This window comes from Canis lupus, chromosome 4 (assembly GCF_048164855.1).
Source record: "Canis lupus baileyi chromosome 4, mCanLup2.hap1, whole genome shotgun sequence".
NCBI lineage: Eukaryota > Metazoa > Chordata > Mammalia > Carnivora > Canidae > Canis > Canis lupus.
In genome coordinates this window covers 51587272-51659360 of record NC_132841.1, presented here as the reverse complement: position 1 = coordinate 51659360, position 72089 = coordinate 51587272, and the positions used below count along the sequence as shown (strand labels likewise).

Here is a 72089-nt window from a genome sequence, read left to right as displayed (position 1 = left end):
CTGGTTGAGGATGGGTGACAAGTAGAAGTGAAGGTGGGAGTATTGCTTTTGACCTGGTTAGGACCAAGTGAGATTGCACTTCGAGAGTGAAAGTGATCAGGGCACTGGTATTGTCTCAGAGTGACCAGGAAAGCTCTCCTCTCTCTGTAAAAGAGACCAGTAAACAAAACATGACTGTGTAATGCACTGCTTTAGCACTCTTGGCCTTAGTATGTTACGTACTCTTGGATAAAATATTTGTGTAAAATGAGGGACAAGTAATGGGGGTGGGAGCTTCCCATCAGATTAACTCCAAAGATGGGATATTCAAGCTTGTCAACACTGATATTTGGAGGGGGGGGGGGGGTGGTCTTCTGGTTCCTCAAATTATACTCCATTACCTATAACAATACTGGTCTCTATCATGTGTAAATAGCACACAAACTTAGACAAACAGAAAAATCCAGTCTAGAGGAAGAGGAAGCAAAAACACAATCGTTTACCGAGAAATCACCATGTGTTTTATTTTATTTTTAATTTTTTAAAATTTATTTATGATAGGCACACAGTGAGAGAGAGAGAGAGGCAGAGACACAGGCAGAGGGAGAAGCAGGCTCCATGCACTGGGAGCCCGACGTGGGATTCGATCCCAGGTCTCCAGGATCGCGCCCTGGGCCAAAGGCAGGCGCTAAACCGTTGCACCACCCAGGTATCCCTCTGTTTTACACTGTACTTTTCTTACAACTAAATTCAAGGTGATATTATATCCTTTTATAAAAGAGGAAAGTAAGGCTCAGAGAGGTTAAGCAACCTCTCCTAGTCCCACAGGTGCTAAGTAGCAAACAATGGGATTGGAATTCAGTCTTATTCACCTTAACCACTTCTCCCTGTGGATCCTCTTTCCCAGCCAACATGGCCTTGGGCCTTTTATTTTACCTTTCTTTTTTTTTTTTTTTTTTCCAAGATTTTATTTATTTATTCATGAGAGACACAGAGACATAGACATAGGGAGAAGCATGCTCCCCACAGGGAGCCAGATGTGGGACTCAATCCCAGGACTCCGGGATCAGGACCTGAGCCAAAGGCAGAGGCTTAACCACTGAGCCACCCAGGTGCCCCTTATTTTACTTTTCTTTTCTGCCTTTGTTCTTCCTTTAGTGTCTGATCTCTCCCAGGTGATGGGATTCTATGCTCAGCTGTACCTAAATCCCTCTCTTTTCCCCACACCTGGGATGCATGAAATGATCAGAGACTCAACAATTTTAAGCCAATGAATTATTTTGCTTCAAAGAGCACACCAGAAATCTTAGCCAAATCCTAGAAAATGCTGGCCAGGCAAGAGAAGAAGGAAAGAGAGAAGCAGGTTCTTACTACTTAGTGCGATTAGGGTTCTGTGGAAATGGAGCTGTGTTGAGGATCAGGAGAGATCTGAGGGCTCCAAGCAAATATCCTGGTTGGGGCTTGTAGGATAATAACAAAATGCCACTATCTCATTAATTTGCCCCTCTCTGCCGGCTTTCATGAGAAGGCATCTGTTTGGTATCCACCAGAGTGAAGCAGTTTGCATTGGCAAATGGGTCAGCAGTTTGGCCATAGGCTCTTTCTTCCTTCTTTCGGGCCAGTGTTGAAGCACACTGGTTCAGAGCTGCAGGAGCACCCTGGCAGCAATTGCTGGACACCCTCAAAGTTGCTGAGCTCCGTTAACTTTGTCTTTGACGACACTATCTCTTCCTTGTTCTTTTCTTCCTCTGCTCAGTTATTTTTCTTAGGCTTCCATTATGAAACTGTAAAAACTAGTGTTCAGACAGCCAGTGAAATCAACAATTCGGCAGACCTCTCATGCTAAAGCAGTGCTGGATTCATATGACATTTTTTGATGAGTAGCATCAGATTTCAGATTTACATGAATGTCTTCCCAGAATGAGCTTCCTGACCTGGGAAGAAGCCAGAGGAGTTTGTTTTATTTTTGTTTTTGGTTTGGGTTTTGGGTTTTGTTTTGTTTGGTTTTTGCCTGGATCTTTATGTGAACTCTGCCCTTGGATGTACATTTGAAAGAAGATGATAGAAATTCCTCTTTGCAAGGAACTGATCTGATCCCTGATTAAAATATGGTCTACTCTGAAATTAGTGAAGATCAGTGAAAAGGAACAAATGATGGCTTGATTCTGAATGCTGGAGCTTCTTAACAGGGAAGGAGTGAGACCCAGCACAGAAAGAAATGACAAGAAATCATTGCTGAAGCAGAACCAAGCAAGAGGAGGCAAAGAGATTCATCTACAAAGTCTTTCATCGATCCATTGATTTTAGAAAATGTTTATTTAGTACCTAGTAGGTTTGACATTGCTTCAAATACCAAGATGGATGAAAATAACAACAGGAAACATTGTTTGAGCATGTATGTCTTAGTTTGGGCTGATGTAATGAAATATTATAAACTAAGTGGCTTATACGTTGTTTCTCACAGTTCTGGAAGCTGGCAGGTTTAGGATCATGGTTATGTTCTTGGTGAGGGCTCTCTTCCTGGTTATGTCCTCACATGGCCTTTCCTTGGTGTATGTCTCGTCCTCCTCTTGTAGGAGAGATCTCAAGTCTCTCTCTCTAATTATTAATGCCATCATGGTGGCTTTACCTTCAATTCTTCATCTAAACCTAATTACCTTCTAAAGGTCCCATCTCCAAATACTAACACATTGAGGATTAGGGCTTTGATACACAAACTTTAAAGGGGACACAAGCATTCAGATCATAATATTATAACTATGGGCTGGGCTCTGGCTAACTAAGTATATTATATAATCCACTTAACAACACTATGATGTAGATACTACTAATATCCTTATTTTATAGATGAAAATGTTGAAGGCCAGAAAGGCTAAATAATATAATTTAGGTCACACAATTGGGTAGTGTCAGTCTAAGACAGGAAGCCTGCCCATGCTCTTTAGCACTATGCAAGTCTGCCCAAAAGGACAGATGAACTGAATGAAAGTATAAATTAAAGCAGAATGTATAAATAGACATTTTTCTTCCAGCAATGTTTTGGACAATATACTCAGAAGGACCCCATTCTCAGTATTCAGTGACCTTATAACATACCACTCCAGGATTTAGCAGCTTCAAACAGCACAATTTATCATTTGTCATAGTCCTATGGGTCGGCTGGGCTGGGTAGGGCAGTTCTGCTGTACATGGTATCATTTGCGGGACTCATTTAGCTCCATTTAGTGGGAAGCTCTTCTGGGTCTTGAAACTTCTCACGCTCCAGCAGGCTAGCCTGAATCTCTTAGATTGGCACTGTTTCCTAGCTCGCTTTCTCCCCTGGCCAAGCCAGCTTCCTCCTCTCCTTTCCCTACGTGTTGGTCTCTGGGGCATTCCCCAGTAAGCATTTTGTATGCTGACCTTGGTCTTAGGGCTGCTTCCTTTGGAACACAGCCTGTGACAGCTTCCTTATCTGGGTCTTCACTTTCAAGAGAGCTTTGTTACTATATTGCCACTAAGAATAAGGTTGCAGTAGGTTTTTGTAGATAGCCTGTATTTGGTTAAGGAAATTCCTTCTATCTCTCCTGTGCTGAAAAGGTTTTTTAATATGAATGGGGTCAGTTTTCTCCTGCTGAAAGGTGACAGTTCTTTGATGAAGATCTGCTAGAGGTAAACTCCCTCAGTTTACCTGAAAGTATTTTTTATCTTGCCCTCAGTGTCAATGAAGACCTCTGCCAAACCCACAGTGAGTTCTGGAAGTGAGTGGCACCTTAGAACTGTACCCAATTGGGATAAAGAGGCTAAGGCTTTGTATCCTGGTGTTAGTCTTTGGATGAGGGTAGGACCTGAGAGGAAGCATACCCTGAGTAGGACAGCTTTCTTCAGTCAAGGTGATCCTCAGAAAGGAAGTACAACTGAGGACCATCTTCAGCAGCATCCCTGCAGCTGAGAGAATGAATCTGATTCTGAAAGGCAGATCTGGGTAGTACACTACAGCATCCCCCACCTATGCCCATTAACACAATTTCTATGTAATATTGTTTGGAAGTCTAACCAATATAGTAAGACCAAAAAAAAAAAAAAAAGTTAATAGGATTAGAAAGAAAAATTGCCATTATTCACAGATGAAATGATTCCCTAAAAAGCTTAAATGAATCTATAGGAAACGATTATTAGAATGAATCAGCAACTGAATAAGAAAGTGGCTGGCCATGAGATTAAAATATAATAGTCAACCACATTCCTAAACACCATTCCTAAACACATATAGAGAGTTCTCATATCGGGTGGTAGGTTCATGGGCATTCGTTTTATAATGATGCTTTACAAGTTACACATATATTACAAGGACTGTTTTATATGCATCAAACATTTTGAAATTTAAAACAAAACATCTTTTTAAAGAAAGAAAATCCTGTGTCGTGAGAGATGCGGGGTAAGTGCTATAGTAGAAAGGAAAGAAAAAACTTCATGGAGAAGGTGCATTAGAACCTGGCCTTTGAATTACAAATAGAGTTTGAAGGAACAACGAAATTGATCTGAGAGGCAAGTGACCTAGTGGGAGGTTGGAGTCCCCTCTCCACCTAGCCTAGTGACAAGGCAGGACTTAAAACTTTCTTATGGCAAAAGTGTAGCCTTTTTCCACATGAGGAGAGGAATCTATCCTTACTCCTACACAAGGCTTCTACAAAGGCTGTGGGACCTTTGTGAAGCATTGGCTAGAGAGGCAAAGGAAGGACAACGGAGAGACTGCCCACCATCACTATATTAATACTCTAGACCTGGGCCCAGGCTCTAGTACCGGGAAAGGTTTGCAACTTCTGGGATTTGACCAAGACAAAGCTAATTGTTACATAAAGCATGACCACAAATCCAGTTCTTTGGGAATATTGTGGTGTTGCAGAGAGAAAAGTTCATCTGTTGTTCTAATTGCTAATACCCATCCACTGTTTCTTCAAGATGCTGCACTTGAATTTGGCTGAGGGGGATATCCCTTTTGGATTTTCAGCCCCTATCATTTGGAAGGCTTTGTTCTTCACCCTTGCTCCAGGGATGGGTGGTAGCTGACCCAGGTCCGGACAGTGAATTTTTATTTCTTTCCAGCGGCCATACTGATGGCTCAGAGTTAGGCTCTGGGTGCCAGAGAGACCAAAAAGACATTTCCCCAGTTTTTACCAGAACTCTAAGGAGAAAGAATCACTTCTGCTGGGGTTGCTGAAAGTAGATAGTGAGGTCTTGCACTGACAGTGGCCATCTTGCTACCATGAGTGGATAGATTGCCTAAGAATAGAGCAAAAGCAAAGTCAACAAATGGAGAAGGACGGTTTCCTGAATTTGGGAATTCTGTTCTTTATACTGAAAGAAATTTGATGAATGCACCTGATATGGTTTAAGGAAATCCTTCAGCTTTGGGTTGGGAGAGGTGATGTGGTATGGTGGAAGAAGTCAGAGATGACTCAGTTTTCCTCTACTACAAACTCACTATTGGACCCTAAAAAATGAATACCCTGAGACTGAATTTTCTCGTGTGTAAAATGGAGATTAAAAATAGTGCATATCTCATAGGCTGTCAAGAGTCAATGTGATAAGTGCATGACACACAGAAAGTGCTCAATAGATACTATTATTCCTCCATTGGCATTCCTACATACCTCCCTTTCTATACTCTGCTACTCTGCCATTTGTCCTACTTTCTTCCCTCCATACAAAGTTATTTATTTCAGGTCTACTGGCGGAGAGAGAGAATGAGAGATTGAGATTATTGATCTAGTCTCCAGGACAAATACAAGCAATTGAAGCCTGAAACAAGACAAGAAAAAGTAGTTTCTGACCAAAGAAGGTAAGCTCTTCTAGTCATTGCTAGCAATAACTGTTTAACAGATGCCAGTCCTGTGGGCTTTCTTCAACATGTCAGCCAAGCTTCACTTCAGCTTAATCTGATGGCTTTGATCCAGAGAACTTTTCTGGAAATTGAGGAGAGTTAACAAAAGATGACTCATGGTCCTTGTAGTTCTGCAGACACCTGACACTCATCATATCAGATGTGTCCAGATACACTCTGGGTTGCCTAATTCCTAGTATGTCATGAAGAAGCCAGAGTTTTGGGATAGCAGTGTCACATAGAGTCCCCCTATTTTCCAAAATGAGGTAAGAATTCTAGAATCCATAAAACACAGAGTGGGGGGCCAGGACATTCTCTGTTTACTAATCGGCACCCAAACTAGGAAACTTGCCCAAACTAGGAAACTTGACCAACGTCCCTCACCTTGTTTAAATTATAAACCTCTTCTCAGTACTTTGCTAGAATCAGGAAGAAATTTGAGCCCAGGATAGAAAAGAGATTTCAGCTAATATGCCAACACCAGTAATTGTTGATATTTGGAACACATTGCATGGAGAAAGATCTCTAGTCTACCTTTAGGAGAAAATTATGCCATCATCAGTTAGCAATGTCTGCGGTAGACAGCAGTCAGGAGTGGGAGGACTGTCTGCTACAGATTTGCTGATCTGGAATTCTGGGTCAAAAAGGTGGTCACAAAAAAAAAAAAAAAAAAAGGTGGTCACAGTAGGGGCAGTGGGTGAAGGTCCATTACACTGCTTATTTTGCTCTCTGTCCTTCCTGGGCAGGCCCCATATTTTTTTGGATCCCATTGTGTATTCTATTTGGCCTGGGTAGGGCTGCAGTGAATCATCCCTCCAGGCTACTCCCCATCCAACCTGAGATGAGAAAAGTTAAAACATTAGGTCCTAGGCCAGCCAGATAAGTGTTTCATTTTTTTCTTTCTGTTACCAGGGAATGATACCCTGGTCAAACAGACACTTCCTGGGGGCACACAGTCAGCCTGCCACAGAAGAGGTATTGTCACCTTTGAGTTCTTTGAGGCAAAGTTATCACAGAGTCTGGATCGTGGGAGAGGCTTCTGGGATCATCCGGTGGGATCAGATTCTACAAGTGAGGCCCAAAGGAGGGAAACACAGGCTGCAAGGCTTCCCACAACACCACACTCATTTGCTTCATCATTTCTCCAGTTCTATCTGCTCAGTTACAGCAATCAGATTTCCCACACAGGGATCTTTTGAAAAATAACAAATAAATTAATGGCTGTGTGGCATATGGCGACCTTCACGGTGAAGAGGCAACATAAATACAAAATGACAATGACTAGCTCATGTCTCAAAGGCAAGTAACAGAATGCACCAAAGGCTTGGAATGGGGGTGATAAGGAGTCCCATTTCCTGAGTCACATAGGAAGTCATATTAGAAATCTTTTATGGAAGACCCAGACTGTAATATATTCCTTTATGTGTAATATCTACTACAGACAATACATGAATATCTTGATAATTGTGCACTTTGATAATTTTGAACAGTCTGGATGGTTTTGCATTTGAACAGAAATGTCCTGAGCCCTACTCTGGGCAAAGTCTGATGCTCAGTGTCAGTAAGATACTGTTCAACAATAGAAAATTTACCTGAGTAAATCTGAAGATCTGATTGGCTTCATTAATTGAATCAGTCAATAATATCCCATCTAGCAAGTAGAAGGGGACCCCAAGGAGTTGCACAAAATGAAAGGTTTTTAAAGGAAGGAGGGTGGAACAAGAGGATTTTTGCAAAAGAAGATTGTCTCAGGCAAGGTCACTTTCCCTTAGGGGGAAGGGCAGGAGGGTTATTAGGCGAACTCTTTCATCTTCCTCTGGAGGATGGACAGAGTGGAGTGACAGATAACTTCACTGGTGCTAGCCAGAAAATTCCAGAATGATTGGCTTAAAACTCCACTCCTGGAGAGGTTGAAACTGCAATTAAGTTTAGGTTTGCTGCTCTGGGGGTAAGTGACTCCACCTTGGGCCTTATGTCTTTCTTTTTAATAATAGAGATGAATGAAACACAGTCCCAGCTTTGCAAAGTTCACAGGTTGGCTGGGGAGACAAATGGTGTAATGTAAATGAAATTATAAAATGTGTATGTAAGGTACAATAATGGTACAGAGGAGGGAGAGAGTAACATTGGAAGCAGGAAATTCTTTACAGAAACCACCTCTGAGCTAGGCTTTGAAGGATAAAGAACTCTTGTGCACTGATCTTTTTTTCATTATCATTACGAATTTGTGGTTTTTAAGTATTTGGTGTGTTTTGATCAGCTTTACTCCTCATTCTATTGATGTATAAATCGGCCTGCCTTTAGCCAAAGGAAGTCCCTCTAGTCAAATCTTCATCTTTTTAACTGGACCTCATTACTCTTTGATAATTTCCTTGCTTCCTTTCACAACAACATATCCCCAACTTAACTGTTCTACTTTCTGCTATTTCTGCAAGAGTCTCTACTTTCTTTTAGTGGGAAGATATTTAGAGACCACAATGTGGGTTCTAATTTATTCATTGTTTCTGAGTTGCCACAGCTTCTAGGCCTTTTGAGTGGACAGTTAGGAAAGGAGGGTTTTTGAGAAAGAATCATGAGTTCATCCTAATATTTGCAATTCAATTTGAGGGCATTATGCTAAGTGAAATAAGTCAGAAAGAGAAAGACAATACTTTATGCCATTTACACTTCATGCCACTTTACTTTATTCCACTAATATGTGGAATCTAAAAAAGCTGAACTTGTAAAAACAGAGTACAGTTGCAGTAACCAGGGACCAGGGGACCTGGGGACATATTTAAACATATAAACTTGCAACTAGTAGATAAACAAGTTCCAGAGATCTGTTGTACAACATAGTGATTACAGTCAACAATAATGTATTATAAATGTCACAGTTGTTAGGAGACTAGATCTTTATTATTCTCAATACAAAAAAAAAGATAATTATGTGAAATGATAAAGGTGTTAGCTAACACTATTGTAGTAATCATATTGCAATATATAAATGTATCAAACCAACACATCACACACCTCATACGAATACAATTTATGTTGATTTCAGTTTTAAAAAATTAATGTTTTTATTAATTTCTAAATAATAGGTGTATTATTTCGTTTTGCTGAAAACCTTTGTCTTAATATTAACATAATTATTTATTTGTTTTATTCTATATATATATACAAAATATTTCCAAAAATAATACCAACATTGCTATATTTATATGTTATATTACATTTATATTATATTTATATTACATACAAACATATTATATTTATAATATAAAATAGTGTTACCATATTTGTATTATAATAATATATTACTATATTTGCTTGCAACATAAGAAATTGTCACTTTAATAGGTCAAATATGGTCAAATATAGGCAGTTTCATGTAGTTCAACCAAATATTAACTTTAAGAGTACTGAATGAAATCTAAGACTTATTTGCAACTTTTATTTAGTTCTTAAGACATGTTTCACAAGAATGTAAATCAAAATACTTTTTATAAAAGTTATTTGAAATAATTACTTTCTGTGGTTAATGCTACCAATTTGATAAACAATTCTATTTTTTCTATTTCAATTTGGTTTCAGTTTTTGGAAATCTCTTATTTTATTTTACTTTTACTTAATGTTATTTTTTGAACGTGCAAGCACTTAGATGAATCCAAAGTCAAGATTTGTAAAATGACATATTTAGAAAAGTTTTGTTGCCAACCTATGTCCTCCATTGTAAACTTCTTCCCCTTTTATATTTATTTTGTTTTTTGGTTTCTCTTTCCAGGGTTTCTCTTTGCAGATATAAGCAAATAGCATATAAATATGTGGGCGTGTATAAGTATGTTCTTTCCTCTTTCTTGTAAAAAATTATGTCTAATGTTCTGCATCTTGCTTTTTTCTCATGAAAATGTCAGATTAGCATTTTGAACAGATCCCCCATCCCTGGTAGGAAGAGAAGATTGGAAATGGATATTCCTGCAGGAATTAGGAAGGGAAAGTAGGAATCTACTTCCCTACTTGCTGTATCTAAGTAAGATTCAATACTGGCAGTGGCTAGGACTAGGGTTGTTACAGTGGAAGAGACAGACAAATGGATAGACTTGAGATAACATTTAAAGGCTGAAGGGATAGGACGTAGAGATTGGATGTAAGGGGTGCCCACAGCTTTGTGCAGAAAATCTAAGTGAGATGAAACTTTCTATGGAATGGAACGCTAAAAAAAAAAAAAAAAAAAAGGAATGGAACGCTAGACCATAGCTACTATTTTCTTTAAAAAATTATCATAGAAAGTTTCAAATATATATAAACTAGAAGAATATAATGAACATTCAACATACTCATCACAGAGTTTCAACAACAATCAACCTTTGGTTCATTTGATTTTATCAATGCTCTCAACTACTTTCATCTATCACCATCCTCCACACCCCAAGAATATTTTAAAGCAAATCCTGGGTCTCCTATCATTTTATTTGTCTGTTCAGTATTTTCTAACACCTTGAGGAGACATTGTTATCCAAATCTCACTGTACCTTTCCTTGATCCCTGCCACTCTGCTAACTGACTCATTAAGTTCACTGTTTAATTTTAATCTTTTGATCCCTTTAAACATTCAACACGCTTGTGTTTCACAGAGATACTCAATGCATAATTTCACTTAAAAATAGAATCTCTGTTTGCCAGAAGGTAGTGGTGGAGAAAAAGGTCGTATAATGGTGACTTATTCATCATCAAAACATTCCTTGGAGCCTGACTTCCCCATGGAAACACTGCAGTGCGGTTGGCTCTAAGAAGCCCTACCCAAGTGCCTTTCGTGCCTAGAGGGCAGAGAAGAGTGTAAGTCATTTCTCCTAGAGAAGCTCCCAGATTGATGCCAACCCATCAGCCTCTCTTCCTTGATACCCACCTGAGTTGTGACTTTGAGACACCTTTCTATTCACATCCCCTAACTTTTGAGCTATGTGGTTACAACCTGTATATTTGCTTGAGTGGAAGGCAAATATACAGGCACTTGGAGTCTTCATTGTCATTGTCATTACTTGCACCTTGAAGCTGTCCTGACTTATCTCAAGGTCTCCTGCTCTATTACATAAGCCCTGCCTGTAGGAATTACCATGCGACGCTCAGTTACTGGTGATTTTCTTAACTTCCCTTAGACCTCTATTTTCCCATCTCTTTTACTACCTACTTCATGGTCTTGATGTGATGATAAAATAAGTATGGTACTTAAAGACACTAAGCACCATAACTTAGATATACTGTTGGTTATTGTATTTATTTATTTTGTGTGTACCGGTTCAGTCTTCCATGTTGATCCCATAGTCTAAGTGAGCCTTCTGTTCTATCTAGTTGGATTATTATTATCACTGGGACTAGAGCTGCCTGACCAAGGAAAGAGTCTTAATCATTGTGAGTCTCAATAGTCTCACAGGTAAAATGGGATTTAAACATGGTCTGTAAAATGTTGTATGGTAAAATGTAAAAGTGGCCAATGCTATGCCTACCACAAAATAAGGATTTGACAAAGATTTGGGTGATTGTTAGAGCTTGGGCTGGGACACTGGTTGAGGTGGGGGATACCTCTCTGACAAAGTCCTTCTCCTCAGGGTGAAAAGACTCAGACAGAGAGAAACGGGAAATGCGATCCCTGCTCATTCTAACAAGTTTGATTTGACAAGGCTGTAAACAGTAATCGTTCTCCTTGGGAACTATTTGGGCCCCAAAGCAGGCTCATTTCCAAACAAAGTTATTTGAGCTAACCTGAATAGTTGAATAAACCCCACAAATTTCTAGACTTTTACAGACATCTTAAAATGAGCTTATTCCATTATTTATCAACTCTCACCATATTATCAACAAAGCCAATTAATCATTTATCTTGTTCTGGAGCTAGGACATCAATCCAACTTAGGTAGATTATGAATATAGTTCTGGAACTCAGTAGCCTTTGTGCTACTAAACTCAGTTGAACAGGCCTCCAGGGATGAGGGGGTGGGAAGCAGACAGCACCATGGTGGAAAAAGTGGTTTTAATTTTAACTTTTATTTTGTGTTAACCATTTTCCCACACTGCTTTGTAAATCATAGTGAGGCAAGAGAACAAAGCAATAAAAGCAAAATATATTCAAATAAAGCCCCACAGTATAGCGTAGTAGTAGGTGGTGGTGTCCTTGGAGGCTTATTATTGTTTTTTTAAATGCCTCATTTGCTTCTGAATTTGAAATTTCAGAAGGCAGAAGAAAACCTCAGTTTGACTTGTTTCAAAAGTAGTTTAGATTGCTTTTGAATCAATACAAAACAGGTGCCCCAACCCACCCCCAAGGCTCTCTGCCTCCTCCAGGACATCCTTGATGACTTCATTCATTTTTTTAGTAATGAACAAGGAGGATATTAACCTCTTACTTCTAAGGTTTGTTAGGGTTATTGTATTAATCCATCTCTGTGTGTCAGTGGAGTTGCATCATACACACTTTGAATTCCATGAGAGACGCTTGGGTGGCTCAACGGTTGAGCATCTGCCTTTGGCTCAGGGCGCAATCCCGGAACCCAGGATCAAGTTCTGCATAGGGCTCCCTGCATGGAGCCTCTGTCTTCTCCCTCTGTGTCTCTGCCTCTCTCTCTCTGTCTCTCATGAATAAATAAAGAAAATCTTAAAAAAAAAAAAAAAAGAATTCCATGAATTCAACTGCCTGCATTTAGTTAAAGAGGAGAGAGGAAGGGAAGATTTGGAAGATATGGAAATTATGGGCAAGTTCAACCAAACAGCATTCCACCTGCCCCTGATCAACTGTGTGTCGGTTTCAGGAGATAGTCTAATTGCAAAAGCGCCTCTCTAGACGAAGTATGAGTTTTGGTTTTAGAAATCTGAATTTTTCTGCTGTGCTTGTTCTCTCTCTCTCTCTGTCAAATAAATATATAAAATCTAAAAAAAGAAATCTGGATTTTTTAGTATATGGTCTCAAAACTTCTTTATTTGGTAATCAAAGGAAAAATCAGCAATGTCTTCCACCTCTTGAGAAAAATTTAATGGACTTTCCAAAGGTTGTTAGAGCTATACACATCCACTTCCAACCATTGACCCTGAGAAATGGGACTAAACCACCAACCACATCATGAAGATTTCCTCAGTGGCACCTTCTGTCTTCTCTCTCATGACTGAATGATCCTGGGACAGAGATGTGTGGCCCAAGCCAGTAAGATCAGATTCACCCTCCCAGGAGCCTAAATCCACAGCAGACAGATGCGGACAGGGTTGTCTCTGCATCAGAATTACTTGAGTGGTAACTCCAGGGATTCCCAGGGCTGAAATTCCCCAAAATGCCCTGGTTCCTATTCTTTTCAAATCCTTTTCAAAAGTTGTTCGGCAACTTTTATGATTTTGTGAGTTTTTCTAATATCTTCAAAGAAGTTAGCCAGAGTTGCTTTTTATGTTTGCAACTAAAAGAACCTTAATTAATAAACCAAGTTATCATCCCATTAAGTTAAAAGCTTCTTGGAATTAGAACTGAGTCATTAACAAAAGCTCAAAAAGCCCAGAGGGTGCCTGCTGCACAAACAGCTCTGGAAGATACAAAAGGGACAGAACCAGGGCAAAGAACAGAACTAGGGCAGTTCAATGGCTTGAGCTGGTGTTTCCCAAAGTGGGTTCCACACAACCCTAATCCAGGAAGATGATTTCTCATGGAAAGTTTCCATAGTCAAATAACTTAGAGAAAGGTATTATCCTCTAGAAAGTGAAGCAAATAAGCCCTTCAAATTCACTTAAAAGCACAGCAGAAAAGACATTTAATTTACTAAACCGGAATTTTTTAAAAAAGATTTTATTTATTTATTCATGAGAAAAACACAGAGAGAGAGAGAGAGAGAGAGAGAGAGAGGCAGAGACATAGGCAGAGAGAGAAGCAGGTTCCTTGCAGGGAGTCCCGATGTGGGACTCAATCCCAGAATCACGCCCTGGGCCAAAGGTAGACGCTCAACCATTGAGCCATCCAGGTGTCCCTAAACTGGAATTTCTAAAACATATTACATAGCATCTAAGCTTCTCCACCTCCATCCCTTTACACACCCATTCCCCAACTCCTATTAACACATATTTTGGGAATCATTAATAGAGGCTATGCATAGAGAAACTCTAGTGAAATGTTTTCTGGCAGCTTTGACTTTACACTTACATCTCTGACCAAAAGATTTGAGCTCCGCATCATTCCTCAGGTATTTACTAAGCACTACAATGTGATCAGCCCTGTGCTGGGTGTTCTAGGGGCAACCATGGTATGGTGGGAAAAGCCCTTGCAGGAGGAATGAGAAGATCTGGTTTGAGTCCCAGCTCTGATGGGAACCTGAACTGCCTTTGTTCCCTGTGGCAAACCTTTGACCTCTTTCTCTAGCGGTTTTCTGTCTCTCAAATGGAACTAGTAATACCAACCTCCCCTGACCATTGAATTGTTAAAAAGATCTAATGGAGTAAAGGATGTAAGGGCACTTTGTAAACTGCAAGGCTTTAAATGACGATAAGCTTAGGAAGGAATAAGTAGCTTAGAGAATGATATAAAATACTATGAAGACAGAGAAAGAAAGAGAGTGTCATAAGATCCCAGGCATCTGCCTGGGATTTTGGATGCAATAAATATTTTAATATCATAGCGGAGCATTAAGTATGCCAAGATAATTTACTCATCTATTAAAATGTGAATTTTCATTTGTACCTGAATATGTTAGTTATTTTGCATAACAAATCACCCCAAAACTCAGTAGCATACAATAATCAATATTTATTTCTTGTTCATGTGCCTGTAATTTGGCTGAGATTCCAGTGATCTAAGGCATACTTCACTTGGTGTGGCTCTAGACTGTAAATTGGTCTACATCTGCCCTATATATCTCCTATTCTCCTAGGACATGTGGCAATGATGATGGCAGAGTACAAGAGGGTGCATCCAACAAAAGCACATTTCAAGCCCTAGCCTGATTATGTCCATTAGCATCATATTGGACAAAGCAAGTCACATGACAAATCCCAACATCAATGGGTAAGGAAAGAAGTTTCCTCCTGTGGAGGGATAAGAGAATATACACTGAAGAAAAATCTCATCTACGGTCTTCTTGTTTTTACCTTCTTCTATTTCAAGGAGATATTCAGACCCATGAAGAATTACTTCCTTAGGGATTATTTTGTATGTGAGAAGCATAGGGTAGTAGCATTACTTGAAGACAGAAATTCTTCCTGTTTTTTATGAAATCTCCTAAATTAGTAAAGTATACTTTTGAGATCAACCAGAAGTCAGAAAGTGTCTTTAAAATTAGCCAGAGGAGAAAGAAAGAGAGTTCACAGAATTTAAAGTCAGTGTTAGAATGAAGAGATCATGGCCAAACACGGCTTCTAAGCTGCTTTGCCTCAAAAAAAAAAAAAAAAAAAAAAAAAGTTCCCCTAGTCCCACAGGGCTCAAAATAGAGCCCCCATACCTAAACCACTGAACTCCAAGCCAGGAGGATGTCACTGGCCACCATGACGGCTTGGAGTTTGGATCTCTAACTCCACTCTCTGGACACTATCTAAGATCCTGGATTGCTATAGGAAGCGGCAGGGTCCCATGTTGACAGAGGCTGAATTTTCTGCTGACTTGGGCATAAGAGGCAAAACAGATTTCTCTTTAAAAATTTAAATATCTTGCACACCTCTATTTATGACCTAAGATTCAGACCTGCTATATGTCTACTGATTTCATTTTATTTTATTTTTGCTATTACAAATGGTATTGTGGCCTTTTTCTGTGATTTGAAGTTTGTTGCTGGATTTAGCAAATAAAAAAACCCCTGGATTTCTAGTTAAATGTGTATTTTAGATAAACAATAAATAATTTTTAGTATTATTACATTCCATGCAATATTGAGGATATACTCAGACAAAAAATAATCTTTTATTTGAAATACAAGTTTAATCGAATGTCCTCTGTTGTATCTGACAATCTTATGTAGGGCGCTCTAGGCTTAAACCATTTTTGGACCAGTAAAGGATAACTTTTGGATGACCTGGCCATTTCTTGCCTATTCTACAGCTTTCCAACATACTCCTTGAATGAGGGGTTACTCTGAAATCATCATGGAAGAAGTAGAAGGTAGACTTCCCACTGGGGACACTCGAAGAGTGATGAGCTCCTCTGTCCCTGGTGAAGCCAATGTTTTGCTCACGATTTGATCCCCATTCAGAAGACATGTCCGGCAGGAACTGCAGGAATTCTCACATCCAACCCACTTCTTCCTGACCTTACTAATTTAGGATGGTTTCCACAATTTTGTGGACATAACCGGGTAATCTAATAAAGGTAGATTAAATTACAGCCAAGTATTTTCAGATCTGAACATGGGAAAAATGTATCTTGTTTCAAAAAACGATAAAACACCCCACACTCGTTTTGTTTTTCTTTTATCTGGGAACTGGGCAAACAGGAACTATCTCGGGTTATTGGATGTGAAAGTTCTTGCAGCTGTGTTGGTTTTTGTAACAAAAAAGGAAAGACAGCACAAGGAAAGAAAGAAAACTCTCAAATCCACAAAATTGTGTTTTATTGCATACCAAAGACATGAAGGGCCTGAATGACAGCATCAGAAATAAATATTTCATGTAAAAAAAAAAATCCTAAACTTAAAAGCACTAATCTTGATCACTGCCACACGGCACAACACACACACAGACACACACAAACACACACCCCATATCTAAAACCTCTTCAAATGAGAAGTGCTGGTTACCAAATCACATAGGTAATTCTGGGAGCAAAAGAAAATAATATGGATTTGAACCAAATGAAATATTGGTGCTGTTCAAGGTCAGCTGGCAGCATATTTAGATATAGAGATTTCGATCTGGTTAAATAAGTTCAGAGTATTAGTGTGGTGAACTCCAGTTTTTGGGGTATAGTGGATGTTGAATCCCTAGAGAGAAAATGATATTCTTTCCCACTTTGCATCTTTACACAAACCTTGTGTTTCCCTTTATTTATTTATCATTTGGCAATATTAGCTTTGCCCAGTGGTCTCATGCATGATAACACATCTCCAGTGAAGTAGTTTGTTTGCTTAAAACTTGTGGCTATTTTCTCATGAGCAGAGTGTGATGCGCAGGACCAGTGTCAAGTCAAAAAGGGTACGGTTGACCAGAAGACCATTGGGAATGTAGTCTAATTCTCTTTTGGATAACCTCCAAGAATTTTTTTCTTCTTGCCCCAGTAAATGGATTTAGAGCTTCCCAGAACTCAGAAGATTCAAGATGAGATGATCAGAGCTCCAGAAAGCATAAGAAATTTTCTTTAATTCAAACAGTACAAATTTCCTTTTTTTTTTTTTTTTAAGATTTTATTTATTTGAGAGAGAGAGAGAGAGAGCACAAGCAGCGGGAGAGGGAGAAGCAGACTCCCTGCTGAGCAGGGAGCCTGATGTGGGGCTCTATCCCAGGACCCTGGGATCACAAACTGAGCTGAAGGCAGATGCTTAACTGACTGAGCCACCCAGGAGCCCCAGACAGTACAAATTTTCAAACTATTAACTGAAGCTGACTGATCTTCCCATGTTTTAAGAGTAAAGTAGCTGAAACCAAAGTGAGAATATATGCAAAAAAACAAAACCTTTGAAGAGTATAATGAAAGTGTGTGAGAGAACAAGCTGCTTTAAGCACTGTAGAACTCTTTAGAAACATTTATGTATTCAGTGAACAAATTACAAATAATTCTTAAGTGTTTATTTTTAACATTTCTCAAAAATATTTTTTTAAAATATTTTATTTATTTGAGAAAGAGAGAGAAAGTGCATGAGCTGGAGGGAGAGGGAGCAGGAGGGAGACTCCTAAGCACACTCCATGCTGAACCAGGAACTTGATGCAAGGCTCGATCTCACGACCCTGAGATCATGACCTGAGCTGAAACCAAGAGATGGCTGCTTAACCGACTGAGCCACCTGGTACCCCTTAACACTTCTCAAAAATCTTAAAGAAGAAATAGTAAATCCCTTCCCACCACCTCCATTCCAAAAATATACCACCCTCAACCAAGATACACTTTAGAACCATGAGGGCTATCTATCGTGCTTTGATTACATACTCAACCCAATACCCTAAAATTGCTGTAAGTGTAGACTTTTAAATTTAGCCCCATGGAAATTTCAAACTCTATCAGGCCATAATCCCTTGATTTTATGACAAGCAAACAGAAGTTCTGAGCAGTATAGTGACTTACCCAAGGCCACACAACTCATGCTTCATGGAGCCTGGACCAAAATTTGAATTTCCTGTTCTTGAGTTAGAGCATAAAAAGTTTGATGCTCATAATAGTGTCCCCAAAACTCAAAACAACTCAAATCATGTCAGAATGACTGTCCCAGAATGACTGACCTTAGCTATTCTCCAGTCCTTACTAGGCAAGAAAGAGAACTCAGATGTTCTGGAAAGATGCTGAACAATCCCAGGATTGGAACAAAGGATTTTCTGTCTGACCCTTAATTACGAAAGTTCCAAAACAATCTAATTTCCATAGGCGCTTATAGTTGTTTTATATTGATATTCTCCTTTTCCCTTTAAAAAAAAAAAAAAAAAAAAAAAGGAAAGAAAGAAAAGGGCTTTGCTGACTCAGGCTTAAGCCACAGGATTATCTAAGTTTTCCTAAGAAGGTCCTGTATGTCTTGTAACTTTTTCATCCTTAGGGCCCTAGGATCTTGACATCTAAGGACACTGCTTGTTGCCTAGCATTACGGGATGATTAATCAATTTTTTGCCATCTCTATTTCTAACATGGCTGCTCAGCTTCCATTCTTCCTTTATGGCAATGACTGCAAACCCCAACTCTTGGTTGACAAAGAAGAAAAAATTTGTAAACATCCTGGGATTAATTACTACTGGGATCTGTGTGCCCATCCGTGCTAATAAAGAATGTGATTTCCCTCTATTCATCATCTTTATTTCCTCAGAGACTCCAGAAAAAAGCCCTCCCTGACACAGTGGAATGAAAGTGATTAAGGCAGGGGCCCAGCAGCCCAACTCTGTCGTCACCATTAGAAATGAAAAAAGTTTGGGGGTGGGGCGGGGGTGCAGACCAGAACACAGAGCGCCTAAGGATCCTTTGTCTCCAGGAGTCCGCTGTCACCAGCTCCTGAAGCAGGAGGAAAGGGCCTGACATTCATCCCCGTGTTTTTGCCGAAGGTAACTTCCTTTCCAGCATTCGAGGCTTCTTCGGCCACTGGGCTTTCCTGGCAGGTCTGGCTCTTTTGCCAAGGAACAGATGTCAGGGTCTTTCTTGTCTCAGACAGAAATGTGCTGTCTCACTGGCCTGCAGCAGGCTCCTGGGCCCCAAATGCCAGGCTGGAGCCCCACTGTGCTGACTGCTGAAGAGTCATAATGAAGACTGGCCAGAAGCAGTGCCAAGGCCCTGGGCACTGTACCCGCTTAGGCAAGCCTTCCCGTTCTTCTGAAAGAAAAGAAGGGGGCTGCTTGGGTGGTTTACTCAGTTAAATGGTCAACTCTTTGTTTTGACTCAGGTCATGGTCTTGGGGTCTTGGGATCAAGCCCCAGGGAAGACTCCACACTCACTGGGAAGTCTGCTTGAGGACCCTCTCCCTCTCCGTCTGCCCCTTCTGCTGCTCATGCACCCATGTTCTCTCTTTCTCTCTCTCTCAAATAAAGAAATAAATCTTTAAAAAAAGAAAAGAGAAAAGAAAACAAGGTAGCAGGGTTAGGGGAATAGGTTCTTGGGACAGCAAAAGAAAGGTAGGAATCAACACAAAAAAAGTCATAAAATCTAGAAAATGCTAGATCCCTTAGGACCCTGACATGACCCTGTCTGGTTGATCTCTAATTTTCCAACTTCTTCCTCCTTCACATCCCTTCACATCCTAATCACACTGGCCTCATTTCAGAACCAAGTTTCCTCCCTCCAGAGGGCCTTTGCACAGACTGGCCTTGCTCCTGGAAGATGTTCCATCACACCACTGACACCCTCTTCCCTTCACGGAGCTAACGTCACTTGACATTTTGCTCTTAGTTCAGAAGTCACTCAAGTTGCCTTCCCTGGACTCTCAAGCTAGCCCAGGCCCAGCTATGTAAAGACTCAGAACACCTGTGCCCATTGTAATTTTACTCTTATTTGTGAAAATAATCTCTGTTCCTTTCATACGATGGTAAACTTCATGCAGCCAGCTCCTGCATCGTCATGTCTGAAGCCCCCACCCCACCCCACATACTTTTTGGCACGTTTGCAGCTGATATTTAGGAATGGATACATTCTGGTTCAACTAAGCAGGTATTATGAGGAGGATTTTTTTAAAAGATTTTATTTATTTATTCATGAGAGACACAGAGACAAAGAGAGAGGGGGGCAGAGACACAGGCAGAAGGAGAAGCAGGCTCCATGCAGGGAGCCCAACATGGAACTCGATCTCGGGACTCCAGGACCATGCCCCGGGCCGAAGGCAGGCACTAAACTGCTGAGCCATCCAGGGATTCCCCACGAGGAGGATTTTTAATGATGAGGCAACTAAGGTCTAGGGAGATTAAACACTGCCAGGGTCCAGAGTTAGTTTATGGTGAATCAGAGACTAGAAACTAGGCCGCTTAACTTCTAATACTGTACTTACCACACTTACTAGTGTACTCACTAGTACTAGCACTAGTGTGCTCAGGGGACCTGGGTTCAAATCTTGACTCCTGTTTCCTTGTCATGCAAGCTTGATTAAGTTACATAACCTCTCTGAGCCTCATTTTTTTCAGTTGCAGTATAGCATTACGAAGGGACTCATACCAAAAATTGATAAACGTATGTAACTAATATAATAGCTATCAATTATTATTATTCTAGGAATGCCTTCTAGACTCTATTAATTAAGAATTTGTGATAATTCAGGCAAGAGCTTGGCCAATGTTGACCCTTTCAAAATCTACGAAGAACTCCAAGCTCTTAAGAGCTGTTTAGAACTTATTAGAGGGGAAGAGGAAAGAAGAGATGGGAGATTTAGAATGCAAATGAAAGGTCTTAACAGCATTCAAGAGACAGTGTGTTTAAACCGCTTTAAGAGGACAAATTGTTTTTAAAATGTCAAATTAGGCATTTTTAGAGGCATTTATTTACAGACAATCCTGTTATGATAATTACAAATACTTCTTCTCTATTCATCAAAGTAGGTTCCCTAAGGGTTTCCACAGTACAGTTATTTATTAGCCTGCTTCCAATTAGTATTGGTGCTTAAAAGTAACAAAACTGCACATCCCTAAAATATTTTGTAACTGATTGTCTCACTAGTTCTAAGCAAGCACGAGTGTCCCAGCTCCAAAACTGCCATTCCTTCAGAGGCCTGCATAAAGCAAGCTCCTATCTGCCTCCAAGACTTTGCAATTGCTGTTCCCTCTGCCAGGAGCACCCTTCCCCAGATCTTCAGAGAGATGGATCCATCCTATCTATCATTCAGCAGCCAGGGCAGGGTTGCTTCTCAGTGAGCATCTTTCTAAAAAAGCCCTCTCCCCTTCACTTCCCCCTACAGGGCTTCATTTAAATTACTTCACTCCCAACCACTGGGAATGGCTATGTGAGTTAATTTAATACCTGTCTCCACCCTCTAGGCTGGGGACTTCGAGAAAGAAAAGGACTTTCCTTTCTGTTCCTGCGCCTGGAAGAGTGTCTGGTATATAGTAGGTGCTCAGGAATTATTCACTGAATAACTGAAATGTATAATTTCTAGACTAATTTGGTGACTGCGTTAGGAAAAGCCGATCAGAGAGAGCTAATCCTCATAGACCTGAACAAACAGGAAGTCCTTAAACCTCTTTAGCATAAGAGCTCTTTCTTTCAGAAATAGCATCCATTTTCAGCTTTTTTACAGTAAATCAGCTGCAGTATTGGCAAACATCAGGTAGTCAGAGAAATGAGGACCGTTTTAAAGGGTGGTTAAGATTGAGGTTTTAATGAAACAATTGACAACAAACCTCACCTCTCTCTTTGTCCTTACCTCGCCCACAGAACCCCACCACCCTTTATGGAAGCTTTCACCTAGAAACACTTGTGACCAAATGCCTTATCTTGAGAAATTAATTCAAGCTGGAAGAAGGTAGTAATGGTGTCATTTATACGGTAGCACAAATTCTAGACTCAATAAATATTAAATCAATCACCCAGGAAAGCTAATATAAACAGCGTGTTGTCATTGATTAATTTATTTGAGAATCTCCATTTGATTTACTCTCAGAGGATTCCCATGGAAAGTTCGCTATTTGACCATGAGCACATCGTGTAACCTGATACTAATGAGGAAAGTCACTGACCCTCAAAGATCACACGTCTTGTTTAAGGAAATTCAGGGAGCCAGGGAGCCAGCTGGGTAAGAAGTCTGACTTTCTCTCCTCAATTGTCTGCCCTCCCTTTCCCTTGCCCTGGATTTTTTCCTTTCTTACTTTCTGCTTTTCTCTTCCTTTGCATTCCTGCTTCTCCCTCCATCCTTCTCTACTCTTCCTTTCAAAACCGTCATCTCACGGTGGTTGCCTGTGCATTCAGGTCTGTACTGTGGGGGTGGCTGCTTAAGGAAAAGATGGGTTCCCCAACCGGTGCTAAAAATGACACGTATACACTAAGTCTCTTAAACCCAGGTACCTACAGGGACTAGGAAGATAATTTAAGTAAGAGAACCAGGCTGCATGTCATGCAGTAGAGAGTGCAATAGAGAGTGGTAAGATCTGCTGTAAACTAGAAATGGCTTTTGCCCCAACCAGAGAGGTGGGCTATCCAGTTCCAGTCCACTGTTGCCATGATGAAATGCGAACACTGCCTGACCAGATTTTCCAAGCTAGATATTTTGTTTTTTATGAGAAGTTTCCTAAGTTTTAAAACACTGTATGGGCCCCCAAATTAGTATTTGGAAGGATTCAGCCCATAGGCTGGCCACTTGCCACCACTGATGTGAAATGTCCCAAGTTTCAAGTCCTCATCAACGGCTGAACCCACTCCACCTTCTGGGTACTCATCTTCTGACTAACTGTCACCCTCCACCACCCACGCCCAGCATCCACTGCTTTGCTTTTTTGGTAAGTTCCTGTCCTGTCTTCCTTTCACTCTCTCTGTGCCTTGAAGCTCTTCTCCTCTTTGCCCCTGATATTCACAGACCCATTCCCTTGCAAGGCAGCAGTCATAGAGGGAAGACGGAAGGTGCAGCCAGGAAGAGTGCCAAGCTCAGACCGGAGGATGTGAGGCAGAAGGGGACAGAGAGAGTCCAGGGAGGGTACTCAGCTTGGCACTGGGACACTTGTGAAGATCCAGCTTAGAAAAATGTGGAGGATAAACATCAAAGCAAGATGGCAGCAACCCCTGGGCCCTTCTCACACTTTCCTCCCAGCTCCTCCCTCACCAGTTCTCTGGCCCATGATAACACTGTCAGAAGTGTCTAGAGGGCTTTCCACATGACCTGAGAACAAGTAAACAACCGAGGAAAAAGAATCTCTAATGCCTTCCAAAGTGAAATTCTGGGCTAAAGTTGTGAGGGCAGAAGTGGATACCAGCCCACATTCTGTCTTGGGGGAGACTGTTTGCCAGCTAAATTGAAATCCAAGATGGTGACTGAGGACGTGTTGACATCAGCTACAGTTCTGTCTCCATATCCTAAGCCACCACTTATTAGCCTGTCTTCCAGGAATGGAGAAACAGGCCACAATATAGAGGTCACAGTTCCTATGAAAAGATTCTCTAATACTTTACATTTATTATCCCATTAATTCTACCTCTATGAGATAGGTGTTATTAGTTCCATTTTATAGATGGAGAAACCAAGGCATAGAAAGTTTAAATAATTTACCCAAGGTCACAAATATACCCTGTCCAAGAATGCTGTGAAAATTAAATGGCATTCTGCATACGCTGCATTAATAAGATGCAAAGTACTAAAGAAGTGTTCATTTTAATTTTAAGCTAATTTGCACAAAGCTATTATAGCAGCAGATAATATGTTAACACATACCCCTCCCAGGAGACTCATTCACTCAATAAATATTGATTGAGCAGCTGCTACTGCACCCTAGATATAGGGATGCAGATAGAAGGTTCTAGAATTTCCAGTCCAAAATGGGGTCATGACAGAAGATGAGGAGGGCCCCCTCCTCCTACATGTGGCTCTGGACTAAGTGCACACTTGGCTTTATTCTTAAGCTGGATTGTCCTTTCCGGAGAATGCACAATTCAGTGAAAAAAGCCTGTTCTGAGGGCCCCCAGCTTTGCAGGACTGCTGAGGCCCATCTGCCGAATCTGTTTTCTGCCTGGTGAGATAAATCCTCAAGCCCTGGTTCCACTCAGCACCACCTTCGCTGCCTTTGCCTGCTCTGCATCAAGGCCCTTCTCAGCCTCTCCTTCCTCTTCACATTTTTATTCCTGGGCTCCAGAGCCAACTCCATGGTAGGTCACCTTGACATGATTATAAATGGCAAGTTCCAGGAGAGGCCCTGGATGAACCCTCTTTGCTTCCCTTCTCAAGGACATCCAGAAAGACCACTGATTTGGTGACCCAATAGCATGTATGGGAAGGTACTGGGATTCTGAAGCCAGTGCTTGTCAGCTTAGAAAGTGACTTCCTTTGGAGAGTCCCATTTTCTCCCTAGTGAACAGGGAAGGATGGTCAAGATGTTCTCTGGGTTTCCTTATTGTTCCCACTGTCATATTTAAAGGATCTTCTTAGATACTCAGACCAAGGAGAACGTAGGGGCCTCTCTAGGCAAAACCAGGCTTTCTCACAAGCATGATGGACACCCATCTCTATGGTGCAAGTCCTGGGGTGGGAAGCCCTCTCTTTTCTGATGCCAGAAACTCTCCCATTGATCATTATTTTGGACAACGGAATCCCTGTTAAAGTGCAGTATCATTATTGAATCTTTAAGTATCCTTAGCTCAGGATAGAAATGCATCTTGGGATTGCATAAAAAATGTTCACTATGGTGTGAAGCTGGCAGTTGCCTAGGGAAATAAATAAGATAGGACTTTTGGGAACTAGCAGGGTGAAAACATTAGATGAAGTCTCCTGGGAGGAGAAACAGCATTTATCTTTTCACTGCTACATCCCTGGTATATGCATGGTCCTCTTCTATCTTTAAGCCCGTCTCTGTTTGACAGACAAGTGAATGAACCAACCCCGGCTTTGGATGAAGAAAAGTAGAGAGGAGTCCTGAGAAGAACTTTATACTTTCTAGCAGAGGGCAAAGAGAACCAACCCAAGATAAGCTGAGTTAACACAGACAACCCAGGGTTAGGCAGAGATAGAAGTCCTATCTGTGGATCTGGAGGAGGGAGCCTGGGGAAAAAAAAAGGCAGGGAGGGCAGGGTAACTTCTATTCTTTTGGTGTAGCTTCTGCTAAGAGAGACAACCCACTTAGTGGCTATAAGCACAAGGTTTGGAATAAGAGAGACTTGAACTTGAACCCTGATCCTGGTGCTTACCAGCTCTGTGACACTGGAATCATTACTTTATTTCACTGAGCTTCAGTTCCCAGGATGTTAAAGCAGATACTAGTAGCAACTGGCCCATAGGTGTACAATAAGAGTTAAAGGTAAGACTGTTTGCAAAACACCTTGCCCAGCACTAACACTGAGCAATGCTCAATAAATGTTAGTGGATATGGTGATACGGAGAAGATGATGAAGAGCAAGTAATTCTAAGGAACTGGGTTCACAAGTGTCAGTGTCACTTGGCATGTGTGTGAGAGAACAGATCATATCCTGTGATCTGATACCAGCAGTCAGGACTCTGGGCATGTTACTGACTTTGTCTGTGCCTCATTTTCCTCTTCTGTAAAATGAGTATAATGATCATGTCTATCTCATGAAATTTGGGGGAGGATTAATTTATTTGGCAATATTTATTGAGCAACTATTATGTACCAGGAGGTACCATGTGCATTTGGGAGACATCTGGGAACCAAGATTACTGCCCTAGGAGCCAGCATACAGACTTTTTGCCACAGTTCCTGGTACCTAGACAGCCCCCAGGGAAAGAAAATTGAGAGAGTGTCAAGGATGGAAGAAAATCACCTATAGCCTAATACTGCTTCAAAGACTCAAGACCCAGCTTTTCCACTTTTCCAGGTTTGTGATGGACAAGTTCTTAGCCTCTGTGTTTCAGTCTTTCCCATCTATAACAAGGGGGTCATAATTTCTTTCTTGAGGGTTGTGTCATAGCAGAAGTAAAGTACCTGGTACAGGTTAGGCCATCTGTGTATGTTGATTCCTGTACTGGCTGCCATAAAATTTGACGGCTTAAACCAGCAGGCATCTACTCTTTCACAGTTCAGGAGGCTAGACACCTCAAATCAAGGTATTGGTAGGGTTTGGTTCCTCCTGGAGTCTCTGAGAGAGAATCTATCCCATGATTCTCCCCTGGCTTCTGGTAGTTGTGGGCCACCTTGGCATTCCTTGGCTTATAGCTGTGTCCCTTCCAATTTCTGCCCCTAGCTCCACATGTTCTACTCTGTGGTTCTATGTGTCCTCTTCTCTTAAGGACACCAGTCACTGGATTTGAGGCCACTCTAATGCAATGTGACCTCATCTTAACTTAATTATATCCACAAAGAACCTGTTTCCAGATAAGGTCATGTTCTGAGGTTCTAAGTGGACATCAATTTGGGAGACAATATTCAGCTCACTAGAGTTCCTGTTGCCCATTCCTCCATTGTCGGAGTTTCTGCACAAAGGCCTTTGAATGGGATACAGCAAGCTTCGTGATCAAAACTGGGGCAGTGTTGTGCTCCCTGTTGCACCCACATCACCTCAAGAACAAGAAAGATCATGCTGTCTCTTTGTACAGAGCTATTGAATAATCACAGGAAATGGTCTAGAAGCCCATAACCACTGGGAAATCATTTCACTGGTAAAAGAGGTAGGTTTGAACATATCCTCAAGTGTGTCCACACTGAGAAATGAGGCATCAGTTACCTTGGAAAATATGTCCATTCTTTCTAGACCACTTCATGATTTAACTCTAGTGGTTGAGTCACTAATAACCCGAAGTATTAATAAGTAAGTTAATCCATTACCCCTCACATTTCAGCAGAGATCTTCTGGAATCAAAGTTTTATATCAAAGGAATGACTCTACTGGTGCACATTCCAAGCAATCTGAGTGGGCCACAGTGGAAAGGTATTTGGAGAAGGTAGAGCTGGCGGCCATTCAGCTTAACTGTGCTGACGTTTCTCGAGCAGCTCCCACATGCAGGGCACTGATCTAAATGCCTGTGTGGAACACACTAAGAACAAAACCTCCTTCCTGCCTGTCAGGGATTCATGATAAAATAACTACACCCAAATAACAGCAAACCAAGAGAGACGTATTGTGAAAGAGATGACAGACGTACGTGGGAAAGACAGAAATTAATTCTGATGGCAATGAGGTGACGTGGTATATTGATAAACCTTGAGGAACAGGCAGTTTTTAAAGGGTGGATTGACGAGTGGAGGTGGTGAGGGCTGGCATTTCAGGTAAAGGACCCAGCCTAAGCCACAGCTTGGTAGTGGGGGAAGGCAGAGTAGACCCGGCCACTGCCCATTGTCTGGTCTGGTGGTCAGAATGTGTTGTGAGGGAAGTCAAGACTAGAGAACTAAAAAAAATTAAAAAAAAAAAAAAAGACTAGAGAACTGACCCAAGTCTAGATGGTTGAGGTCCTGGATGGGGAGCCCAAGGCTGTGGGGTTTGATCCCAGAGGCCACCACTGATATAGGAGAGCAATGCTGAAGAGCACCAGTCTGTGTGTCATCACGCTGCTGACTTCACTTGGCAAATCAGTAGGTTACTTAGCCACAACTTCCTGGTCTATAAAGTGTAGGTGGCACCAGCCCCATTTCGCTGTCTCCTGGGGAAGATCTGATAAAGAAATGCATACAACTGTTTAGGATGGTGCCAGGCACATACCAAGCAGGCACTAGATGCTTACTATTAATCATAAAGGTTTAGCAAGGGAAGGGAGCAGATTTGGGTTTGGTTGGATGGTTAGTTGGTTGGTTCATTGGGTTTTTTTTAGGATGCTAGCTCATGGCTATCAAACAGGCTACCTGGCTGAGTGAAAGAAAGAGGGGGTACAGGGCAGCTACATTTGGGCGCACGGGAGGGGCTGCTCTAGAGTTTGGGGCATGATGAGATGAAAAGTGGGGACAAGTCTACAGCTGGGGTTGAGCCCAGGGGAAGCACTGCAGTGGGGAGTCCAGAGAACTGGCAACCTGAAGGGACACTGAAGTTTGTCAGCAGCCAAGGAAAAAGTAGTTTGTTTCAGTTATCCCCAGGGGGCAGCTCCACTTCTCAAGAGATGGTAGGAAGGATCTAAGTGTCCAGGGTCTCTCAGGAGCTACTTAACTGAAGGAGGCAAGGGTAGAATGAGCAGCATGGACAAAGGTTTGGAGAAGGCAAGGAAGGCACGCAACAGCCAAGCAGGTGCTAGGCTGTCCCACTTGTCCCACAATGCCTTGGTCCTAGCTGTAAAGGTGCCCAGAGGGTGAGAATGGCACCAATGTACTGCATTTGTCTCACTAATCTCAGAGTCTGCATGCCTCTCTTCTTCCCTGCTTGTGCAGATTCTGCTTGTCATTCATGGTCCTGTTTAAGGCTTACACCCTCCTTGGGACCTTTTCCAATAAATCCAGCCTATGCTGATCTCTCCCTCCTCTGAACACTAGTTGAGCCTGAGTCACACTGTTTAACACTAAGTTGGTCTTTAATCTGCCAGACAGGGAGGATAATTACTCAGAGGTTTCTCATGTATAGTAAATGAAACATGCTCTCCGCACAGTACCTGGTACCTGAACAGTACACAAACAATGTTGGCAATTCTCTGGTTGCTGCTACTCTTTCTCCTCCTGCACATTGATATTATTGCCATTGTTTGGGGACATATGGTGGAGAGCATCCTTGAGAACAGTACACTACTGTAGACACAGGTACGTGGGTGTGTGCTATTATGTCAATCATTTCTCCCCACTCAGGAAATAATTCTGGAGAACCAAATGAATGAATATGACATTATTATTGTGATAACCTTGAATCTACTCTAATTCATGTTTATTTTTTAAATCATCTGCCAACATTGGTACTTTAGCTTCATGAGTCACAGATTCTTTGCAGCGTACTTCGTAATATATGATGACTCACCAGTGCACTGTCGTCCTGAAGGTGAGAACTTCTGCTCTAAGTTTTAACTTGTATTACTTCTGCTTTCCTGGCTAGATTGTAAACTCCGGGAGGACAGAGATCCTGGCTGGCATCTTCCTCCCTCACTTCCTTCCTCACTGTGTATCCAACACAATGCTTGGCAGGTTGCAATTGCTAACTAGTCATGTGCCAATGAACTGATATATAAGCTTTGCTTATAGAAAGATACAGATTGTTCAAATGCTGAAGCTTTCAGAGTTTCAATTAGATCTCTAGTTCTACTCCATTCCTATGAAAATCTCCACAAAGGGAGAAAACCTATCTATTCATCAGGACTTTGGGGGCGGCAAGTGATAGAAACCTAAATGAGAACTTCCTTAAGCAAGAAAAGGCAAAAATTGGTTTGTATAACTGAAAAGTCAAAAGGTGTATTTAAGTTCAGGTCAGGCTGGACACAGGTGCTCAAATTGTCTCTCTTAGTTCCTTAACTCTGTTTTTTCTCTAAATTTTCTTTATTTTCAAGCATGTTCTACACAGCTGGTGGTACAAACAGCTGCCAGCAGCTTCAGGCTTATAGTCCATCAGCTTGATAATAGCAGGCAAAACCCTACCACTTTCCCAATCATTTTAGCAGAATCTGGAGCTGACACTCATGGACTCAGAATGGGTTACACATTCCTGTGATTTAGTTTTTGACCAGGTATTGGTTATATACTGAGCTTGGACAGGTAATATCCAAAACAACTGCTTTGGGTGTTCAATAAAGATGATTTCCCAAAAGATAATCTTACTGCATTTCCTAGAGATGGGAGAAATGGATGCTGGGCAGGCAAATATTTTTGACATTTGGCAAGCCTGAGTGAGGGACAATGATTATGTGTATAAGCGGGAACAACTGTTTCCATGTCAACTGCTGTCACCATGGTGAGAAAGACACTGATCCATTGCATCATCTGTGCACAGAGGGGGTGCCTTTTGCAGTGAGCTCTAGACTCTGACTCTGGTGCCAGCATTGCAAAGTTGCAGTTACAAGACTCACAGAGCCTGTCCCTACCAGACTGTTGTTGACATCCAGTGATCTACATGGAGAGGGCCTTTGCATGTGAGTGAGCATGAACTACATAACCAGCGCTGGGAACATCTGGAAACAGCTGTTGGTCAGTTAACAATAAAGTGAATGTACTTTATCCTGGTCCAATTGCTCTCTCAGGAATTGCTGTCTCATGTGGCCTCAGGAAAGACAGTAATCCACCATTCCATCTCCATAGATAATCTTCTTCTGTCGACTGATTTCCATTCTCCATAAACAAGAGTTGACTCTGGTCAGGATTGCAGCCACCTAGCACCATGGAGAAATGTACTGGTTTGGTAAGGAGCACCTTCTTCAAGATGAAGGTCTTCTTGGCCAGTGTGCTCTTAAAGATAAAAAGAACACAACAACTATAAGATAAATCCTAGTTGATATAATAAACACCTTTCCTCTTATTGGGTTTTCCTGCTAGGTAACTATACTGAATGGTCTTAATGGAGACATTGTGGTTATTTTACAATAATTCATTAATAGTTAGACTGGTAGGCAGAACAAGGACCATAAAAATTTAGAATAACAAAATAAAAAGTGACCTTAGTAATCATTCCCACCCTGAGAGTTTTCTGAGTTCATCAGCTGCATCTGTCTTGTTCACTCCTATGTTCCAAGTGGCTGGTGTAAAGCCTAGCACTCTGGGTGTGCTGTTATTCCTTATTACTGTGTTCATGGGAGACATCACTAATTGTCCACCTTACTCTTCCCCATCGATCAAGAATATGGCCTCAGAATCATTCTCAAAGACAGAACCCCAAGAATTTAATGCAAACCAATCCACTGACATAAGACAAAACTGATTTGCCATTGCTATCTAGTGGCTTGTCAAAAATTTGCAGAATCTTAAAGGAAAGGTTATTTCAACCTCATCGTGTCTATTTAGGAGAAAGCAAAGACCTAAGCAATTATCTATCAACTAGAATAATGGCTTCTTTGTACTTTGGTTTTACTACAGAACTCCCCTATCCCACATCCTTTCCATCATTCCTCAGGAGAAATTTAAATCAGATGCTACATACCACAGAGTAACTTCTGGGGACTACATAGTCTTACCAAAGAGTTTTAACTTTTTAGCAATCTGCAGGCTAATAATTAGCATGTAAAAGCCAGTCTACCTCAGTGAAAGTTTAGAGGTTTAGGGGCTCAAAGAAGATCCCCAGGAGTTCTCTTCCTTTCTTTGGTACTGGCCATTTAGCATTTCAAGTGGTACAGAAATGGTGTGTGAAATGAGCAGCTCACTTAGGCAGCACACTCCTTTCCTTTCAGATTTTAGGCTAAGTGGCATTAGGAAGCAGTCAATTATGAACAATTTGGGTGCCTGCAAATAGCTGTAGAAGTTAAATTGACTTTGTATATAAGTGGAACATGCCCCTGAAAGACATCTATTCAAATGAACCCATTGTGCGGGTTGCAGCCAGAAAGATCATTAACAGCCAAGTCAAATTACTGTGGTAATAGGAGTATGAAAGAGGCTGGATCACTTGGATAATCGGATCTGCAGATGATCAAAAATTCTTTTGTTGAATTGGACTAATAGGCTCCCAGATTGGCATCAGTCCCAGTGAACAAGGACTGTAACCACGTTTACTAGCAATAAGATCATACTTTTAATACCTGACAGTTAAATTCAAGAAAAGAGTAAGGAAAGAGTCATTTCAATGCACATTGACTTGAAAGCTATTATGCAAATTCAAGGAACATACAAACAGAGTCTGTTAGTCCAGAGTTTCCCTAAGTATTATTGGGCTCTGAGGGGCAATTAGCCATGCCCTGCTACCTGCAGGGAAGAGGCAAAAAGCACCTTGTGTCAGTCTTTGTTCTTGGGTGTGATCAGATTAACCTAGTAATTGAGCATCAGACGACAGCAGGGCTCAGAAGCAAGGTTCTGATTCAAATTAGCAATTGAGGGTTAAGGCATCTCTTACCTTCACACAGAATTCACCTTTATGTCTGCAACAACTGAAGCAATTGTGTTTATGCTAGGAAAGAGCAATTTAGGAGATAGATCCCAGCACTTACAGAGAGAGGGAATTAACCTCTGAACATACTCTCTTGAGCAGAAGTGGTCCCCCCCCCACCCGCCACCTCCTGCTTATCGGGATGAGAAATGGCTGTGGAGGAATTGTGGAAGGGTGGTTAATAGCTTGGCTCTGCCATCAGACCTGGAATTGCACCCTAGTTCTGCTACTTAATAGCTGTCTGGCATTCAATAGTTACTCATATTGATTGATCCTCATCCCTTTCTCCTTAAAATGGGCATACAGTATCACTTATTTCCTCTTCATTAAAATGGGGATAATAGTAAGCATTGTTGTAAAGTTTAAATATAAAAGATATTTAAAGTGCTTAACACTATTTGGATCACTTACCAAAATAGACTAGATTCTGAGACCTAAATAAGTCTTAATACATTTAAAAGAATTCAAGTCATACAAAATATATTTTCTAGAGAAGATGAAATTAGAGATTAGTAAGAGACAGCTCTCTATAAAATCCTCCAATATTTGGTAGCTAAAAGGAAAGAGGAAAGTATTTTTAAGTGAATGGAAATGAAAACACAACATTTCAGAATCTACAGCATGCTGCTAAAGCAGTGCTTATGGGGAAATTTATAGCACTGAAATGCCTATGCTAAAAAAAGAAGAAAAGAAAAGAAAGAAAAGAAAAGAAAAGAAAAGAAAAGAAAAGAAAAGAAAAGAAAAGAAAAGAAAAGAAAAGAAAAGAAAAGAAAGAAAAGTAGGTCTCAAATCCTAAGCTCCCACCTTAGGAAACTAGGAAAAGAAAAGTAAGTTAAAGCCAAGTAAGCAGAAGAAAGAAAATAATAAATCAAAATCAATGAACAAAGAATGAAACAGGAAATAGAAAAACAATGGAGAAATTCATTAAAATCAAAAGTTTATTTTTGGAAATCAATAAAATTTATAAACCTCTAACCAAACTGACGAGAAAAAAAGAGAAGACACATGTTACCAAATATTCAGAATGAGGAAAGTGACAATACTACAGATTCTAAAGATATTAAAGCAGTAAGAAGATATTATGAACAATTTTATGTTTATAAAATAAATAACAAATTCCTCTAAGGGAGACAACTTAAATGGACAAAGTCCTTGAAAGATGTAATCTACCAAAGTTCATTCAAGAAGAAATAACCTGAATTTGTAGTTAACAACTTTCTCAGAAGAAAACAAACTCAAAAGACTGGATAGCTTCCTTGGGGACATCTATCAAGCATTCAAGAAAAAAAATACACAAACTCTTTGAGAAAATTGAAGAGGACGGAATACTTATGGATTCATTCTTTAAGCCCACAATTACAGATAACAACATTAAGGCATGTAGATAAGAAAATTTCAGACCAATATTCCTCATAAATATGCGGCAAAAAGTGCCAACTAAAAAGTAAATCAAATCTAAAAACATGTAAGAAGGATAATATATCATGACCAAGTAAATGGCATTGTTTGGGATTTTATCCCAGAAATCCAAAGTTTGAACATTTAACAAATTGATGTGATTCACCATACCAATAGTCTGAAATAGAAAAACACATATAATCTTCAAAATAGAGGTAGAAAAGCATTTGACAAAATACAATATCCATTTTTGAAAGAAAAAATATATCTCTGCAAACTAAGAATGGGGGGACTTCCTTAACTTGATAAAAGGCATCTATAAAAACCTTACATCATGCTTATTGATAAAATGAAATGAAAGATTGAATGATTTCGCCTTAAGATCAGAAAGAAGAAAAAGATGTCTATTCTCACTACTTCCGTTCAAGTCTGTACTGATGGTCTAGCTAATGCAATAAGTCAAGAAAAAGAAGTAAATTGTATGGATATTAGAAACGAAGGACTAAACCTGTCTTTACTGACAGATGACGCATTCATCTATGTAGAAAACCCCATCAAACCAACAAAAACAAAAAACTACTGGAACTTGTAAATAAGTTTATCAAGTTTTCAAGATACGAAATCAATATAAAGATTATATATATATATATATATATGCAATGAATGATCAGAAACTAAAATTTATAAAATAATGTCATTTAAAATAGCATTAACAAATACAGTTAGAGGTTATTTCCAATAAAATGCTTGTAAGATCGGTAGCCTGAAAACTACAAAACATTGCTTAAAAAAAAATAAGGAAGATCTAAGTAAATGGATCATAGATCAGAAGACTCAATATTGTTAAAATGTCAAATATTCCTCAAATTAGCCTATAGCTGCAAAACAATTTCAACCAAAATCTTAGCAGAGTTTACCATAGAAATTGACAAGCTAATTTTAAAATTGATATGGAAATACAAAGGACCTTGGGCAGCCAAAATAGCTTTAAAAACAATTTTAAAAGTTGGAAAGTTAACACTACCTGATTTTAAGGCTTACTATAAAGATGCAGTAACTGTCAGTTAGTGTCACGATAGATAAATAGATACATGGATCAGAATAAAGATTTCGGAAATAGACCCACAGATATATGGACAATTGATTTTCAGTAACAGGACAAAGGTAGTTCAGTGGAAAAAGATGTCTTTTCATCAAATAGTGATAGAATAATTGAACATCGATACGGGGCAAGGGAAGAGGAATAGAACTTTAATCTATACCACACATGATATACAAAAATCAACTCAAAATATATCATAGACCTAAATGTGAAACCTAAAACTATAGGGAAATCTTTATGATTTCTTAGATATAACATCAAAATCACAATTGATACAGCATACTACATCAAAATTAAGAACTTGTGCTCTTTGAATTACACTGTTAAGAGAATGAAAAGATGGCTTACATAATGAGGGAAAATATTTGTAAATCATGTATCTGACAAGAAAATTGTATTCAGAATATTTAAAGAACTCTAAAATCTGATAATAAAATAATCCAACTTTTAAAAAATGGATAAAAGATTTGAACTTAAATTTCACTGAAGAAGCAACCTGCGTGGCGAACCAGCAAGTTACAAAGATACTCAACATTATTATCATTAATGCAAAATGCAAGTAAAACAATGAAATACCACTACCCATCTGTGAGAATAGCTAAAATTAAAAAGACTAACCATACTAACAATTGCCAAGAACACAGAGGTACAGAAGCTCTCATACACTGTTGGTAAGGATGTAAAATGGTACAACCACTTTGGAAAACAATTTGGCAGTTTCTTAGAAAGTTAAACATACGCCTGCCACATGCCCTAGCCATTACCCTCATAGGTGTTTATGCAAGACAAAGAAAGGCATATGCCCACACATGACTTGTACATAAATATTTATAGGGGTTTTATTTGTAACAGCCAAAAACTGAAATTCCCCTTGACAGGTAAAAAGATAAACCAAACTGTGGTTTACAGTGAAGTGTTACTCAGCAATGAAATCTATGAACTACTGATACATAAAACATGGCTGAAAATCTCAAAATCATTCCACTGAAAGAAACCAGACAAAAAAGTATACTTAGCATATGATTCCATTTATACGAAATTCAAGAAAATGAAAACTAGTGTGACAATAGCAGATCAGTGGTAATCTGGGAATGGACAGGGAATAAAAGAGCATGACGAAGAGGCACAAGTAGACTTTTGGTTGGGGACAAATGTGATCATAATCTGAATTGAGGTAATAGTTTCAGAGGCATATACATATGTCAAAGCCTGCCACATTGTACACTTTGAACATGGACAGAGTATTATAGGTCAATTATATCTCAATTAAGTTGTTTTGTTTTGTTTTTTTAAAGGGTTTAGGCTGGTGTGTGATTGCACATGACTCCATGTGAGAGCACTGCAGGTGAGAGGCCCTGGGGGTTTTGGAACCCTGGGAGCCCATGAATAGAAAGACAACCTGAAAAGGATATTCCCTTCCATAGCTGCTGGAGGACCAGACATTTCTGTTGCTACTTCTGCTGTGGCAATAAGAGAATCCTGGCAAACAGATTTTTTAAAAAAACAAAAACAAAAAGTGTTTAGCATGCGGTTAAATGTTTTCTTTTGATTTCAATTATCCCCTGACCAGCTTTGCTTTTTTTTTTTTTTTTTTTCTCCTCCTTTCCTGATGAGTCTTCAAAGTAGGGATAGCTTTTATTTCACAGGCCAAATAGATTTGATCTCGCAGGTCAAACTGTGATCCACTGGTAGTGGCTTCCTTGAGTACTGCACCAAGAAGTAAGGTAGGTAGAATAATGGCCCTCAAAGATGTCCACATCATAATCCCCAGAACATGAGAATGTTTTACCTCACACAACAAAAGGGACTTTGCAAATTGATTAAGGTTAAGGATCTTGGGATGGGGAGATAATCCTGGATTATCCTGTGGGCCCAGAACATGAGCTCTGAAAAGTGGAGAACATTTTCTGGTTATGGTCAAAGAGTAAGAGCTGTATGAAAAGGATTCAGTGCTGTGTCGTGTTGCTGGTTCTGAAACATAGGGGGGTATGTTCATGGACTGGAGAGAGAGGTCTCTAGAAGCTGGAGAAGGCAAGAAATTGGATTTTACTCTTGAGTTTCCAAAAAGGAAAGGAACCCTGCCAAAACCTCAATTTCAGCCCAAAGAGACTGGTGTTGGACTTCAAACCCACAGAACTATGAGATAATAAAATTGTGTTGTTTTAATGTACTAAATTTGTGGTGATTTGTTTGGTATGGCTGCAAACAAATCCAAACAGGAAAGAATACTGTGATTAATTAATAATGTCTACTGTGGATACCATGGAGGAAAGAAGCTTACAGGCTATGTATCTGCCATCTTGACTCTCATGTTCATGGTATGTTGGGAGGTGGGGAGGGAGGCACCTTCGTTTATGTTGCTTACTGTGTGCCAAGCTCTATGCTAGGCTTTTCACATATGTTCCCTCAGTCATCTTCACCTCGGTTCTATTATGAGGTAAGTATTACTTGCTTTTTGATTGTCGGGGAGCAGAGAAATTAAGACCCATCTAAGATCTTAACTCCAAATGCTAGTTTTGTTTTTGTTTTTTTTGTTTTTTTTTTTTTATTCTTCTCAGCTTCCAAACAAAACAAGGAGCCCCAAGAAAACGTAGGTGAACTAGGTTTCAAGTGTTGATGGAAACAAGAACAAACACAGATGAGGAACCTTTGTCTTGGAACAATACTTCTGGCCCTGGAAGTGGTGCACAAAACATTATTAGCACAGCTGGAGCTCCTATAAGTGTCTTGGGAGTGGGGAAGGAACAATACATTTCTAATATTTGGTAATTATCCTTAAAAGTACTTGCTCCTTGTTTACGCCTCAACTTCAGCAGAGGAATGCTACTTATTTTCTCTCTCAGCACGACGTGGGTAATGCATCCAACCAGCTGCCTCGCTGGGCTCCCTGGCCCGCTCCGGGGGTGGAGGCTTGTTTATGCCTCTGCTGAAGGGGCCCCGGGCACAGCCACGCGTCCTTCCTGCCCTTACTCCCTTTTCCAAGAATGCTTCAGGGAGCCGAGCTTTGGACGATGCTGCTGGATTCGCTTTTTGGTAGTGAAATTACAACATCGTGTGTTGAGGCAAAGGAGAGAGCAAGACCCCAGCTATCCTTCAAAACAGAGCTGTGGAGCCAGGCCGGGTCACTGTCACGTGCCATGTCACCGCCTTTCACTGGAAGGAAGTTAATGGGTTGGGAAAGCAGAACTGAAAGGTTGCAAGCCTAGTTTCACCACTGAATAATTCCACGACCTAACGTCTCAGAACCTTAAATGTTTTCACCTAAACTATGAGAGTAATCACAGCCACCTCACAGGGATGTGGCCATGCTTCCGACTGATTGGGCATGGACTATGAGTTGGGCGTTGTGTTAAGGGCTTTATACACAAACCTCACTTACTCCAACAGCCTTAGGAAAGATATACTAGTATTACTCTGTTTTATAGATGAGCATACAGAGGCTCAAAAAGAATTGGTTACCCAAAGTCACACAGCTAGTAAAGCAGCCCAATCAAGCCAGTTGACTCTTGACTCCCAGCAAATGACCACTGTGGAGAAGTGCTTAGCACGGAAATTGCATAGGATACATGTTCAAAAGATGTGAGTATTAGTACGCAATATTAGTTGGGACCCAATGTCCCCTTGATTCCTCTCTCCTATAATTACTCTTTCATGATAAAATAAAGCACAGTTATAGAAAGCCACACAAATCTCAGAAGCCCACCCACGGGCTGGATTCAATCACAGCCATCCACCCAAAGTAGCCATGATCTTGACTTTTGGGGGAATAACTGTCTTAGTCAGTCCAGGCTGCTAGAACAAAGCGTCATAGACTGGATGCCTTGTAAATAACGAAATTTATTTCTCACAGTTCTAGAGGTTGGAAGTCTGAGATTTGGGTGCAAGCATGGTTGGGTTCTGGAGAGGACTCTCTTCCAGGTTGCAAACTGCTGACTTTTTGTATCCTTACATGGTAGAAAGAGGGCGAGAGAGTTCTCTGGGATTCCTTTCATAAGGGCACCGACCTTGTTCATGAGGGCTCCACCTTCACGCCCTAATCATCTCTCAAAGCCTCATCTTCTCATATTATTACATTGGGGGTTAGGATTTCAACATATGAATTATGGGGGAGGAGGTACCCCACTCCCAGTTCTTTCTTTCTCTTACAATTTTTCTGGTTTGCTTTCTAGGATTTTCTGACTGTCCCCTCACCACACTCCCCAACTTTTACCTGAACTTCTCTTCCTTCATCTCTATGGTCTGTTCAGCTTTATTCTGTTCCCAAAAGTTTTCCCCAGTACAGGAAGGAGCACCTAGGTGGTCAGTTTGGGGAGTCCCTAGCATAGGAACCAGACTGCTGCAGCTCCTTCACCCTGTCTCCAGACCCCTGACAGGCCCCACTACTTCTGGGGCAGAATGCCCCCCACTTCAGCTGTCACTCTCAGATTGATTTGTGTTTTCCAGTAAGTATCTGCTGCCTTCACTAAGATTTCCCTGTTCCTAGGCCTACAGATTACTCCATGGCTTCTTCCTTCTTCACACACAGGCATTGATACCATGTGAATCATGCTCTATTTGTTGGCATGTGGAGATTGGAGTAAATTCAAAAAATGGATCTATCACCATTCTCATCTTCCAAAATCCCCTAAAACTCTGAGTCCTTCTGTGATTATGGGATCCTATTCAGACCCAGCTTCTCCCTTGGGCGCAGAAGACCCAGATGTACCCCACAAAGGCCTGCCTCATGACCCACCCATTTGACTTTCTGTATCTGGCAATGGCAACAGTCTATATGTTCTGGAAAGACTGGTCTACCTTCCTTTACAACAGAGTTTACTCCAACATAAGAGATCATTTTAAAACATTTAGCAATGGGGCACCCAGGTGGCTCAGTCAGTTGAGCATCTGACTCTTGGTTTCAGCTCAGGTCATTGCCTCAGGATTTGGGGAAGAAGGGAGGATTTTAGGCTCTGCACTCAACATGTGCAGAGTCTACTTGGGATCCTTCCTCCCCTCTGTTTTTCCCTCTCTGTTCCTCCCCCTACTTGCACCCTCTATCTTAAATAAACATAAACATAAAATCTTAAAAAAAAAAACAAAACCATTTAGCGATGAACAGACCTGAGAAGAGATCAAAGAATCCTGTAGTGAGAGGGAGTTGGAGTGCAGACTTAAAAATCTTGCGATCTGACAGTTCAGGGAGAATTCCCCAAACATCCCCAGCCTCTTTTAATTAATCTTATCTTGAGATAGCACAAAGTGTCCCTGGGGGTTAGACCTTCACGCTTTTGAATTTGAGGTTTCCAGAGGTCGCCAGAACAAGATCAGAATCCTCTACTCCCATTTTCATCATTTCAGGCATGCAAATGCTTTCATAAAAGTTCCATTTTTGCTTGACTGAATTAGGCACTATTCAAAGTGGTAAGCTTTGTGTGCATCTTCCGTGAACTCATGGCCTGAGTCAACAGCATGGGTTGCCATGCTTTTATATTTCATCTCATATTCTTAAGGAACCCTCCCAAATCATATTTGGCTCAAGGATAAAATTTCTCATTCTTTTTGATACTTCAATTAATAGAAAGAAACTTCTGTATATTTATTTTTTTAGAGAAAAATAAGCTTTTACAATAAAGTTTTGTTGCTGTTCTTATGAATACCTCTTCCAGCTATATTTTGCAAAAATAAAGTCAAATCATTTTAGAGCCCTGGTGTTACAGCAGTTGGGGGTGGGAAGGGAAGGAGTAGGTCTTAGCCCTTCTCTCCTAACCTCTCCCTTTCAACCTTTCTCCAGGAAAGAATTATCTGATAGACACCACTTGAGGATGCTAATTGTGTCCCAATAGCAGTGGGTAAGGTCATTGTGTGTGTACCGAGAAAGTTTTGGTGTTGAGCCTTAGCTCAGTGTTCCAGCCCAATTTGTCAAGAGTCTACACAGGGGTGTTGGACACAAGACCAGTTAATAATTAAACAGTACATGAGTTTTCCACTTAATCTAGACCTTTAAGTATATGAGGGATGGTATGTCTGAGCTCCTGGTCTAATGCTAACAGCACATCTAACCACACAGTTACTTCCAACAACAGTTACTTCCAACCAATGCCTTCCAACCACTTCTAAACTCACTTTGCTGTCTGGTCAGTAGGAAAAAAAAAAAAAAACTGCATACATGACTTGCGGTATATTGAATCCCTCTCCCTACATGTGCCTCCTTTCCACCTACTATGTATTTCATACAATCGTCAAATTGCCCCCTGAACAATTTTTTTCTTCCTTTCTTCCTTGCCTCCCTCCTTCTTCCTTCCTTCCTTCCTTCCTTCCTTTCTTTTTCTTTCTTTCTCTTTCTTTCTTTCTTTCTTTCTTTCTTTCTTTCTTTCTTTCTTTCTTTCTTTCTTTCTTTCTTTCTTTCTTAACACAAATAGGATCATGCCCACTTTCTACTTCTAAAAAGCAAACCATAAGCAAATCTTTAATGATCTCATTGCCCAGGAGGTCAAGTTTCATTAACATGCCTTCAGTTTCCCTCTTATTCGAACCCCATTGCCTACCCCTCACCATACTCTCACTCCCATACACATGGTCCCATAGCCACTCTGAGCTACTTGCATCCCTAGAGTCTGCATGTACTTTCATACCTTCATGCCTTTACTCAAGTTGTGCCCTGTGCCAGAGATTCTCCTTGTTGCTTCCAGAAAATTCTTCCAAACATAATTTATGAGTTATCTTTCCATGAATTCTTTCCCTACATCTTTGCCTCCAATGCCCTCCCTGGCCATGGAGGAATAGGGTACATTTCTTCTCTCCTGGAGTTCCACCGCTACTTCCTCTTTCTTATAGGGAATCACTCCATTCTATTCTCCCCACCAGATTAAGGCTGGTAAAGATGGACCATGTTTTGAATTCTCCAGCACTTATCACCATGACTAAAATATTATAAATGCTCCATAAAAGTTTGTTAAGTGACCAAATTTATAAGTTGATTTGGTCAGGACAGGGCTGACCTTTTGAATCAATCAAGAAATATTTATTCACTACCAACTGTATACCATTCCTACACTATGAAAAGCTATTCTGAAAAAATCCTAACTGATTGTAATTAGTGTCTTCTTATCTATACTGAGGGGAAATACCTACTTGGAATTTGAGTCAGCTCTGTCACTTCCTTGCTCTGTGGCTTAAGTCTACATCTCAATTTCCTCATCTCTGAGATGGAGAGAAAAACCATCATAGCTGCCTGACCTGCCCCAGGGTCAGTGTGCGGATCAGATGGCATACTGTATATGAAAGCACTCTGAATTAGCGTCTCGCACCTAGTAAGATCTGGAGGGCATGGGACACAGAGGAGTTGAGTTCCAGTAAAGAAAAAGCAATAAGGAAGGATCCATGGGTCAGAAGGGCAGCAGGCAGATCCAGGCTGGGACAACATCATGCAACAGGAAGGCTATATGAAGAGAAGAGAATGAGGCAGGAAGAATAGGGGAGCCAGAGTGTGTGCACAAAAGAGGTGCAGAGAGAGCATGTCCAAGGGGGAGGAGAGAGAAGAGTGAGCTCTGGCTTTCCCTTGTGAGAGCAAGGTGGATGCACCACCTGCCTCCAGTGGAATTTAATCATATAGAAGAAGCTTAGACCAGCTCTAGGCTTTCTCTTCTGGTTTCCTGACCCCAATTACTATTGGACACTTTGGGAAATCTCACAGATTATGAGATTGTTCCTGTCCCTAGAGATTTCGTCCTTTTCACTCTGTAGTTGATTGGAGTGCAATAAACACCATAATTCACAAAGTTTAGGGTCAGAGCCATACTGGTTAATCTCTTGCTCTTGCTGCTACAAAGCCCCTAGCGGATGAAAGAGTGTGTCATCCTAGGATGGGAGATGAGAGCTCATGAAATGAAAGACGGAGGCAATAGTCAGTAGTGTGCTTTCACCCCCTTCTTCCCCCCCCCCACCTCCCTCACACCACCACCACTGCCCCACAGCCAGTGCACCGGATGATTAGGGAATGCTCTGGCTTCAATCAGAACAACTAAGTGGAGCTTGGCAATGAATTAATTTTCTTAGTGACACTGTTCATTTTGTTCTGATGCTAAAAGACAGATGCCACATTCCTGGAATATTCTCTTGGATCCCTTTCTCTTCTGCTCCGTCAACAGTTTATCAACCATATTCTGGGAACTGAAGAGATCTAAAGGACACCTCAGGACTCCTAAAAAGTATTCTTCAAATTTCACTTTTAAATACATATAACAACTTTAAGATCTATAATAAACAAACATCTCCATAAATGTGCTGTTTACTAAATCAGAATCTACCATATATATTAAGTTGTGCTGTCAGGTTAAGCTTTCATGTGTAAATGTGTATAGATTTGGAGTAAAACTTCTAGTTTTTTAAGAATTTCCTGACATTGCAAGATGAATTGCTTTCAAAACTATTATTATTTGCAACTACTTATCTGTTTGAATCAGATTTCCTTATTACTGGGTATATTAGTCAGAAATATTTTGGTTGCAAGAAACAGAAATCCAAGTCAAACTGGTCTGAAAGACAAATATTACTGGACCACATAACAGAAAAGTCCAGGGGTTGGGCTGGATTAAGTTCTAGCTAGATCTAGACACTTCTGTGGTGGCATCACCTTCCAAGGCCCTCCTTCTCTTGGCAAGGCTTTCCACTGGGTTGTCTTCTCTGGGAGGGTTGTCTGTGTGGTGGTGCACTAGCCCCCAGCAGCTCCAGAGGAGCTGGAATTCTCCCAGGAAGCAGGAAGAACTTCTATGTCCTCAGGCACCCCGGCCCTGGCTCCCAGACCTACCTCTGTAGCGGGGAGTGGGACCAACTCTTCCAGAGCCATGAGACCAGGACTGGGAGATGGAAAGTGGGAGGAAACGACTGGGTAGCAGAATAACAGAAGTTCATGGTACTAGGCAGGCTAAACAAACTATAGGAACACACTTGACCCCAAGACTGCACTGGCCCCCCGTTTGATATCAGTCACTGATTTCAAGCCCCAGAGTTCCCGACAATGGCCTCATTGTTCTTAAAGATTGATTTGGTTCTTAAAGATTGACTTACCAAAATTATTTGATTCAATAATCAAATGAATATTGTACATTTGAAACTGGCAATAAATGTATTCCGATTAAATACTTCTTTTATCAATTTATAGAGTTGGTAATTTCTATATAAAATTGTCCAGACGCAATGGGATTTGGTTCATTTAAAGATTGAGAACTCATCATTAGGCATTTATCAATGTCCCAAGTGAGTCTGGTCTCTACAACCGCTCCTTGACTGCCTGGGTTCATGGTAGTCCCTGCCCTTTTGTGCATGCTCCACTCATGTGGCTCTTGATCTAGAGGTCATGGGAGGAAGGGGAAGCTTGTCATCAGAAGTTCAAGTTCATGCTTCACTCGTTACTGCGTGATTTTCCTTATCTATAAATGCGGATAGTGATGTCTGCTCCCTGTTCACATGGGGTGATTAAGCTAGATTTTGAGGGAAAGTTCTTTAGAACCAGTGAAATGCTATGGGATTATAATTATCATCTTTCATCTCATGTTAATTATATATGTATGTTTATTTTGTATTTATATAAAATTAATTTATATATGTATGTATGTATGTGTGTCTAGCTTCCCTGAAGTAGATTCACTGCATTCATGGTTTTTTTATCCCTCCTGTAACCATGTCCTTTGTCACGCAACTTTGTAGTGGCCTCTCATTCTGGCTCTGGATTTGACCATGTGACTTGCTCTGGCCAATGGTATGCCAGCAGATGTGAACCAAACAGAGGCTTGAAAAGGACTTGCACAATTGGGTGTGCTCATGCTCGCTCCTTTACCTTTACCATGAGAGCATGCCCAGGCTAGCTTGCTGGAAGAAAGCCAAGCTGGCCAGTCACTGCAGCTGAGGCCACTCTAGACCCGCCAGTAGTCAGTCATCCCCCAGATATACAGCCTAAATCAGAAGAACTGCCCAGCTAAGTCCCAACTAACCTGCCAACTTACAGATTTGTGAGTTAAATGCATGTTGACTGCTTTAAGCCACTGAGTTTTCTAATGGTTTGTTCCACATCATTATTATGGCAATAGATAAGTATTATACTCCCCAAATAGGAAAGCAAACATCTTGTTTTATATCTTATTCATCATAATTCTGAAGCTCTCCAATTTCCCCAACCCTCCAAGGGGAAGGGAGAGAAATAACATACCAAAGTTTTTTAAAGCTTTCTAACATTCAGGTTAGGCAACTGTGAGGCAATTCTTATGCAGTATTTCCTCTAATCTCCACACTATCCTTCAGAGGTAAATAGACATTTTCCCATTTTACAGATGAAGAAACTGAGGGTCAGAGAAGTGAAGGGACTCACCCAAGATCACACAGGAAGAGTGGCAGAGTTGGATTCTTCCCCAGGTGAGCCCATTCCTCATGACAGTTCTCAATTTTTCTTGTTTGGCTTCCTTATGCCTATTGCTCTCCAAAGACCAGAACCACCTCACTTGGACTTTATCTTGTTCTCTAGTAGTGGTGTCATATTTGTTTATCTTGGAGCATAGATCTGTCTTTCTCCAATTTTTTCTTCCTTCATCACACTGGAAGATGATCTGTTTATTAGCATAGGGGTTTAACACCTTAAAAATCACAACTTGTCCATTTCCTCATATTTGTTTCTAAGAAACTTTGTTGTAAATAAATGGGGGAGGGTGCTTTCCAAAGATCTTAAGAATCTAGCATTTTCTTATCTCAAATTTGGCCTTCACTCTGGGTCTCTGGCCCCAATATTTCAGTTGTTCTCTTCTCCACACCCAACGGAGGTTATTTTTAAGTTGCAGTTTTATCCAAAGAGCATTTTTCACAGAATGTCTTGGAAGGTCCTGCATTTTCTCTTCAGCCCGGGAACTGTCCCTCGGCCACACCCCTTCGGTCTGGGAATTTATTTTGGTCTATGCAAGAGTCACATGTTTTCTTTGATGAAGTCATCAGAGTATTTTACTTCCATGCCCTTGATAATACTTTTTTAAAGGAAGGTCGTTCCATCTGTGTTCTGCCAGGGGCAGAGATGTGGGCTGTGTTTGCCGTCAGTTTGGAAGAGGAATGAACACCAGCTAAGGCACCCAAACCTTACCTGTGGCTTTACCTGGGCACCGTTGATCCAGGTCCTTCAATCCCTTGATCCTTCTCTTTCTTCCAAATTCAACCATCCCCCTCTCCTCCAGGAAGAGTGGAGTCCTGAGTCCTTGATTCAGGGTTCATGATAATATCTTTCTTTTCAGAATGATTAGAGAGTCTGAAAAACTTGATAGGAAATTATTTAGCACATACTCCTGAGTGTATACATGTGCTATGGTCTGCCCTCAGAAAGCTTACAGTCTACTGGAGATGGCAAAGCACAAACAATGAAATGCTATAAAGCCAGGTAGTAATAAGAAGAATGTTTAAAGTAGGATAATGGGATAGAATGAATAAGAGAGTAGGGAGGGCTACTTCAGATAGGGTGTTGGGGCTGGGGGGAGATCCCTAAGAAGGTGACATTTGCATTGAAAGGATTCAACCCAGGTACTTGGGTGGTTTAGTGGTTGAGCGTCTGCCTTTGGCTCAGGTCGTGATCCTGGGGTCTTGGGATTGAGTCCCACATCTGGCTCCCTGCAAGGAGCCTGTTTGTCCCTCTGCCTGTGTCTCTGCCTCTCTCTCTCTCTCTCTCTCTCTCTCTTTCTCTCTCTCTCTTTCTGTGTGTGTGTGTGTGTGTGTCTTTCATGAGTAAATAAATAAAATCTTTTAAAAAAAGAAAAGAAAATGATTCAAACCTTTCCTCTGAGGGAAGAGTGGCCTGGAGGAAGGATATCCCCACAAAAGCAAAAGTCCTGAGGCAGAAACTAGCCTTGTGAGCAGTGTGGCTAGAACATGGAAGATGAAAGGACAGCTGTGCCGGATGGGATTGGAGAAGAAGGGCTGGCTTACCAACTTGGCCACAGTGAAGAGTTTGGATTTTGCTGTAAATGCAAGTGAAGTGTGGGAGGATTTTAAGCATAGCAGTGATATCTGATTAATGTTCGTGAAAGATTCCTTTGACTGCTGCACACCAAGACTAGATTAACTGGAGAGATGGGAGTGATGGCTATCCCACTAGAAACAATAGAGATTTAGACAAAGATGGGAGAATGGTTGTCATGATTTCTTTTTTATTGTGTGTGGTATAGTTGACACACGATGTAACATTAGTTTCAGGTATATAACACAGTGATTCAACTTCTCTATACTTTATGCTGTGCTCACAAGTGTAGCTCCCATCTGTCACGGGGAGTACCACTCAGCTATAGCATCACTGACTATGTTCCCTATGCTGTGCCTTTCATCCCTGTGACATTCATTCCATAATTGGAAGCCCATACCTCCCACTCCCCTGCCCCTATTTTGCCCATTCCTCACCTCACCTCCCCTTTAGGTTATCATGATTTTTTTTTAACCAGATTTTCCCTGCATGTGATCATCCCTTTCCCCTATATATTAAGTCTGTTTACTTAAAAAAAAAAAAAAAAAATATATATATATATATATATATATATATATATATATATATATATTTGAGAGAGAGAGAGAGTGCGGAGAGAGAGAGCACGGGTTGGAAGGGAGGGGCAGAAAAGTAGGCTCCCCACTGAGCAGGGAGCCGGATGTGGTGCTCCATCCCAGGATTCTGGGATCATGACCTGAGCTGAAGGCAGACACTTAACTGACTAAGCCATCCCGGCACCCTAAAGTCTATTTACCTTTAAACTTGAACTGAATCTTGTGTTTTATTCTATTACTTACAAACCCAAACTAGAATAGAAACTATTCTAGGGAATTATATATTTGACCAATTAACTCTACTTGGTTTTAAAGCTAGGTATTTAAAGTAGCATTAATCAACACCCTTAGGCTCTACATTAAACTTGGAATGCACCTCTGAGATCCTTGGGCTTATGCTTAAATTCCAGTCTGCCACTTACTAAAACTTTCTACTACAACCTTCTTCTAGACTGATGTGCACCAGAAATTCCCATGACATTGATGTCATCACGAAACAGTTGTCTATCTACTTCCCAGAGTAAGGCAACCTGGGAAAATAAACCTCTGTTCTGTGTAAGCCATTGTGGTCTGGTCTCTGTACCTTGTGGCCACTCACAATCCTAATTGATATCATTGGTCACTTGAACATTGTTCAGACATGCCTCTATCTGCTCCCACTCTGAGGAACAGTCCGTGACATATGGTGGGTAGTTTCCGGAGCTCTGCCAGACACTATTTCAAGGCTTTCTCACATTTACAAGGCAGCAGGTGACACCTGGGAAGACTCTGGGCATTTTCAATGCCTCCTCTTCAACTATTTCTTCCCTGGCTGTCAGATTTCACATCTCACCAACAGCGCTTATTATTCAAGGTGCCTAAACTCCTCCAGGTGAAGTGAGAATATCTTGACCTTTTTCTGTGAAGCAACACCCTTTCTGTAAGCGTAAGCAATGTTGCTAATGGATGATGAGATGATGTCCCATGCCCTTTGGTTCCCATAGATTTCTATTTTTTTTTAAGATTTTATTTATTTATTCATGAGAGATACATAGAGAGAAAGAGAGAGAGGCAGAGACACAGGCAGAGGGAGGAGCAGGCTCCGTGCAGGGAGCCCGATGCAGGATCCTGGGACTCCAGGATCACACCTTGCGCTAAACTGCTGAGCCACCCAGGGATCCCCAGATTTCTAAGGTTTATGTGAACAAGTCTTCTCTCTGCCCTTGCTAGTTGGCTAGGCCAAGGAGATAGAGACCAAATGAAACCACTGATGAACTTGTAGTTTCCTCTTAAGCCAGAGGGTTCTTTTGAGATAAGGGACTGTTGGATTATTTGGTACAAGATTTTTAAAAAGAGAAAATTTTAGAGCCAACAAGGGTCCTACAGGCCATCCAGTCATTTGAAAGAAGGAAAATGTAGAGCAGAAAATTTATTTTAATTTCCTATGATTATGGAGCTATTTAATTTCAACACCAAGGCAAGGCAATCTCATATATATTTATAGCATCTGTTATGTGCTAGTCACTGTAGTAGGTTTTATACACACGTTAATCTTATTTAATCCTCCCCCAAATCTTAGAAAACAGATGCTAATATCACTGTGTGACACATGGGGAAATTGAAGCCCAGAGAACTGAAGTAACTTGTCCATAATTACAAAATCTTCAGATTACATAGTAGACTATATTGTTATTTGTAAATATTCACTTCTCTCTCCCTGTAGTGAAGTCCATGTCCCTACACCATAGATGTTGGACTTGGCCATTTGACTTGCTTTGGCCAATGGAACATGAGCAAACATGGCATAAGTCATCCAAGAAAAAAAGATATGACTGCCTGGTTCAATTTGGTTTCTTGTTCCTGTATCCTCTGTCATGAGGAGTCACGCCCCAAAAGCTTCTGATCTGCAAGTCCAAGTCCTGGAATAAGAAATGGACTGAACCCTATCACTCTCTGCATAAAAGGTATAACAACTCACCTACAGTTACTACCATGTAACATGAGGAAGGAAGGGAGGGAGGAAAGGAGGAAGGAGGAAGCGAAGAAAGAGAGAGGAAGATGTTTTTGTAAGCCATTGAGACCTGGGGGTTGTATGTTACACAGAATGACCTAGAAAAAGCTACTAAATACATATAGAACCAGAACCCATACCCAGGCCTGTCTACCTCCAAACTGGATGCCCTTTTTTCCACCACACATTCCTATCTATCCATGCCAATCTTTTCTGGCCTCAGGCAGTAGGTACTGATTTTTTGGATCCATGTTTTTCAGCCCTCCCTTTTCTAGTACTTGAGACATTTCCTTTTACCATGTTCCTTAGATTAAAAAACCTGCTCTCGCAGAAACTCTGCCACCAGCTCTCATCAAATGATGAACCTTCCTAGATCACAAAGGAAAAAAGGCTGTCATGCATGCTCTCCTTCAATTTCTCTCCTACATTTCCAGATTATTTATACCATGGCTCATCCTTTCTCCTTGCCTCCCAGCTCGACTATTCCATTTCCTGTCCAAGGCTGACCTGTCTCCACTGTTCTCTTAATCCTCCTCCAGAACTCCACTCCAGGGATGATCTCCTCCTTCTTGTTTCTCTCATTGATTTCCCTCTTTGCATTTTTTTCCCCTGGCAGCCTACAAACATAAAAGTCTCCCTCTTTTTCTAAAACAAAACAAAGAATCTTCCCTGATCTTCTCTTCTTCTCAGGCTACTTTTCTATTTCTCACCTTCCTTTGCCACCAAAATCCTGCACAGAATTGGCTCCCTCACTAATCTCACTTCCTCACTGCCCTCACTTCCTCACCATCTTTGTTTCCTTGTCACCAGCTCACTCATCCACCCACCAACTCCCAGATTCTGCTCACACTGCTGTAATGAAACTGCCTATGAAGAGTATATCAGTGACTCTCTGATTGTCAGAGCCAATGAATTCTGGTCAATCTTTGGTCAACTTGTTGGGTTGACACATAAAATACAAAATTCCCAGTTAAATCTAGTATTTGGGTCACTTATATATACTAAAAAAACTTGTTGCTTATCTGAAATGCAAAGTTAACTGGGTGCTCTGTATTTTTACTTATTCTGACAGCCCTAGCAACTTGTCCCTCTTTCAATTTGATCTTGATGGCCAGGAATCTCAAAAATTTCATTGATTCCCACCCTTCAACATCACATCAACTTGATGACCTTCTTTATTCTACCTCCCCATACCATGATCACTGTCCTACTTCAGATTCTCATCACTGCTTATCTGGACAGGTGTAGTGGCTTCCCTCTGCCAATCTCCCTACCTTTCTTTTTTTTTTTCTTTCTTTTTTTTTTTTTTTTAATGGAGAATGCACACCAAGTTTTATTGGGGGAAGGGGAATATTTACAGGAGCAGGTAAAAGAGAGGGGAGATTGTGGGTCTAAGGCAGACAAGGGGATACAGAATAGCTCCTGCACCCGCCCGAACCCAGGGAGGGTGGGAGAGCAGCTGGGGCCCAGGAAGATGGGTGGGAAAGGACAGCGATGGAGGTGGAGTCCTCCCTCCACCCATCTCCCTCCTGGCCATACTCTATGCTGCAACCAAGGCAATCTATTCATTTCCAATTAACCTCTCTCCTATATATAATACAGTTGGTTCCTGTTCTTCATTAGCTAAACCCAAACTCCTTAATATGATATTCAAGGCTCTTCAAAATGTGATCTCACTTTATTCTTTCACCTTGACCTCCTGACACATATTGTTCACATACACATATAATGTAGGCATTATAGCCACAATGGATGACTCATTATTCCTGAATCACAAACTATACTTTATTTGTCATACTCATGTATTTCCTTGACAAATATTGCAAAAAATGTTGCTTTCTTCTCTAACCCAACAGTCTTACCCCTCCCCCCTTCCCTACATATACACTTTGTTTCCCAGGACAAGTTTTACACAGTCTGCAAAGACCAGTTGAAATGCCATGTCTTCTATAAAAGCTCTCCTGAGTCCCTCCAAAAGTTTTCCCTGCATAACGTGGTACATAGTAGTTTCTACTTCAGATTTGCCAAAGAGCGAGTGAGTTTTCTAAGACAAATTCATATAAGTGAATCTATCTTATCTGACTCTTAAACATCAAAGAGAATTTGATATACTAGTAACTACTAGAGACTTGGTTTGAGCACTCAGGAGTAAGTGGTAATAGTGGTAATAAAGAGTATATAGTTTAATGTCAACTGTGAGGGTGCTTTGCCACTGTCTTCTGTCATCTCAGGTTGCTGGATTGAATTGATTGCTCTGGCTAGCTGAGCAAATGTCCCTTTAATTCTATCTAGCTCCACATGTGCACCCCCTAAAGCTCTCAATTTGGTCAAAGAGAGCAACCACTCAAGGAATAAAATATGACTTGCAGAATGACAAATGGGACCCATTCTTGGGCCAACACCTTAATCAGTTAGTAATGCCCTCCTAAAGTGCTATATGGAGACAAATTCTAAAGCTACATCCAGATTCATAGAAAAGAGTAGTATGATTGATTAGTTTTGGCTCCCATGGACCTGGAAAAATGAGTAACACTTGTATCATAATTTTGCCATCTTATCAAAGGTATTTAAATAGCTACAATCCCATCCTGCAGTCACCAAATAAGCTTCCATGGTTATGCTTTTAATGTGAAAATAAATTTGTTAGCCTAAAATCCTAGTGGTATTTACATTTCCTTTACATGGTATTTTTGTTTATTAGAGTTTGTAGCTCAGATGAAGAATATTTGATTAGAATATTTAATTTAAAGAAAACCAACAAATACTTTTTGCGCATAGAGCATTAGGCAAAGAAGCATGAAATATAGTCTCTGCCTTCAAGGAATCACTAACTGGATGGGAAGACAACCCAGGAACTCAGTAAAAAAATTTTTTTAATTATATGAGTTAAAATAACAATACAAATATAAATGCAAACCATAGCATAATCACTGCATGGTTAATCAACAAATAAGCACTTTGAATTAGAGTGAGGTAGAGAGCATGAAGATATTTGTTCCAGCCTTCATCACTCCTGCCATTTGAAGAAAACGATTGGTGAGCTTGAGTCCTTTCTAGAAAATATAAGATGTGACATGCATAACATTTATCAGTGAGATGTAAGCACATACCTGTGAGAAACAGTAGGGTAATAAAGAGAGTTTATTTAGTCTATTTATTTAAACAGATTGTTGTTTGCTACTGGTAATGAATGATTTAGATTTTTTTTCCACTAAAGTGTTTCTCACTGGTTAAGTCTTTCTGGTGGATATCTGCTGTGTTCTGACACTTCATCACCACATTCCCTTGATTTCCATGTGGTGATGTATATGGGGCTCCCACCTTTGTATTCCAGGGATAGAACTTGGTCCTGACACCTAGGTTTAAACCAGTTCCATTCCTTGGTCACAGTGACTAGTTCAGGATAGCCATGTGACTCATATCAAATTGACTGGGTTCAATTAAAGTTAATTGGGAGACTTCACTTGCAAGGCCGAGGAAGGAGGCATTCACACTTTACCACCAGGCTTGTACTTGAGAGGCTTTATTGTTCTGGCTCCCTTGCCATCGTGCAAAGCCTAAGAATGGGCATACCACACAGAGAAGAGGATTGTGGGGTCCAGAGTCAGGGTCCTCACTGCATCTTTTTGTACTGAATCCAGCTGTGCCTGAAGCAAGATTCAACATTGGACTTTTCGATTATATATGCCAATCTAGTCCCTTTTCTTCTTGCTTAATCCATTGCAAGTTGAGTTTCTGTCACTTATAATCGAGAATCCTTAGTGCTAAAGTCCTTAGCCTCACTTCAATATAACATCTTGAATATAAAATCTAACACACTTATCATAGAACATCTCACATTTCCTCCTTTTATTTGTTCTTCCTAAGCTTGCCCATTCACTAACTTACTCAATTCTCACCGCCTTTTTTCTGAGGTAGGATAGGGCAAGCATTATTGATTCCGATTGATAGAAGCATTGACTTTAGCCCAAAGAGGCCAAGTTACTGATACTCCCAGCAGAGTCTCCAAATGAAAACAAAACTCCCTGGACTAGAGCCCAGGTCTTCTGATTCATAGCCCAGGTTCATTTGTTAAATACTCACACTTCCCCAAGTTTTCTCCCACCTTTATTTCTGCATCTGCCAGTTTTGTAGCATTGTTTACAGATTTTGGATTCTTGGTTTGATTTTGGTGGAATAGAAACATCTTCCTTGTTGAAAAATCTTACAGAGGTTGCTACAGGACCAATATTTTGTTGATCAGGGCTTCTCCACCCAGAAAATTGCCCCTGTTAAGGGATAATTACAAACTTATCTGATGGGGCTTAAACTGTAGTGGTAATTGATGATGATGAAAGTGGTGATGGTGGTGGTGGTAGTGATGATGACAATGATGGTGAAGCTATCACATCGGAATGAGGAACAACTCCAAATGGGTCACAGTCTCTAAGGAACCAAGATCCAGAGATTGACCACATTTGCAGCTAGCAGTGACCACCACTGAAAACTCTTTGCCCTTAACAGCTTTCAGCCTGGCAGTCACACTTTGTGCTAAATTAAGATGTTCTCAAGCTGAGTGATGGAGTATAGCATCGCTGGAAATCAGACCCCCAGGTGCTGGAAGCCACTGGAGCCTGGCACATAGGCAGAGCCACTTGGCAGTACAATGTCCCCCTCGGGGAGCAAACTGGAAGCTAAATAAATGAATTTGACAGTGTGTGCAGTTGCCAAGCATAAAACTGTTTCCCATAAGCAATCACTTGCAAGACAGTAAGAGAATTCTGTCAACGAGAGAAGGGGTCCCAAGCAAGAAGATTATAACCTCCTGGTGGATCTCAGGGTTTTCCCGAGTAGATCTGAGATGCCAGAGCGCAGCATTTTTCACCTCCCTGACACTGAGAATTGATTCGCCTCTGAGCCAACAGCAACCACCCCCCACTCCACCCTTGCCCTTCCAATAAAGTTTGATGAGTCTCCTGTGGGGACGGTAATGCAACTCCCTCGTCTGGGCCTCTTAGCATCTCTCCATTTCACTCAAGTACCCTCCACACTATCCATCCCATATCTTCATGGAATTGTATTTATTATTCCAAAAAGACTGACAATGTATAGTTGATAAAGGTAACCTCATTATTTTTAAGTCTGTTTACTGTAATCAACTTCAAATCGGTCATGAACACTCATTCATTCATTCCTTTGGCACAAATTTATTCAGCATCTATTGTGTTGAAAGCACCAGCATGTCAGAAATTGAGACCTCAAACTATGTCAAGTTCACCATCATAACATAGTTCCCAATCCATGACTTGGCACATAGCAGCATTCCATAAACATTTCCCGAACAACCTAATAAGGGAGTTAAAATAAATTGAACATAAGCTCCAGAGGCTTACAGAAAGTGCCCTGCCATGTAAAACTGAAGAAAAGCATCACTGAGATCCCTCTCTACTCTAAAATTCTATAAATCCATGGTTCTAAACTTTGGTTGGAAAACACAGTCATCACAAGGTTAAATGAGAGAGCAGGAGATGCCATAAGAATATTCAATAATAAGACTCGTGTAAGAAATAATCATGATAATGACAGAAGTGGTCAGAGGTGGGCAAGATCCCTGCAGCCTGGGGAAGTAAGTTAGGGAAGGATTTGTGAAGGAAATGAGACTCACATGAGACCTCATGGAAAGGGGGTATTTGGTATAGGCACAGAGTTGGCAAAGCTGGCATTTACTCAAATGCAGCAGAAAAGTCCAGCTTCTATGAGTCCAAATGGCACAGCACTTTCTGATTAGGAAGAAAAATCAGCTAAAAGTGATGCATCTGTTTAACAGGTGTGAAGCATTGTTCTACTTATTAAATATCTTTGCAAACATTCAACATTATTAATTGAGCACCTAATAAATGCCAGGCACATTCCTTAGGTGTGAGGGATACTGCAATGAACTCTCCCTTTCTAGTTGTGATGGCAGGTAATGCACAAAATACATGCTTAGTGGGCTGGATGGTGCTAAGAATTATGGAGAAAAATAAAGCCAGGAGCAAGGATGGATGCTTAGAATAGAATGGAGGTAATAATCTTAAATAAAGTGGTCGGGAAGGCCTTGCTAAGAACACAATGTCTGAATGAAGACTGAAGAAAATGAGATGTAAGACTTCCAGGTGAAAAGCATTGCCAGCAGAGAAAACAGCAAGTGCAAAGGCCCTGAGGTAGAATATATCTAGTGTGTGTGAGAAACAGCAAAGAGGCCAGTTGGCTGGAACTAAGGGAGAGAGGGAAAGACCAATCAGAGAGAAATTCTAAGAGGTAACATGAACCAGATTAAGAGAGCCTCAGGGGCTAGTGTGGTGAACTTTGTTTTGTTTGGTTTTATTGTGGTCAACTCTGAGCCTCAGTTTGCCTCATGAGCTACCTGCCATCTGTTCTTTTTTTACAAAGGAGAGAACGGAAGCTCAGAGGTGATAGGACTGGCCCAGGATTATTCTGAATACGGGTAGCAAAGGCAGGGTTCAAACGCAGACCTACTTCACCCTCCCCCAACCTCAACTCTCTCTGCATGATCCATCCCTGCATATGTGTGTGCACGCTCTCACACACACTCACACACACCCCAGCCCTCTCAGTCCTCCAACACACCAAACCCTTCGCTGCTCACTGTCTTCATATATGCTGCTCCCTCTGACTGGAGTGCTCTCTACTGAACAGTACCTCTACTGTCCTATCTGAACAGTACATTTTTGGGCCTCAGTTCCAATTGGATATCCTCTGAGAGGCCTGACCCTCTGATGTACACTGATGCCACCACCCCACCCCACACCCCGTACCTCTCTTTCAAAGCCCCTGTCTTCCCTCCATCCGTAATGGCATATTTATTTTTATGTTACTTTAACTTCATTCCTCCTCCCAGATGATGTGTCTACCCAGTGCCTGGCATATAGGAGGGACACTCCACAAACACTTGTTTAATAAATGAGAAGAGCAAAAGGATAAAGAAGATGAAGTAGGAAAGACCCAGAGAGATTTCCCGGCACCTCTAGGGAAGAGAAACCAATGGCTACAGGGAGAGATTCGGGGTTATCTGTGGACCTGGCTGCCTCCCCCTCCATCTGGGAAGGAGACACGGCAGCCTGTCTCTGGCTGCTCCACAATCTAATACATTCATCACGTGACTCACCCCACTAGCAGCCCCTGGAATGAACGTTATTTGGAGTAATTGGACAAGCACTTGGAAAATGCTAGGGTTTATTTTTAAATGTGATTAGGACCTGTCTCTTGCTTTCCGGAAAAGTCACGTGTGCTCCTCAGAGATACAAGATCCTCATAATCGTTAAGCGCTCTTAAAATCAACTTTTTAATCTTGTCTTTACAATGAACTTGCTAAGTTGCTTTAGGGCAAAGCATAACTATCTCCATGTGACTGATAGAAAAACTGACACTTAGGAGCAATTAAATGTACCATCTGAGGCTGAGAGAACTGGTTGGTGGCAGAGTTAGGGGCTGGTCTCTCTAAACCAGACAGCAGCTGCGTCCACCCTACCACCTCGCCTCCCACAATAAATTACAAAATCCCTCGAGCCATGCAAATAATGCAGATCTTTGCCCACACAGAAAAATAATCTAGAAAAAGGGATCCATTGCCTTCCTGATTTGGTGTTTTATGTGGCAGCAGAGCAACCAATCGTTCTAACTAGGCCACAGGAAGCCTGTTTCTCTTTAAGAACCCATTAGCAAGCTGGCAAAATCTCATCCCATTACCATGTAAATAAATAAGGATAAATTTTCCCACCTCATCCTCCCAGTGCTGAACCAAATCTCTCCCCCTTGCACATTTTTGATAACCTGCTCATTCTGGAATACTTCGCAATTAAAGATAGCATGAACTGGAAGTCAATAATTCATCATGGAGGGGGAAAAAGGATGAGATAATTAACATTCTCTGGCTGGCTTTGGCTGGGAAATAGCTTAGTAAGCACAAGGACATTTTTTGGGCCATTTCCATCATGAGGGTAGAATAAATAAAATGGATCCTTTTGAGCTCTGAACCTGAAGGATCCATGTCAGGCTGGTTGGCCCCGGGGCTCAGCTGAGTTGGGTTCAGCCCCTGCACCTGTTGCCACGGAGCGGCCAACAGGTACAACCCGGGGCCTGGGGTGGGGGTGGGGGTATGGTTACGGGAGGTGGGCAGAGCATGTTTCTAAGCCACAGTGTCTTCAGCTTCTAGCCCATGCCCTAAGTTTCAACTTTTCAATGAACCCCAATTTTTTTCTCTTCTGATCTTCTTTATCAATGATGCAAACTTACCTTGCCCTTCTATAAAATGGGAAAGATAATGTATAATGGTTTGTGAGGACTGAACCAACATCTTTATCCTCCTCCTTGTCTTTCTCCTCCTCCTCCTCATCACTAGCCTTTATGAGTTGCCTATGACGTGTCAGGGTTTACTATGTGCTCAATGTGCTTCATTTGCATTATTGCATTTGATGCCTCCTGGGATATATGATCACTCTTTGAATCTCAGACAAAGTAAGATGGAAATAGAGATGTTAAACTTCTGTGTCACACAGTGGGAAATAAACTAATGAAACACATAACCCCCAGGGGGATGGTGCAGGGAATTGGAGAGGAGTTGGATATATTTATATATGACAGAGCCATAAATGGGTGCTGGGATGTACCTAACCTTTATGGTTGACGTCAGGGGGACATGGTTCTCTGTCTCTAAACCAAGAACAAGGGTGGGTACAGCAGGACTATGTCCTCTTGGTGCCCATCCCATGGGACCTCTGTTGGCAGCAGAGCATCAGCCTGCATGGACCATGGGTCTGTCCCAGTATGGCAATTCCCATATTTTATGTTCTTGTGATTCCTAAGAAATATTTTTTTCAGCTCTGGCCCTGGTTTCTATGCTGATCCACTGACCACTCACCCAGTCTCTTTGTTGTCTCTATTTTCTTGATCCAAGCAGTGAAGTTTCAGTGGCAATTTACTATAGCGAGGCAGAAAGGAATTGTCCTAAAATGTCTAAACACTTTAACCAGTATGTTCAAAGTTGTCCTCCACACCCATTCCTACTTACACACCTGTCTCTGCCTCCTTCCCATTATGCCTGACAGAAAGATCATCCTCCCGAATCCGAGGCTGATCCCCACTGGCACTTTGGATCCACCACCAACACATGCCCCCTAAGAGACCCAATCTTATCATAGACTCTCCATCCATCCTTCATCTTTGACTGCCCCCCAGCCTCTGGTTTGGCTCCTTCCAGAAGCAACTAAACTTATTCATGTCTCTCTCTCTCTCTCATGTTAAAAAAGAAAAAAAAAAAAGTCCTCCTTTGATCCCCTATCTTTCCCCATCAAAGCTGATGATCTAAGAGAGTAGTCCTCTCTGTATCTCCAGATCCTCCCCTCCCACTTATGTCTCCCTGCAGACAGGCTGGTTCAGTCCTGCTTGGCCTCTGAAACTGCTATCGCCAAGACCACATATGCTCTTGACCATCAAATCCAACAGACACTTTCCATCACCTTTGGGATCACTCTGTGGGGGTGCACAGAGACAGTTTCCTTCTTTAAAATCTACCCTTGGATTTCCCGCCACTAGACTTCCTTGTATTTCTCCAGGTCCACCTTCTCATTTTCCTTTGAAGGTCCCCCCTATATTGAGCTTGCTTCAGACTGTCCTCCCTTCCCACTCCACATTCTCTGCAATATCCCATGGGATCATCCAGTCCCTGTACCAGCAGCTCTCCATGCAGTCCATGTCTACATCCTGGATGTTTTCTCCTTGGCTCCAGCACATCCCCCCTGGATAGCCCACTCACCTCTGGCATTGGTTTTCTATTTCCACAAACATAACAGCTTAAAATATCACGAGTTTATTATATGAAATCAGTCTTAGTGGGCTAAAATCAAGAATCAACAGGGCTGTGTCCCTTCTAGAGGCTTCGGGAAGGAATCCACTGTCTTGTCCTTTTCAGCTCCTAGAGCTCACCAAATTCCTTAGCTCCTGGCTTGACACCACTCCAACTTCTGCTTTTTGGTCACATCTCCTACTTCTGCCTTTGACCCTCTGGCCTCCCTCCTGTGATTGCACTGTTCCACCTAAATAATCCAGGATAATGTCCCCACCTCAAAATTCTTCAATTAGTCACATCTACAAAGTCTCTTTGCCATGTAATGTAACGTACTCACAGGTTCTAGAAGTTAGGATGTGGACATCTTTGGACAGCCATTATGCCAGCTGTCACACTCCTCAAACTCAGCATGTCCAAACCTCTTGCACACCAACATGCTGCTGTCTTAATGATCAACCACCATCCGTTCTGTAGAGCCAGCCAGAAAAGTGTCCTCATCTTTGACTCCTTTTCTCTCATCCTTACAGCCAGTTAATAAGCTAGTCCTATCTCCCACCTACATTCACTTCTCTCCACCCCTACTACTAGTACCTTGGTTTGAACCACCGTCACTTCTAATCTGGATTATTATCAAAAGCTCTTTGCTGCTGTTCTTGCCTCCAACTGTTGTCCACAGAGTATTCTTTTGATAACACAAACATTAATCTTCTTGAAACTCATAAAGTTCCCATCTACTCCCAACCCCACTATTACCAGGATAAGATCCACGCCCTTTACTGTAACTACAAGGCCCCTCATGGTCTGTCTCTGCTTACCTTTCCACTTCTGCTACCCTCCTCTTCTCTCCTGGCCTTTAGCCACATGGAACAACTACAAATTCCCAGTTAACCTCCCCCAGAAAATCTTCCCTAATATGATAGCAAAACTGGCCTGAATTCTTCCCCTCCTACCTGTATGTCCACCCTTGGTGAGACAGCTTAACAGCTCTCCTGGTTAAGAAGTAGAATCTCCACACAGCTTGCTTCTGAGTTTGACCATGTGGCTGGCTTTGGCCAATGTAGTTTTAACAGCCGTCACACAAAGAGAGGCTTGAAGAGAGCGCTTGCACTTCATTTTATCTCCTCTTCTTTCACCATGAGGACCTGCCCCAGTGAACCTGCTGGAGGGTGAGGTATGTGAAGCAGAGCAGACCTCAGCCAAGGCCATCATTAACCAACCAAAATCCAACTCATGCCCAAATATATGAGCAAGCCCATCCAAGACCAGCAGGGCCAACTTGCTGGCCTGCAGCTGAGTGCAGATATGTGAGTAAGCCTAAGTGAGACCAGAAGAACCAACCAGCTTACCCAGACTCATGAGCTAAATGAATGCTTGTTTAAGCCACCAAGTTTGGGGGTGATTTGTGATGCAGATTTAGTTTGCTAATACATAACTGATAAATCTGACCTCCAGACTGAGTCGGGTGCTCCTTTCTCATGTCAAACTTGATGTACTCTGTCATAGCTCAGCAGGTGTCTCACTGTATTCCAGCTGTCTGGTTACTGTCTGTCTTTCCTACTGGCCCACACAGTCCATGAGATCATAGTCTGTGTCTAATTCGTCTTTCACCTTGTATCTCCGTGTATAGCCTATAGTAGCTGAAACACAGAAGACCCTCAGTTAACATCTGATGAATAAATAAACAAATCAACAATAACAGTCTCTTTTCATCTCACTGTAGTTGGCAGTTGCAACTCCTAGGTGCTTTTGTTTATCATTCAAAATAATTAAGCTCTCCTCCCACCCCCTCAACCCCAAAGAGAAAGAGAACAGGCTCGATTCAGATGTAGGGAATAGTTTGTATGACCACAGGAGATGGCATGCACACAGGCATGGGGTTGGGAATGAGTCTGGTAGATAAATGTGTTTAACTGGAGTAGAGCTTCATGGGAAGCAGCTGTTACCACAGCTGGGGTTTACCCTTAACTCAGCTGCTCATTAGTGGTTTTACCCTGGAGGAATCAAATCACTTTTCCAAGCCTCAGTTTCCCTATCTTTAAAATAGGGAGGATAGTACCAACTTCATGGGGCTGTGGTGCAGATGGACCTCCCATGCTCCCAGCCTGGCAGGGAAACAAAGAGGATGGGAAAAGAGGATATTAGCGATTATGACAATCATCTACCATGTGAGCTTCTCTGATTCTGACAACCCTGAGAAGGGAGGGGACCTCTCCCGGGATAGAATTTCCTGTCAGCCTCAGGACTTCAGGCTCAGAATTAGATTGATTTATAGGAAGCCAAGACAGTGATGTTTCTTACATTTGTGAGTTTGTAGGCTACCCACCAGACTAGATCTAATTCTGTGAAGTTCTAAATCTGGCACAGGGAAACCCTGTCATCCCCAGTGTCCTAGAGGTCCTACTCTGTCCTGCTTCACCTTGAGTTCTAATTCTCTTTCAACATAAACTTATAAGGTAGCCTTGGAAAGGCCCACCTATAGGCTTCAGTTTCCCTCTTGGTAAAATGAGAACACTCAACAAGATAAACTTCACAAACTTCTCTAGTATAATAACCAGGAGCTGGTCCTATGGACTGGCATGCTTGAAGCCCTCTTCAATCCCACTCTAGTGTACAAAAGCTAGAAAGTAAAAAATCTGTATTTTCCAGATTCCTAGGGAATTCCTAGGGTTCCATTGTGATTTAAGTTCTGCCACTTAGATGTATGTGTACAGGACTTTTATTTGGAACTGAATCCAGAAGAGATGGCAGAGTGGGGGACATGCATTTTGCCAGTGGGTGGTGGCAGAGGGGACATGATTCTAAGTCAGTGGCCATGGCAGCTATTTCCTCATTGTGAGGCTCTGTTGGTGGCCTGGTTCTATCTTGTCATTTGCAGAGCTACTGTCTTCCTTGAAGCTCATCCCAGACTGTGTATCCAGCCCACCCAACAACTGTATGAATTATTTGATAATAATCCTCGAACAACAAAAATAGTAATAAACACCGTTGATCTATCTATTAGTAAACTGCTTTCTGTGTAAACTAACTAGAGTGGATTCTGTTGTCTGCAATTAGGACTTTTGGCCAAAATGAGGAAGGAGGAAAGGAAGAAACTGTAAGAGGGGAGGAGGGAAATAAGCAAAAGAGGAGCAGCAACCAAGATGGCAGCTTATTTTCTTTTTATAGATTTCTTAAAAGTGTGGTAAGGCAATAGAAAGATGTCCATGGCCTATTACATTTTTTTTAAAAACTTGTATAGTCCATAAATATGGGTAGTAAACATTTTAAAGAACATAAACCGAATGTTAGCAGCTGTTATTTCTAGATAATAGAATCATGAGAGGATTTTTTTTATTACTTTTAATTGCTCTGTAATGAACATGGATGATAGTAAGAGATATGTCTCATTTCCTCTGGACCCCATTCTGATTTTCTAATATTGGTCAGTAATAAGCTCATCAGTCACCTTAGTCCTTGCAAATGGTTGCTAGGCTGAGCATATACATTATCTCTGTATATACATTATCTCTCCCTACTTTTTCAGAAAAGAAAACTGAGACCTAGAGAGAGGATATAAGCTCTCTCTGGTTGATCACTTAAATCTTTTTAATGTGTTACCTCTCTCTAGTAACAAATGCCAGTAAAGCAACTAGAAGTACTGGTTTTGAAGTCAGAGTACGGTCTTTAATCCTGTTTGGTCATTAATAGCTCCATAGGAGTTTCTTAAATTTTGTGAGTCTCTGTTTCTTCCATCTGAATATTGAGCATCATAATAGTACCTGCCTCCTGGGTTGGTATGAGGATCCAGTGAGTTATTGCACGTGAAAAGCTTGGCAAATCATGCTCAGTAAATATTAGCAGCTGTTATTATTATTATTATTATTATTATTATTATTATTATTATCCCACTGTAATAGGACAGGACTCTATTACATATATTTCTTTAATTTGGAGAGGACTAGGAACAAAGATTTTTTTTCCTGGAACACATTAAATCATGCCGATTCTGAGTTCTGCAAGGGTGGGGATGCTGCCCTAATCATCTTTGTGTTGTCAGCATCCAGCATAGCGGATGCCAATTTGAATGGATGAGTAGGTAGATGAATAGGGGGACGGAAGGATGGACAAATAGATAGGTGGGAGGTAAATAAATGAGTGCATTACTCATGGGTGGATGTGAGGGGGAAGGACCGTAAGTGACTTAGTATGTCAAATGCCTGGATGGGAAAGCAGGTGGTTGAGTGGAGTAGCAGAAGGGTAGACGAACGATGGAATGGGTGGATGGGTAGGTGGATGGATGGATGGGAGGAAGAGAGGGTCTTAAGTGACTTAGTTGTGAGTAAAAGCTTGAACGGATGGGAAGGCTGGTGGTTAGGTGGAGGGGCAGACGGATGGATGAACGATGCGGTGGGCTGGGTGGATGGATGGATGACGGATGGATGGATGGATGGATGGGAGGAAGAAAGGATCTTCAGTGACCTAGGATGTGCACGGATGCCTGGATGGGTGGATGGTAGGTGGCCAGAGGCCTGAGGGGCTGAGAACAGTTCCACAGAGGCACGGATGGCTGCTTCCCGGGTTTCCTCCCGCTCCATCACCGGTCCAGGGCCGGCGCCCCCGCAGGGATGAGCGTCCCCGCCCCGCCGCGCCCCCCGCGCCCCCCGCGCCCCGCCGCGCCCTGCTCCCCTGCACTGACGCGGGCAGCGCCAGCCGCCGGGCTCTCGGGAGCCGCCGAGTGACGCCGCACAGCCGACGCGGATGCTAAAAAAAGGGCGGTGACTCACTGCGGCGCGGAAACTTCCAGGAGCTCGGGCTGTGCGGGCGGGGGCGGGGGCGGGGCCGGGCGGCGGCCAGGTGTGTCTCGAAAGCAAAACGGCGAGGACCGGGCGCTGAGCCGCGGCTGGGCCGGGCAGGGGTGGGGGGGTGGGGCTGCAGGTGGAGGAGCCCGGAGTCCCCAGGGCCACCAGGCCTGGGTCCTACCGCTCAGAGCTCAGAGCCAGCCTTGTCAGGATGAAGAACTCTGCGTCGTCACAGGTGGCCCAGTGGCCGGTGGCTCCCACTCGGTGCTCGGCTCTATGTCCTAACACTCTATGGATCTTAATTCCCTTGGCCCTTAAAATCCCACTCTGCAGATCCGGAAACTGAAGCCAGAGAGAAAGGGACTTGCCAGAGGTGCCCCAGCTGGTACAACCAAGTCTCTCAATATATTCAATACAATTGTAATTTGACGGACACTCTAGAACCCCTACTCCGTGCCTGGGCCTTGTGCTAGTGACACAGAGACGCAGGAGAGTGGTCTGCGCTGGCATGAGTCCTTTCCATGCTGCTTCCAGGAGTATTTACTGGAGTGTCCTCAGGTCCCTCCTTTCCCCTCCCCCCCAAACATTTCTCAGTCCTACTTTGGGCAGAGAATAGTGACAAGGGGGCAGAATGAAGGTTACAAAGGTGACAAGGCAGATTTAATTCATTTATCCACCAAGTAGTTACTAAGCACCTAATAACTGCTGGGTAAGCAAAGTAACCCTGACTAGGCCGGGCCTTCATGGAGCACATGCGCTGCAGGGAGGCAGAAAACCCAGGAGTGAGAAGTGCTCAAGAGACACAATATGGAGAGGGAGCACCCAGGCATCCAAGGCAACCGAGGCAACCCAGACAACCGAGGAAGGCTTCCCAATGCAAGCAGCCTTGGCGCCATGGTGTAGAGGACAATGAGACGTTAAGCATATGGAGAGGAGGAAGGAAGAGCATTTCAGTCTGAGAACGGCATCTGCCTAAGCCCCAAAGCATGAGATCATGGTAGGTTTGAAGAACTGAGAAACATTACATAGACCTGCTATCATGGGGGCAAAGGAGAAGGGAAGACTGGGGAGGAACAGGAAGTGGGAGCCAGATCCGGAGGGAAACGTGTTAAGGACTTGTGGCTCAGCCAGAGGGTAGACCAGCTAACAACTCAGCACACGGCCAGCTGCATTCACAAGGAGCAGAGTGAAGTCCTTTCTATTTGCACCAAAGAGGGCAGAACAGATGCCACATTTGTAGGAAGGGGACACCAGTGAAGGCTTCACAGTGGTGGCAGTATTTAAGCTGGGCCTGGTTGATAGATTTTCTGTTGTAAGGAAAAGGAGAGAGAGAAAAAGGAATAGTCTGGGAAGTGGCATGCATGGCATAGAAATTCATCCAGACTCTTTTATAGACGCTCTTGAAAAGTCAGGGAGATGCTCACAAGACCAATGCTAAGGTAGCCTCATTTTTGAGGCCCAGGGTGGGATCAAGTGGTCCACTGCGAGCACCATGGGAGCAGAAGCCACAGCCCTGGTCCTTAAGAGGCTGCCATTCATTGGTGCCAGCAACAGGAAAACAGTATCGCCTAATTCTTCAACAATATGCATAGAGCGCCTACATGTTCTGTGCTGTGACGGGCACCAGAAATCCACTGGAGAACAAAAACAGACATGATGCTCACTCTCATGGAGACTAATTCTGGGAAGGAAAATGCTAATTGTTTTTAAGACAATAAATAAATAAATAAATAAATAAATAAATAAATACCCAGGCACAGGCATGTGGCACTATGAGAAGGGAGCAGAGGATTGGTCTACTCTGGATAGCCTGGGCAAGAATCATTAATAATGTGACAACTGAGCCTGGATGTGAAAGATGTGAAGTAGATAAGAAGGTGGAGATGGAACGGAAGAGTGTTCCAGGCAGAGGGACCAGCGCATGCAAACCCCTCTCGGGGAAGAAGGTCAGGTGACTGGCATAGTGAATGAAGGGGAGCTTGCTCCAAAATGAGGCTGGTCAACAGGTCTTATAAACCACCGTGGCAATTGGGGATTGTATCCTAGAAACCGTGGAAGGCATTGGGGTATCTATAACTGGGGCAGAATTGGGGGCAGCACACTCCAGGCGCTCTGGATGTGCAGAGAGCCAGGGAAGAAACAGATTCCCCATTTACTGACCTTGCTCTTGACTCACTTCGCCTCACTTAACTCTCACCAAAACTCTGCAAGGTTCTCATCTCCATCATCATGAAGAGACACCTGAGGCTCAGAGAAGATAAGCAATTTGCCCATGTCCACAGCTTGTTCAGGGGGAAAAAGAACAGGATCCAAATGACAAGCTCTGTAATCCCATGATTTTTCTTTGGGGGTGAGATTAACCTCCCAGAAGCAAGTAGAGCCAGAAGTTAGTGCAAAGTAAGATTTGGTTAGCCAGAAAGGAGGAAAAGAGACTTTTACCATGGGCAAGTAGTCACCAGAAATGTAGACATAACAACAGCCTCAGAAAGAAGGCAGGAACTGCCTACACAGAATATAATGCAGAAACAGCAAGGAAAAAAAGACCGGAAGGAAATACAAAAAAAGAATGCTCTCAGAGGCTTATCTCTGAGGATTATGGGTAATTTTTATGTTTAAATTTTTGCTTGACTCTGTTTTCTAAATTTCCTGTAATGAATAGCTGTTTCTTGTATAAATAGAAGAGAGAGTAGCAGTTATATTTTAGGGGGATCAGGTAAACTTTTTCAGTTCCTGCAGGCAATATTTACATCCTATTAATTTTTCCATCCTTCAATGAAGTCCAGCACGATGCCTGGCACATAGTAGGTGCTCAGTAAAAAAAAAAAAAAATCAAAGGATGAAGTAGTTGGAGATGAGCGTTAAGGTAAGACAAGCTGGCGAAAGGCCAATTCTGGCGTTTTGCTTTGAAACGAAGTTCAGATCCACACATCAAACATCAGTCAGTCTTAAAACAAACCCTTGGAACTGTGAATGCACTTGAGGTTGCCTTCATAACCCACAGTGACCGCCCCCCTCACCCTACGCATTATCACAGCCAACAAATTCCTCCGCAAGTTCTAATTAAGCTCTTTCAACGTGTCCACCCTGCATAGGCTCGAGGGGGGAATAGATACAAGAGCCATATAAACCAGGGCCCCTTGCCAGAGCAAATATTTTGATATTGAGGGATTTGGCTGCATCCAAGCAGGCGAGACCTGAGAACACTTGCTCGGAAGGCTGCCTCTGCTAACCGAATGGCACAGCATACTATGATGTTATAATATTAGGTTCTTAATCATGGAAACACTGGCGTCTGTTTCGGCAGAAGCTCCCTCCCAGATGGTGCATCCTACTGTTTTTGTCGTCTGGAACAGTGTGAGGTTTCTTAAATGACTGTAAGCTTCCAAATCATCTTCCACACAATGGCAGCCTGTTAATTAAGTGGTCCCTTTGTGATCGCATTTGATAAATATGAGATGAGAAGGGTTTATCGAGCTGTGAAGAAAGAAAAAAGCAAGGCACAGCAACAGGAAGGAGCCCCGGTGGGTGGAAAGGGCTTTGTGTGGGTGTGGTCCGGGGAGCTTCAAGGGAACGGGACAGCTTTGCAGGCACAGAAAGAAGGCTGGGCTTCACACGACCACAGGCCGCCACCTCTGCCCAGTGGACGGCCAGCCAGATGCACATGGTGTGCGAGGCGCTTCGTGGCGGAGGCAGGCAGGGAGGTGGAAGCCTTCCAGCTCTTTCTGCGTTGAGTGACTGGAGCCGCTCGCCGATGTGTGGTTGTCAGTCATACTGCCAGGCGCTGTTTTGACTCCAGTTGTCAAGATTTGGAATGCACAGCTCCAAAAAAGGTATCCGCTTTGAAAGTAGTGTTCTGCGTTCTTGGAGCAGCAGATGCCTGGTGACAATATTTAATTAAATAAAAATGCTCAGCCCGTGAACTTGACTTGGAAGGTTGGTGAAGTTTCTGGTCTGACTTGTTAAGCTTGGCCTTCCTCAAAAAATTGGACAACTTTCTCCAAAAACAGCACTTGAGGCCTAGAGAGAAGGGCATCCTCAACTAAACACAGACCTCTGTCCCCCACCCTCCCGCCTCGGGAAAGAAGTCCATCAACTCCAGGCTGGAGAAAAGGATCCGTGATACCTGAGGACTTCTTTGTCTTTCCTACTGGTTCAGTCTTGTTTCAACCATTCGTGCCATGAATATCTATGAGGCGTTGACAGGGAGGAAGGCACATAGCTGGGGAGGAGGTAGTGACTGGGTTGAGGTGCTCCTGCGCTCATGATTCCATGAACCACTTGGGAACAGAGGGTTTGGGTCTTACCTGTACACTCCCAAGACCTAGCCTAGTGCTCACTGCCTGGTAGGTGCTCAAGAAAGGTTTGCTGAATGACTGCGTGATTGGTTACTATTTCCCACCTCCTCCCATACTTAATATTGTTCTATGTCTTTTTTAACTTCCTCCTCCTGCTGTCATTAGTGTTTACTTTTTCTGGCTTTGGTGGCTGTTGAGAACAGCTGGGTCTCAACTTCTGCTCTCTGGCACTTCATGTACTTGGAAATTGTTAATAACTCACCTTTCAGCCTTTACTCCTCCAGCTCCCTCTGGTCTTTCTTTGGCATAAGCATCTGCTCTTGGTCACCTGTAATAAGAAAAGTAATTTGTTTGGTATCTGAGAGTCCTTTATACCTTGCAAAGGTTTTCATTTGTTAAAGTAGGATTTCAAGGGCTGCAGAGGAGCCACTCATAAGCCCCAACATCACACAGTCTGCACTGCACGTCCCCAAATACCACCCCTCACCCCACTCCCTCCACCTTAAAGTCTGGCATCAGCAAATTTAACTCTCATTCTGCCATTAAAATACGATTTACAGAGCACTTCCCCTAAAACAGGCATTGCACTGACATCCACATTTGTTCACACTGTAATGTGACTTATACCTGTGCTGAAAGTGCATTTACCATGCAGAGTCAACCTGGAGCACCACAGGACAGTCCAGAAACTTCGCCCCGTGCCAGGCCTGTCCAGCAGCAAATCTTTAAACATGGGCGTTAGATTCCACAGTCATTAAGTACTATTATTGTTATTGTTATTCACTATGATCACGATGAGAGTACTACTATTACCATTAGTGTGTTTCTACAATCCAAACACTAAGCCAGCAGACTTCTGCTTCCTTTGTGACAGGCAGACTCTTATGTTTTCACAGCTATTCACAAATGAGGCTGATCCTTTTATTTTTATTTATTCTCAGTATTGACAGATACTCTCTTAGAATATTCCCCAGCTGTATCAAAGGGAAAGGTTTCAAGGGCTAGTAAATGTAAAGAGAACTGGGACTAAAAACAAATAGAGAGATGGACAGACAGACAGATAGATCAACCTAACTAAGACTAAGAGGAAAGGATTTCTTGCAGGTAATAACCACGAGACAGCATTGGGGCCTAATAGAGACCCTCAGTTCCCTGTCTTTTGACTATTTTCTTCTCCTTCCCAGGCATGAGAGAGCCTTGGTTTGGCAGCTGAAAACTGGTTCACTCTTGCTCACATGTTGCAATGATAAGCCAGTAGCATCCTTACTCTGAACACCTCACCTCTCTCCTCCTCCTGGGAGGTTACCCCCACTTGTTTTTCACTGTCACGGTCACCTCCAGACCCTAGCATCTCAGTGCACACTGCAGGCTCCCCCTACAAAAGAAAGTTGCTAAGAGGCTTTCTCACTGGTCCAGTGTTCCAGCGTCCTGCCCATGACTCAGTCTCTTCACCTGGCTTCTGATCTCCTCCCTTTTGAATTCTGTATACTTCTTAACTCCTTGTCTATGTTCTGTTTGGACTGGTCCAGATGCTTCTGTGGTACACACTGCCCTTTAGCCTGATTATCCCTCACTTCCTTCCTGGTCTCCATAAGCTGTAATGATCATGGCCCCTGCAGAACAAATAGAAAAAATACAAAACCATTGCTTCCCTGACATCCCTTGAGATGACAGAGTGGAGCAGCCTGGCTGCAGATTGCTGGACAAGAAATGGGTCACAACCTGCCCTCAAACACGGCCTTCCTGCTCATCCTCATTGTTCCAGTCCACGGCCTATGTGCTTCCTACACTCTGACCCTTCTTTTTATCCTGACCGGCCTTCCTGGCGAGATGAAGGGCACATAGCAGAGCCATGAAAGAACTAGTGTGGTTCAGCTTCCCCCTCAGCCTTACTCTCGAGAAGACATCATTTCCTCCAGAAGCATGGAGGAGAATGTTGTTGTCATTTCAGTAGACTTTATTTTTTAGAGCAGGTTTTGGGTCACAACACAATTGAATAGAAACTACAAAAAGTTCCCTTAGACCCCTGCAACCCCCGTTCTTGTGCCATCCTCACCACTGTCAACATCTCCGACCAGAGTGGTTCATCTGTTACAGACCATGAACCTACATGGACACATCATTATCACCAAAGTCTACAGTTCACATTCTCGACACTGTACATTCTGTGGGGTTTGACGTGTGTACTACCGTGCATCCGTCATTATATTACCTTGTGGAATAGTTACAATGCTCAAAAAATCCTTTGTGCTCTGCTTCTTCATCCCTCTCTCACCCCAACCCCTGGAACATGCTGACCCTTTCACTCTCTCCATAGTTTTGACTTTTTCAAAATACCATACAGTTGGAATCATACAGTATGTAGCATCTTCATATTGGCTTCTTTTACTTAATAATATGCATTTAAGGTTCTCTGTGTCTTTCTAGGCTTGTAGCTCACTTCTTTTGAGCACTGAATAATATTCCATCATCTGCATATAGCACAGTTCATAGAATCATTCACCCACTGAAGGACATCTTAGTTATTTCCAAGCTTGGCAATTATAAATAAAATAGCTATAAATATCTGTAGGGAATGTTGTTTTTAATTATATATATTTTTTATCAATGATGACTTCTTGATGAACAAGAGGGATGAGTTACAACAAATACATGTGGCTCCGTACGTAGGATGCATAGCCAACCCAAGACTTCCCAAATTGTCATCAAATTGTCTATAGAGAATCACTCAAAAACCTTATAAAAAAAGACATAGGTTTTTGAGCCCCGCTCCTAAAGACTGATCTAGTCGGCCTGGAAAATCATCAGACTTAAGGAACCCAGGCTTTAACTTCCAGAAGGAAGGAAGCAATGGAAAGTTAAGATCTTGCTCACACCGGGAAGGATCATGCACAATGAGGAGGTTGGAGACTAACATCCAAAACTCATTTGATGGAAACATTTTGTTTTTCTCTGAGCCTCTTGGGGAAATGACTCGGTGGCTAAAAGAATTGTTGATATGTGCTATCCTCTTCCATTAAAAGGAGCTAAAAAAGCCCTGGGCACCAAGATGTGAACTATTTCCTTCAGGGTAGAATAGAGCCACTAAAAATAGCCTTGGAAAATAAGGAGTTGTAGAGGTTCAACAAGGAAAACAAATCAGAAATAAATTTGGCACCGAGAAAGAAAGCAGGAGAAAGAGACAAACTCTCACAGGCAGTAGAGAGAGAGCGGCTATTAGCTTGGGTACATAAAAGCAGGTACATTTTTCCCACCCACGGAGCTGCTGGCTGGCATTCCTGCAGTGTAAATCAGTCCCTCCGGAGCAAAGGAAGATGAGTCAGAGAGTCAGCCGGGATAAGCTAGGTTACGCCAGGGTAACAAATAACCCCCCAGACTTCAGAGACTTAACCACACCAAGGTGGTTTCTCATTGTGTTATCTGTCCAATGTGTGTTTAGTGGGGGCTCTGCTCCTTGTAATCACTAAGGGCTCCAGGCCGACAGGGGCTCCTTCGCCATGTGTGCTTCTAGGAGCACGATGCCCAGGACTAGGGGGTGCTGCTCTGTCTGGCACCGAGAATTGAATACATCAGCCAGAGATGATGCAAGCACTTTCGCTCATGTTTCACTGGCCAGTGTGAGGCATGTGACCTGCTTGTGTTCCACAAAAACAGAGACAAAAACAAAAAAGAAGTGAAATTATGCTATGTGTCCAGGAAGAGGAGAGTGAGAACAGGTGTAAACAAGTCTGCTGACTGCTATAGTCAGAGTTGCTGAGGGATGGTGGGCCGGAGATGGTGGAGGGCAAGGCTCCTTCCAAACCACCACTCTGCAATTTGGGTTTCATCCCTCTCCTTGCCGATCAAGAGAAGCAGGCCCACCCAACACCCTGACAGTATCTTCTCCTTCCTTTCCTGCTGCCAAGGAAAAGGACAGTGTAGTAATGAACAACCAGAGCCCTGGAATCAGGCCAACCCTTGCTCATGTCTGGAACCTACTCATTGTGTGACCTTGGGCAAATTCTTTACGCTCTCTGGACCTCACTTTTCTTAGCTGAGATGGAAGACAGCAGTACCTACCTCCCAGAGTTGTTGTGAGGGTTGGGGTCAATTAAATTAGGCAACAGAAGAGCTTCAGGCCACAGCTGCTCAAACTAGATTGTGCCAAAAACTACTGGGGGAGCTTG

The 72089-nt window shown here is 42.0% G+C and overlaps 1 long non-coding RNA gene across 2 annotated transcripts; it reads right to left on the bottom strand.

The window, feature by feature from the left end:
- Positions 1–27201: 27201 nt before the first annotated feature.
- LOC140632373 (uncharacterized) lies at positions 27202–45374 on the bottom strand. Of its 2 annotated transcripts, XR_012029928.1 has the most exons (3): positions 44840–45374; positions 28956–30370; positions 27202–27677 (listed from the first exon to the last, which is right to left on the bottom strand). It is a non-coding gene; the product is annotated as an uncharacterized lncRNA (long non-coding RNA). The 2 variants fall into 2 exon arrangements; XR_012029927.1 differs by lacking the exon at positions 27202–27677 and having other exon boundaries at positions 28852–30370.
- Between the last annotated feature and the right edge of the window lie 26715 nt (positions 45375–72089).